The sequence below is a fragment of the Glycine max genome, chromosome 15, assembly GCF_000004515.6.
Source record: "Glycine max cultivar Williams 82 chromosome 15, Glycine_max_v4.0, whole genome shotgun sequence".
Taxonomy (NCBI): domain Eukaryota; kingdom Viridiplantae; phylum Streptophyta; class Magnoliopsida; order Fabales; family Fabaceae; genus Glycine; species Glycine max.
The window spans coordinates 26,528,943-26,601,031 of NC_038251.2; the positions used below are offsets into that span (position 1 = coordinate 26,528,943).

General features: G+C 33.0%; 3 protein-coding genes across 4 annotated transcripts; 2 read left to right on the forward strand and 1 right to left on the reverse strand.

The window, feature by feature from the left end:
* Positions 1–1,630: 1,630 nt before the first annotated feature.
* Positions 1,631–10,506, forward strand: LOC100818830 (adenylate kinase 5, chloroplastic). Of its 2 annotated transcripts, none has more exons than XM_006597896.4 (19): positions 1,631–1,980; positions 2,085–2,186; positions 2,514–2,642; positions 2,749–2,883; positions 3,516–3,662; positions 4,547–4,621; positions 4,721–4,817; positions 5,892–5,938; positions 6,034–6,162; positions 6,523–6,558; positions 6,625–6,705; positions 6,831–6,969; positions 7,449–7,528; positions 7,689–7,754; positions 8,918–8,947; positions 9,029–9,138; positions 9,650–9,787; positions 9,924–9,953; positions 10,052–10,506. In XM_006597896.4, the coding sequence occupies exons 1-19, from the start codon at positions 1,765–1,767 to the stop codon at positions 10,074–10,076; spliced, it is 1,812 nt and encodes a 603-aa protein (XP_006597959.1). In that variant the 5' UTR covers positions 1,631–1,764; the 3' UTR covers positions 10,077–10,506. The 2 variants fall into 2 exon arrangements, with proteins under 2 accessions (XP_006597959.1, XP_040866076.1); XM_041010142.1 differs by having other exon boundaries at positions 7,458–7,528.
* A 35,186-nt stretch (positions 10,507–45,692) lies between these two features.
* On the forward strand, positions 45,693–50,091 carry LOC100820434 (sugar transport protein 7). Its single transcript, XM_003546562.5, has 5 exons — positions 45,693–45,966; positions 46,111–46,277; positions 47,717–48,036; positions 48,542–49,168; positions 49,528–50,091. The coding sequence occupies exons 2-5, from the start codon at positions 46,133–46,135 to the stop codon at positions 49,951–49,953; spliced, it is 1,518 nt and encodes a 505-aa protein (XP_003546610.1). The 5' UTR covers positions 45,693–45,966; positions 46,111–46,132; the 3' UTR covers positions 49,954–50,091.
* Positions 50,092–51,561: 1,470 nt separating this feature from the next.
* On the reverse strand, positions 51,562–52,482 carry LOC100526988 (uncharacterized). Its single transcript, NM_001249996.3, has one exon. It carries the CDS (start codon positions 52,421–52,423, stop codon positions 52,073–52,075), a length of 351 nt encoding a protein of 116 aa, NP_001236925.2. The 5' UTR covers positions 52,424–52,482; the 3' UTR covers positions 51,562–52,072.
* Positions 52,483–72,089: the final 19,607 nt, after the last annotated feature.

Sequence of the window (72,089 nt, forward strand, 5' to 3'; positions counted from 1 at the left end):
AAATTTATATTTCAAAAATAAGTTAACTTAGAATTTATATTTATTTATTTATTTTACATAAAATTTATTCTTAAAACTCATTTAGGTATATATAACGGTTTCTCATTAATCTTATTTAATATAATTTAATAGTATTTTAGTACATGTAATCATTAAATCTTATTGACATTCATTATGTAACTTAAATGTAGTATTAAAATAATCTAAAATATGATTAGAATTTTATGATTTAACAAATGGTTGTTTTAGAAGACATAATTTAAAATTAAAAAATATTTTTAAATTTATCATAGGATAAATTTTGTAACATATATTTTTACATATAGCTACTTTTATATAAATGTGAAACCAATATTATTTATTATTTAATTATTACATTTATAGTTTTTTTTAGAAAAAATAGTTTATAAGAAAAATTTACAATAAAAATAAGCTAAAAATTATTATATTTATATTAACTATTAGTCTTCTATCATTAATTTACATCTATCTAATTAGTTTTAATTTAAATAATTAACATTGAATATAACTATTAATAATTTTATTTTTGAATATATATATATATATATATATATATATATATATATATATATTTTCATATTATATTATTTTATAACTTTAAAAGTCATGAATTTAATTTGTTATTTTTTCATAAATATATTTTAAACTAACTAATTATAAAAATAGATAAATTTGTGCATATATAGTAATATTAAATTAGTGTAAATTTTTACATTTGTTATTTTTTTCTTTCATACTAATTCAATATGTAAAATTAAATTTTATAAATAATTTAAATTATTATTAACGTGAGAAGTTGTTGATTTTGGTAAAATATATCAATGCTACTTAGAATTAATATCCTTCTTCCCAATCATAAGTTTTACTCACATGTTAGCATGATATTGAGAAGCTCTATTTCTTCTAACTCACTATTAATTTTGCTGACGGCTATTAAAAAAAATTAACTTTTATATATTATAAATAAATTGTTCAAAGTGAAACTTTCAATTACATTTTCGGATCAGAATAATTTTTTTTATAAAAATTAAAAAAAAACATAAAATTCTTATATAAATCATCAAAACAAAATACTTTAGTATCAAGTCTTTTTTTTTCACCAAAAAGAAAAACTTGATTTATAAATGAAAAAAAATACATTTTTTTGTCTTAGACCCTTGACATTATCATATCATTTTAGATTTAAGTAATTCAAATAATATCAAGTAAACTACTTACATAACACACCTAGTCATTGAAATATTTTTTTTGTTCCAATCATTTTTCAAATACATATTATAATTTGATAAGCAAGAGCATATATTTTAGGATCTTAACCAGTAATTAAATGGAAAAAAGAAAATAGACACCCAAAATGTAAAAAGCAAAAGAAATAAAAGGGGAAACAATTTACTAACTTTCTCAGTTCTCTAAATATTTTTATATTCATATACTTGAATTGAATACGAAAAAAATTCAAATTAAACAAATCAGATAAATTTATTTGAAAAATGAAATAATATTTTTTTGTATGTAATGCGTCTTAAATTAAACTAATAAATGTTAATTATGAGAGATATTAAACGAAGCATTAGCAAAACTAATTGGTTCTTGTAAGAAGTATCGGAGGTAGTAATTGTTTTCAGCTAAAGTAAAACTAAAAGGAGCAGTGGCATTTGTGGTGTGTGAGTGAGTGTGATGAGTGTTCGTGAACCACTAAACTAATTCGACTGTGTGTGACACATTATCTCAATTCTCAAAGCAATGCAACAAAAAATGTTGAACTCCACACCCACCTGCTTCCACCGCACCACCACTCTCACTCCCTCTCCTTCTCTTCTATCCACTCCTCTTCCTTCTTGTTCTTCTTCTTCCACCCATCATCATTCATATCTACACCCCCGCCACTCCTCCTTCCACACTCAACCTCTTCGCTTAAGCAACCTCCGCTACCACACCCATTTGCCATCAACCCCCAAGGTTCCATTTTTTTTGTTTATTTATTTAATTTTACTTTTTTATTCAATGCTTGTTTTTTGACACCCACTGACTTATCCTCACACGTGTCATTATCTTTTAACAAGACACTCAAAGTGAACTGTTCCACCAGCGAGCCTCTGAAGGTCATGATATCAGGTGCACCTGCATCGGGCAAAGGCACGCAATGTGAATTGATTGTCCAAAAGGTTCGTTAATCCTTACCACAACGTGCCATCCCCTATCAATTATGTGTAAATAATAAATACAAAAATTGGGTAAAATATGGTTTGAATCCTTGTACTTTCGTTGAAATTTGGTCTCTAAACTTTGCAAAAAACAATAGTTTTCGTCCCCCTCACGATGAAAAATGAGGACGAAAACCGCTGTTTTTCTAATAATCAGAACCAAATTGATCACAGACTCTAAGTTAAAGTACATTTTACCAAAACTACATTTCACCTATAAAAAAAAGGAACTATGCATTTGATGTAGGAATAATTAAAAAAATAAATTATTTCTTTGTTATTGTGCAGTTTGGATTGGTGCATATATCAACAGGGGATTTGCTAAGAGCAGAGGTAGCGGCTGGGACTGAAATTGGAAATAAAGCAAAGGAGTTCATGAACACGGGTCAATTGGTTCCTGATGAAATTGTGACAGCGGTATGATAGTATCAAATTCTGCTTGCTTTGGAGTTTGTTGCTGTTAGTCACTTTTTGTGCCATGAAAATAAAATGCGTGACTTGGTTACTATACATTCTCATGTAGATGGTGGCAGCACGATTGGCTCGTGAAGATGTTAGGCATAAAGGGTGGCTTCTTGATGGGTACCCTCGGAGTTTTGGCCAAGCCCAGAGTCTGGAGAAAATGCAGATACGGCCTGATGTGTATATCGTATTAGATGTACGTCAAATCTTTATTTTATTTTTTTCCCCTTTCCAAATCCTCAGCTGCAAAATTTGCATTTGTTTTTAAGATAAGGTCTTAAGATATGGTCACTAATTTCAAGGTTCATTGGGTTTTTGCAACAGCAATTGTGGCCGCATTTTTTTACAATTTTCCCAACATATATTGCAACTCCAACTGCAATCACAATTTAGAACCTTGTTTAAACTTAATAAGATATTTGTTTTTTCTCTCTCAAAATTTTCACATTGTTGGTACAAATGTGACATGTTTATAATTTGAAATTTGAAATGGGGAAGGTACACCTCATTTTGGGGTGTATGAGGGTGGAAGAAAATGAGAGATAAAAAGAAAACAGAGAAAGAGGAGAAAGTAACAAATGTGATAAGTGATCAGGGTTGTGACGGGAAAGAAAGAGTGATAAGAAGGAAATGATATGGAAGAGAAAATGTGTATGTTAATAATAACTTGTTTGTAATAGGCATAGGACTTGGTCAGTTTGTGTTATTGAAATATGGACATATTACATGTCATATAATTACCTAGAGTTTTTGTGCAATAGATGGATGTTAATCAGTAATAAATAGATTCATCTTCTGCGCTAAGTTATTAAATTTTCTAATACTCAGGTTCCTGATGAAATTCTGATCGACAGATGTGTTGGTAGAAGGCTAGACCCAGTGACAGGGAAGATATATCATCTAAAGTTTTTTCCACCGGATACAGAAGAAATTAAAGCAAGGCTGATAACTCGGCCTGATGACACTGAGGAGAAGGTTTGATAAATTATACTTTTATTTATTTTTTTTGCTCTCTTTGTGGGTACTTAACATAAGCAAGCTGCATCATTTGAAAATTTGTGTGTTATTTGTAGTTATTTGAAAGGATGGACTCATCATGAAATGATCTCCTAAAGTCTTGTCTCCGTGGATGCGCAGTAGATTTTGTTGCATGACAAGTTTGATCACAAAATTAATGAGAATTTAAAGATCTTAGTTGTCAAAGTTTTAGACTGTATTTTCAGCAGAATCATTAAAGATGCTTTATCAGTTAGCATAATGCATTATTAGGATGGTGTCATTTATATGGATGGACTGTTCAATGTGTGCCACATTTACATATAACTTTTTGAGATTTGGTTTCTCTCTCTCTCAATATTGTAACATATTTGGTGTGGACTGTGGGTAAACCATTGCCATTATCAAATTTCTTTCTCTAGTAACAGCATTCAGGTTCCAAAATTATATAAACAGGTGAATTGTCATTGATGTTAGTAAAGGGAGGAGTTCTGAAGGACTGGTGATTGTAATTTAAAGCACTAAAATGTATTCATGAGCTTGCAATGGCATCACCTATGCATCTTGATTTTTTTTTTTCGGTTTTAGATCACTTTGTCTATTTTTCTAATGCCTCACTGTGCATGTTTATACGTCATTTTTACAATGTGGCATTGCATTAACATTTTTTTTTATTTCATTGCTTAGTTTGGAAGCAGAAAATGTATTATGTAGTCATTAAACTCATCTTATAGACAAAAAATGATTTATTGAGCTCCTGTTGTATTGCAATTTACAATCGCATTTTCCTGTTAACAATTAAGTGGATCTAGTATCTTTGCAAACGAGAACTATCTTATGTATACTTGTATGTTGCTTTTCAGGTCAAATCTCGCCTAAACATATACAAGCAAAATGCAGAAGCAGCATCTTCCTCTTACTCCAGCATAACACATAAGGTCATTGGAGATTATTAACACTATCATCTACCTGTCTTATGTCTTGATGTGAACCAGTGGGGCATTCACTCACATTTAACTTATTTTTCATATACACAGATTGATGGAAGTCATTCAAAAGAAGCAGTTTTCAAAGAAATTGAATCTTTATTATCTCAATTGCAACAGGATAAAGTGAAAATAATTGAATCAGGAGGTATGAAGCTTCAAGGGTGTATATCAAACTCACCCTTTATATATTTGTTTGTAGGGAATTGTAAAATTTGGAGTCTGTATAGTTTCAAAATGGTTTTCTATTTTTGGTTTTATTTTTCACAAATAATTGCATAAGTATCACATAGTTTCCACTTTTTTTATTAAAAAATTGTAAAGAAAACAGTGAAAGCAAGGTAGTATTTTTGTAATAATTTATAAAAATAGAAAATATTTTCTGAAACCAAATAGGCCTTTTATATTTTGAAGGCATGCCATTCATCAAACAGAAGTGTGTTCCCGATTCTCCATCTTGAAATTATAGTATTTAATAAACGAATTTTAGGCTTAATTGCACATTTGTTCCTTCCACAATGGTTAATGTGCAATTTTGGTTCTCTAATAATTATTTGTTTGGACTTAATTCCCCAATTTTTTAATTATTTAATCAAACACTTTTGTAAGTTTCCGTCCAAAACCTTGTTTTCTGGTCAAATAATCAGGGGTTTAGGACAAACTTGAGACATGAAATTATGTGAATGGTTTAGAATCTGGAAATTGGGTGAAAAATTGATTAAAATTCTTGATGAATTTTGTAAGTGAGATTAGGATTTTGAGGAAGGGGAGACTTTGCAGCTTTTTAATTCTGGGAGAAATATGATGCTTGGTGGCTTTTGAGGAAAAAGAGGGTTTGATGGATTTAATTACTTCATCTTGTAGAGATTGAGTAAAAAAAGAGGATTTGAAGTTCTTGAGAAGAAGGAACTAACAAAAGGATGTGTGGGAGACTAAATTTAGGCAAAAGTATTATTGAGAAATAGAATTTGAGCAAGGGATAGTGGGAGACTAAAGTTGCACATTATTCATTGCAATTTGCAAAGATACCAAAAGTGCAATTAAGCATAACTTTATGACTATACATAGCTAACAAACTTCCTTCCGTTATTCAGTTTTGTCATGATATTGTGGGAGCACACATTACTTAATAAGATGCTAATGATGATTTGACATCTTGATATGGAATAACCAGGAACAATTCATATTTTTTAAGATTGTTTACTAACTTGCATTAATTCAGAAAAACCAATTCCTGATACAAAGAAAGGACGGACATCTTTGAGCCAGGTAGATGGTTGTACTTTGTAAAAGGCAGTGTTTGTTTTGAATTTTATGTTCTATGAAAGCCTCCTTTGTTCTTATTTTGCCTTATCTTGTTACAGGATAAGTGGAGAGGGATTCCTACTAGACTAAATAACATTCCACATTCTCGAGAAATCAGGAAATATTTCTATGATGATGTGCTACAAGCTACACAGAGGGCTATTAGTGATGGAAAAACTAGGGTGAAGGTATAACCCTATTATGAGAAGTCTGCAACCTATTTAATGCTTACTATTGTTTGAGTGACTCTAGATCTGTGCAATACCTTTAACTATTGCCATTCTTACTTATTCTGTCCCAAGAAAAATGTTCTATATTTAAATGTAAAAAATAAAAATTAAGTATTGAGAATTAACATTCTTTTTGCATGCAGAATATTCTTTCCATCTTAGAGAGTAATAACATAACTGATTATTGAGGTGAATGAAGGGTAGGATGGTCAGAAGGAAAAATATTAGGCTTTTACCATGTATGTTGACTGGTATTATTTTTAATTCCCTTGGATCCCAAGCTGATTTCTACTTTTTTTGTCATTCCAAATCAAACAGGTTGACATCAACATTCCTGAACTGAACCCGGAAATGGTACAGACATCTTTTTACTTTTATTTTCTCTAAATGTCTTGATTTGACCACATTTGTGGTTTACAGGATGTTTATCGAATAGGTACCTTGATGGAACTTGTTCGAGCTCTTGCCCTTTCTTTTGCTGATGATGGAAAACGGGTTAAGGTATTTTTCTTACTCCTTTTGTTCCAACATAGATTATTTTCATTGTCTATAAGAATAAAATGGTAAATGTTAGGCATAATTTTTTTATTTGAATTATTTTTATTTGAATTATCTTTATCTTGCAGGTTTGTGTACAAGGGTCAATGGGAGAAGGTGCTCTCGCTGGAATGCCATTGCAGCTTGCTGGAACTCGTAAGATTTTAGAGTTCATGGATTGGGGTGATTATGGAGCAAAAGGAACCTTCATCAATATTGGTTCTATAGGTATATCAATGAGCTGTACTTTGTATGATTCTGCTGTTGCAGCTTTTGATTTAGTTCCCCTTGTATTTCCCAGTTGCACACCTTTAGATTTTTATATCCCAGATTCCAGCTTAAATCTTAATATCTAACTTTACTTCTCTCCATGTATTTGCTTGGCCATCCGTTTGTCTTCAAGACAACTAATATTTTACTTATATATGTTGAAACAATGACAAAATCACTTTCAGCTTCTTTTTGCAATTCCTACATTAAAATGCTTACTTCACACACAGAGAAATTAACTGCAAGCCATCACATACGTATACGCTAAAAATGTTTAAAAGTGAAACATTTATATGTGCCATCCTGATTGAATGTTATCTTTGCTTCCTAACTTCATAATGGGAATATCTATATAACTTCGAATTTTTTCTACACATAATTTTCCTTCTGGTTTTGATGTATTGGCATAACATTAATGTGTGAATTTCCAATCTTAGGAGCTGCAGAGGTTGAGGAGCAAGATGACATGTTTATCTTGGTGGCTCCTCAAAATGCTGTTGGGAATTGTATTATTGATGTAAGTGGATAGAGTGTGAGTTTTACTGACATATTTTACTGCTTTCATCAGTTGAGACCTTTTTTTTCCTATTTTTCTTGATGGATTTTGACTTGCTTTCTTCAACTTCACCAAGCTGTTCTCTCTTTTCTCTTTAATATCTTTGAGGATGAAAATACAGGATCTAAGAGCCATGACCAATGCTGCTGAACACAGACCAGTTATACTAATCAATGCTAGGCTTAAGGTTCTGTTTCTAGCTCCTATATTTAGTTCAAATTTATTTCATGAAATAGTTGTATGATTTACAGCTTGTTTTTGAGATTGTAAATACAGACAATTTTGTTCAAATTTATTTCATGAAATAGTTGAATGACTTAGCGAAATGAAGATAATCTGAACCTCACTCGGTACTATGTCAACTTCATAACATGTTTGGTTGACCTAGCTCCTTTTGAACATGGAACTCACATAACCGGTTTATATATAGAAACTATTTGCCAAATAGTCTAGCCCGGTATCTTCAATTGCATGACGATAAATGATTTTTAATGATTTACACCTTTTTGAATAATTGACTAGTTGTGTAAAACTACTGAAAGGAAGATTGGACATGTCATGATTAGAGGGAATTTCATATTTTGATAGAATTGGGCAATATGACTTTTAGACCTCCTATTAAGCATGAATATATAAAGGAGAAATGGAAACAGGACTTGGCCCTATTTAAGGGGATCCAAAACTGAAGAAACATTTGCAGGAAGTTAGAGCTGTTACAAGTACACAGCTACTATAGATAGGAGTTTGTTAGGGGGGAAACAGAATGTTTTTTTTGGATAAGTGACATTTGGTTGTGGGAGAGAGTAAGCTCTCAAAGGCCTGAGTGATAATTCTGTAATTATTTCCATCTTGTTTAGGAATCCGTTGTTCCAAAGAAGACACAGATTGCAATAAAAGATTCTTTGTTGCTTCTATATTCGGAAAATTTGGTTCCTACTTCCTACCATAGGCTCTTTTGGGCTATCTTGGATTTCGATTCATAGATCTTAAGAATTGTCTTATAATGGCTGACTGATTTGTAGAACTCAGTGTAGTACCATGTGGTGCCCATTTGGGTGCTTGTATTAAATTACAACATCTATTTTATCAAAATTGAGTAAATTACTTTGCTACTTTTCTGCTAATCTGTTATACACTATTACAGTTTTAAGGTGGTGAAACCAGCAATTAGACTAACCTTACAAGTATAAAATATATTCAGAAAGTTTAGTTTTAATAGAAGCATAGAATACCATTGGTTGGGAGTCTTCCTTAGGATCATTTTATGTTTATACTGCAACTCCTTTTTAAACAATATGTTTGCATTCTGTTATACTCATTCATAAAACTGACACATTTCAATGAATTCAGGATTTGCCTGGTTCTAGTGGTATTATGCAAGTGAGTACTTAATCAGAAAGTTGAAGATAACAATTTTTTCTTGAAAAAGTATGGTTATAACTTTGCCTTCTTATCCACTAGACAATTGGGAGGGACCAGAGACTCAAGTATGCAGCATCATTTGAAAGTTGCTACTTCTTTAGGCTTCTGTATTATGCAGGAACCCAGTATCCCATAATGGGAGCTATCAGGTTAGACAGTAACATATTTGCATCATTACGTTTTTTTATTAATCTTATGTGCCATTTCCTGACTTAGAGAAGATAGCATTGAATTGGCAGGCTTTTCATGGCTTGCTTCAATGAATGTAGCCTCTCAAAACTTCTAATGAGATTATATGATCAGAAACAAAGTTTTTGGGAACTACAGAGAAAAAAATTAATGACCATGCTTCCATATGTTCATAAAAACAAGTCAAATCAAATTGATTCATGTTTCTTCAGGCTGGTTCTATTAGAAAACATTAACAATTAGCATATTCTCTTCCTTCTGTGCAAGGGGTGTCTGCGTGATGGAATTAACAAATGTAGAAACTAAAGCATCATTACCATGATTAGAGTGTTTTCAGAAGCTCCTTCCTACTTGAAATGACCAAACTAGATATTTAATTGTTTAATATGCTCAAAATACAAAGACATTCTCTATCTTCTACCAGCAGTAGTTATGAAGTATGGTATTGTAAATTAATTTCTTGTGATTTAGGATGACTTATCCATACCAATATGATCTGTACAAGAGGGTAGATGAATCGCCTGGAAAGGAGAAATATGTAATTTTGTCTACCTTTCCAGAGAGGCCTACTACAGATGAAATTAATGATGCTTTTCAAGGAAAACCAAGGTAACTGATGTCTAATTTTTTTTATTTTTTTAGGCTAAAAGTTACAAACCCAATCCGTATTATCTGACTTTCTATTGTAGCATTTAAGCTTGGCAATGTGCAATTCCATTTAATTGTTTCTCTGACAATTTTTCAGCAAGGATCCTAGGAAAACCTCAGGGATTTGGTTAGTAGCTTTATCCTCACTCCATTTTTAGTTCTTACCCCTTTATGGTAAGTTATGTCAAGCAATTTTTTTTGTTTTTTGGTGTATCTGTCTTGCAGGGGCTTCTTGAGTGGCATACTCTGAGCAGAATGAAAAGCAATGAGGAAGCGTCTAAGTCTTTGATTTTCTTTATTATTATTGAAGAACGATGGAAATCAGCTGTGTGATTGTAGATAGTATCAAAGTCAGAGCTTGTAGTTCAACTTGCTGGTGGTGGAGCAGCTTGTTTAAAATTGAGTGTAGATGACTGGGAAATGATGATTTGACAAAAAAGACTTATCAAATAATAAATGATCCAAGATTTAAGGGACAGGAGGAACAACTTTGTTTATAAACAACTACATCAATATACATATATATATTATGGGGCTCAAAGGATAGCACTTGTATTGACTTTTTGTACTTATGAATCAATTATTTTTCTCGTGGTTACGTGAAGGGTGAGGTATATGTACGAGTATTATAACTTCTGGATAGTTAAATACTCAATTTAATGCAAGTTGCTTTCCAACTAGTATTTCTTTATAGCTTGGGTGACTATTTTGGCTTGGTTGTGATTTCTTGGTTTATGAATTCCCTCTATTAGAGAAATAACATTTCATCACATCTTGTATGTAAAAATGTTTCGTTTCTTTTTCAAGGCGTGTAACCTGTTCTAATTTTTTTTTTCTCTTCTCTTTAAATCCATGTTTTCCTTGTTCATTATATTGTCAAGTTATTACGTGTTTCAATGAGTAATGATTTAAAGGGAAAGAAAAAGAAAAGGGAATACAGTCCTCTCCTCAGCCTCCGAGGATAGCACCGAGTCCTTTTAGTTTTCTATCATATTGATGAAGGTAACAAAAGTTTATATTTAAAGTTAGTGTTCTAATCATACTTCAAATCATGGCTTAAAGTTTTTACTTTTATCTGTGGTTTGAGAACAAACCACGCTCCATCATGCTTAGTACAATTTTGTACAAGGTCCCACCAGGGTGCTAATTTCTAAACCTTCACTTAAGTGCGTAATAAACTAATAATGTTAACAATGGCCTCTAATCTTAGGAAAATTTTCCGTAAAAGCATGCACATTTATAAGTAATTTAGACTTAAATATATTTTTAATTCTTGATATATATTTAAATTTTATTTTAATTTTTGATAAATTGATAACAGAATTTATGGGAGTTAAAAAATCCTCAAATTTAATTTTGTGGTGGTTAAAAACTGACCCAATCAAATTAAAATAAAAATTAAATAAATCAAATATCCCCACTCTCTAGGCTTCTTTAATTTAAATCTTCCTTATTTCTTTTGTGTTCTCACCATCATTTCTTCTACTTCACCCCTTCTACCTTCATACCTTCTCTCACAACCTCAACTTTATCTCTTGTCTATTCCTCTGCAAGCGACTCCGTTCTTGACCCTCTTTAACCCACCACACCCTCCAACACCGTATCCTCTTCCCCAACCACCATCTCCTCATTATCACCAACTCTCAACAACAAAAGCACCACGAACTAGAGTGTGTCTTCTACATGCTCCACCCCAGCGCTTCCTCTTCCAGTTCACCTGAACCGATTTTCCAAGTTCAGGTTCAACCAGTCCTGTCCACAAACCGTTATGACGAATCTATATCCATTGTTAGGAGCCCACTTACCCAAACAAACTCCTTTGGCGGCGGCGCAACGAGGTGGATCATCAGAATTTGGGCGTTTTGATGAACCAAACGACTCAATCTTGGAACAAGGTGGCGTACGAGGCTTCCCTCAGCGGAGACACCATGGTTGTGTTCGTGAAAGGGCTGAATCTGCCGCCACACAAGATCTCGAATCTGACCTGGATCTGATGCCATTTCGGGCTAAAAAATTTCCACAAAGATAATGCCTTACTTACCACGAGAGTTATTTTTGTGGATCCCGAAGTTGTGAGGTGTATGTTGCCACAGAGCATAAGAAATAATCCTTATGGCTTGTGGAATTCGGGTCATTGTGAGTTATTTGGGTGGCGATGTGAGGCACCTGATTTGTGTTCTTGTGCCTAGTGTTAGTAGCCCTAGTGGTGGTAGAGGTCAAAAGAAGAATAGAAAGGACTGGATGATTTATTTATATTTTATTTTAATTGAATTTTGCGGTTTTTAACAACTAAAAAATTTAAATTTAATTTTAAAATAAATTCTGACGGTTTTCTTTAGCCGTCACACAAATTGTTATGAAATATTTAACGGTGTCAAAACTAACTGACGTATAGATCTAAAATAAAAATATTCAAAGTGAATACAAAATAATACAACACATGTAATAAAATTGAGTATAATGATTATGTATTGTGGGTATAAAAATTTTTACATTGTAAAAAATAATAAAACAATGTTGATATGATTTTAAGGTAATAAAAATTGACAAACTTATTTTGTACGATAGTTTGTAATTAGATAAGAATATAAAATTATTTTATATTATTATTACATAATTTTTTTTCTTTTAAAAAAAGGGTAAAATGATTTTGTACGTCTATACTCACAAGCATATCCTATATGGAATCGTTCTCTTCCTTTGGATTGTGATATCCTAATTGAATGAGATCATATAATTTATTCATATTTTGGTTTAAGATTTTTTTATACATCAAAGATATCCCACAATTGATAATTAGAAATTATCGAAATGGGCTTTCAATTTGATCTAACTTGCAGTTATTAATTCTTTGCATTGCAAGGGTATTTGAGAATAGGGAAATGCTTTTTGGTACGAAACAAATCTCGTGTTAAAAGAAGCACGAATGATGTGGTTTGGGTTTGATTTATAACCGCAAGTTTCTTTTTTTGTGTTTGATTTTTTTTTTTCTTAATCAAGAAAGATTATTTTTAATTATTGGATATCCAAAATATAACAGTCTGCGATAAAATCATTGATCCTGAATGAAACCTTTTAGAAACTTCATAATCGAATTGCATAAATGATTTTCAGAAGATAGAGCAGACTGAAGAGACCTTTTATATATCTTTCATCTCTCTTTTTCTTTTTTTACAAAGAAAATGAAAAGAGAAGAAAAAAAAAAAAGAAACTACAAGACAGAAAGAAGGTCTAATATCTTTTATATATCTTTCATCTGAAGCATTTGATTTGCTACTGCAAAATTTTCATTTTCACTGTTGCATTGTTGTCTTTTAGAAACAATTAGATATTAATCATCAACTATCACACCCAGAAAAACTTGAAATCGTTGAAGCTGCTTTGGTAGGAGAGCACCCATGATTAGTGGGACAATATCTCGGATATAGAATAAAAAATCTATTATTTTTAAAATGTTTTAATTTATTATTTTAAAATAATTACACATCAAAATTTAATTGCTCATGTTAAGTGTATCATGTGTTTCGTACTGCAATACTTCGTAATGAATAGAAAGAAATATAAAAATATAAATTTAAATATTTAAAAGAATATTGATTGAATTAATAAAAGACAAACGAAAATGCAAAAAAAAAAAGAACATTTATCATTTTCAATTTTTAATTTTTTTAAAAATAGCTGAATAAAATATATTTTTGACTGCAGCTGAACAAAATATTATTTTATGGTTAATTGCAAATATATAATTACACTTGTTGTTGATTGGAAAAATTTGAGAAGTAAATAAAGAAATTGAGGATATTAATAATTTTTTATTGAATAACTAATTAAAGAAGAAAAGAATACTAATTTAATTTATAAAATTCTAGACTCTTCACATGACCATGTCCAATTAAGGCTGGATTCGTGATTCTAGAAATTAATTTTATCTTCTCTAAAAAAGTGTATAATTTCAATTTTCCTTGTTTTTTAAATCTTTATATATATATATATATATATATATATATATATTTATGTCTTTATATATATAAAAGTAGAAATGAGGATAATTTTATAATTTTAATTTTTCTACTCTTTTTAAGGCTAAAACAATAATTACGTTAGTTGTTTTCTCTCTCATAATTTTAAAGTTAAAAGTGTAATTTTAATTTTTCCGTTCTTTTTTTAAAAGACAAAAAAGTAATTGTTGAAGTATCTTTTATATTTTAATTATAAATTTTATAAAGTTTTACCAGTGAAATATAACTATTTGTTAAATAAAATATAAATCAAAGCAAAAAAGTAAAGAGAAAAGTAAAAAAGAAGAAAATACAATAGTTTCGAGAGAATGTGAATTGTGTATATTTTTTTCAATAAGAGTAGCCTATTTATATATACAAAAAATAATTAGGAAATTCACAAAAGATAATGAAAGATATGAACAACCACAAATAGATCATTCATAAAACTCCCTCTTGGATGTCTATTATCTAACAACGTGTCTTGTTAAATTTTTACTAAAAAAAACTTGCCAGATAAAAATCTAGTAAAGGAAAAATAGTACATCATTCTTCAATACATTATCTCCTGTTTCATTAAAAACTTTGTTGGAAAAATCCAATGGGGCAAAATCATGACGAAGGAAAAAAGAGTACAAAATGTATTTATTTCTCCCCATCATGTAGACAATCATTTTTAAGATGACGAAATCCAATCTTGTGAGTAAGTTGCTCAAAAGTCTTTCTTGATAATGACTTTGTAAATAAATCTTCTAGATTCTCACGTGAACGAACTTGATGTACATTTATATCACCATTCTTTTGGAGATCATAGGTGAAAAAAAAAACTTTGGTAAAATATGTTTTGTACTATCTCCTTTGATGTATCCTTCTTTCAACCGAACAATACTTGTAACATTGTCTTCATATGTGATTGTCGATTCCATTTTTTTCTCATGTTGAGATAAATTTTTTGCATGATTAGCTGATGTGCCTATTTTGGCTTATTTCACATATTTTCTCATGTTGAGATAAAATTATGTGCTTCCTAGGTCTTTCATCTCACATTATTTTTTAAATCAATCTATAGCCGTTGGAAGCTCTTCAAGAGTTCCAATAATATTTACGCCATCTACATAAATAACAATTATGAAAAATCTATTTTCAAATTTTTGTGAAAATATATAGCTAGTACTCATTAAGTCGATTATACCTCATGCGACTTGATTGCTTTAGTTATATAGATAGTATTCTTCTAGGGAATATCTATTATTGGGCAAATTATATCCTTCACGGAGTTTCATACAAATGTCATTATCAAGAGAGTCATATAACTGATATAAGTAAGTTGCAACAACATCCATTAGATGTAAATTAAGCCCTTTAGGTGCTACTAGAGTGATTAAGTATCAAAAGTATTCACATCCACTATAGGTGAATATGTGTCTTCAAAATTAATGTCAAATCATATTTTCTCTTTCAATTTCATCATTCTTATTTTGTTTTTGCACAAAATCTATTTGAATCCAATTGGTTTAACACCTTCAAGTGTATAACCAACAAGTCCAAATCCAAAAATGTAATAGATTTTACATCTCAAGTATATGCACTATAGGTCCAGAAATCTAACTAGTTTTATGTCTTCAAGTATATGTGCGTATGTCCAAAATTTTCATTTTCAAGTGAATGGACCACATGTCCAAAAACATAACTCTATTTTACATCTTCAAATGTATAGACTACAGGTCCAAAAATCATTTGCTTTGAAAAACAAGTCTAATTTTGACTCAATTGAGTCTTTCTATTTTGGCCAATCATTTCTTTGTCTACAATCTTTTATAGACTTACTCTTGATCCTCATTATCATTATCATTTATTACATTTACGCTACATTCAACATTTACTTTATTTCGGTTCCATCATATTCCATCCATGACATAATGAGACCTCTTTATTTTCACTAATTTCGAGTACTTGAGTTCTTCTGGAACTAAAACATATAATTATCTCACAAAAATCTTTCAACATTCTCATAACCTCAATTTGACCATCTTACTTTTTAACTCCTTTTTCTTAATTGAGGATTTTTATCTTTGGAACCAACGTATCTAGCACACTTCATGCTTTTTTGAGCATTAGTAGGGGCATCAAATTTTATTGGAGCATTAACAATTAATGCATATGATTTAGTCACTTCTTTTGACTAAATTTTGTAAATGAATTATCTTTTGAACTCCTAGTTCAAATTGTTTGTACGAGGATCAAGATAATGATAATTCATTTCAACTAATCTCCTTTTTTCAGCTGTGTACTATCTTCCCTCATGTTGGGAAAACTAATTCAAAATAACAATAAAAAAACTATCTCGCAAATACATTTATTGTTGATGATTCAACATATGGAGATTCACACCGAACATATATTTCCAACCTCCTTGAAGGACTTATCTTAGTGTGTTGTGATCAAACAATTAGACTCATATTTATAACATATACAACACATAAAAAGAAAACAAAATATTAAATTGGAAATATAAGGTTGCTAACCAAAAATTAATTTCAAGAGGGGAGAACTAACTACAACTTTTTGGCATGATGCGTTGTAGCATGCGAGATTGCATGTCCCAAATAAAATGTTAAAAATTTTGATCTCATGAGTATATGAACATGTTCTATATGATGTTTTACATAAATTCCAATAGTCATATAATACCCATTAAAAGCATGAGATGTAACTTCATCACCATTATTATGACAGATTCTCTTAATTAGATAATTTGAAAATGAGCTTTAACTCAAATTAATAAAGCCAACAATATGATAAATGTTTGGTTGCAAGTTGATAATAAGGAAACATGTGACCATCTAGCTGATGCGTCAAATAAAATCATGAAATATCTAAATGATTCACATGGTGGGTGTATTAGTCCACAAATATCATCCTATATCCAATCTAAAAATGAAATGGATTTAATCCCATTTTTTCTTGGTGATGGTCTAATTATCAACCGGAGAATTTCCTAACTCTTCAATGGGTGTCCACATGAAATTTCAAATATTTTCGCATCATGACAGACACGGGATGACCCAACTGGTTATAAAATCCCAATTTTTCATGTGTGTGTGGTAGACAATGTTATTGCTTTGATGTATGATTAAGTAGTGTTTTTAGACCATTGAAATGGTAGAAAATGAGATATTACCATAGGATACCTAAGCATGGCCAAGCTTTTAAGTTTTTAAGCTAAAGTCTAGAATGAATAAGGATAGTTTAGAGAAAATTATTTGGTCAAAGAATGGTCAACTCATTAATGGCCTAGATGTTAATAATTGGATTTTGGTCTAGAAATAGAAATTAGAAGTTTGAAAGAAGAAAATTAGTAATTAATGTAAGTAAGGTTAGAAATTAAGTGGGCATAATTAAGGTTGATTATGGCGATCTAGATTTTATAGAATTAGAAAAGGGTAATTAAGTCACAAGCGTTAAAAGTGGAGGGCATTTTCATAAATGATTATACAACTAGTTTAAAAATAGAATTTTAGTTTAATTAGCTGGTGACTAATTAAAGTGCTTGATTATATGATGTAGAATAATTAAAATAAGTTAGAGTCGTAACACCTTGAAAAATTATAACTCAGACTAATGGAGAAAACTTTGTATTGTATCATCTGTGCATGTACGAATTTAATTTTAGTATTTATATGTTTTTAATCATAGAATCTCGTGTGCTATATATATATATGGATGTGATTGGTTTAGTAAAGCTTGACAGAGAAATATAAACTGTCTGAGTTAGATTTCCATCTGTGCAATAATTACATTGTGCATTGAGTCGCAATGTAATTTGTCTTTGTGCTAGTGGACTCTATGCAAGGTTCACTCTGAGTACACATATCACAAGGGAGGTTAGCACACTAATCTGGGAAGTTAGCACACTAATCTAAAATATTAAAATAAGATTTACCAGTTTTAGCAAAAGTAATTTTTACCATTTTTGGTTAAGTCTACTTCAACCATTTCTAGTTAAAAATTCAAAAGGCAAAATACCCATATATGGAAACATTTGGCATGTCCACCATGGCTATAAAATGGTCATTAATGTTGTCAATTCGATCTTGTCAACATTAAGCCTAAACAAGTTTCATTTGGACCAAGCCTTAAGCCTTATCTCTTTACTTCTCCAAAAAAAAATCAAACTTGGAACCTTCATTCTTCATTGTTGTGCATGAGTTCAATCCATTTTGTTCTTCTTCCAAGCTTCACACAAGTGTTCTTGAGGCTTTTTTCCTAAAGCTTTGGTAAGAGACTCTTAATCTTCATTCTCTTTTTGTTTCCTCACCATTTTTGTGCAAAACTCTCATTCTTGGGTCCAAATTTCTTTTTTCATCTGTTGAAGCTCGGGAACATCCAGATCTGAGTTCTTGGTTCATTTGAGCATTTTTGTGTAAGCTTCATCAAGGTAAGGGGGATCTTTCCACTTCTTGAACCTTGATATTGTTATCTTTGGAAGCTAGACTTCATTGCATGTTGTGTTGATGTTCAAATTTTCGTAGCTATTGCCTTGGATGGAAATGTGTGATATGTTGTTTTTATTGAAGTTTTAAGGTTAAAAATGATTTCTTTGGTTGTAAAAACTTAGGGTTAGCCTCAAATTTCACTTAAATTGGGGTTTTCTAGCAAAAGTTATGAACAAAACTAGTTTAAGGATATTTTGTAGGATTAAATTTGTCACGAAATTAAAATGGCGGTTATGGATGTCTGGACAGTTTTTCTTAAAGATTTGATTTAAAAAATGAGTTTGTTAGGTGTGAAAATATAGGATAGCATGAAAAATTTATGAAAAACCGATTTTTGGAACACTTAAAAATTTGAAGACAAGTTTAAGAGTGAAACTTTGTGAAATAGGGCAGCAACTTTGAATGAACGATGAAATTTTATTATTGCTTATGAATGCCTAAGACTGAGAGAGTGTGAACTCCAACACTTGTATCTGTGGCGTGCGATTTATATTTCTATAATATATTGATATTCACCTGTACGCACTTTCGTCTAAGTCTCGAGGTGTCCTACCCTCTGCAAATTGCTGGTTATAAATTTTGGGATATTGTAATATAGTTGTTATGCTAGTGGATTTTTGGTAGATTTGGGTGAAAAGTGATTTCTACCACTTGAGGGGCCTAGAATGGTTCCCTGAAAGTAGTACATAGGCTTGAGCCTCATCTCCAAGTGTGTGTATCAATGTTTGTTTTGTGTGATGTACACAACATGAGGGCTACACATGCAATGCGATAGAAAGATGCAAGAAGATTGAAGGACGAGTAAGGAACCACTAGTTCTATCCCATTTGTGAGATGACATATTTTGTTATTAGGATTCATCTGTGAGATGTTGTGGTAATGGTTAGGTTCCATTTATGATATGGTGAAATATATGATTATGCTCCATCTTTGAGATGGTGAGGTATGTGGTTATGTTCCATCTATGAGATGGTGAGGTTTATGTTGAGAAATAGATGATTTACAAGGTACACTAGGGTGTAGTAGGCAGAGAGGTTCAAAGAATCTGGAGGAATTAGTGAGTAATGACTACTCGACATTTGGTGCACTCATTTGGCAGAGAACTCACATGCCTCACTTTGCTACTCCTAACGGGCTCTGAGACTATAATTTTTGGAGTTGAGAGCTTGGGGATCAATATACGTTGCACCTGTATGTGGCGATCACTCCAACCTGTCAATCATGCGGTTGTGTAAGACCATCAACACCTAGGAAACTTGGTGGCATTATTAGGCCTTGTTATGTGTCGAGTGTGATTATCAGTTGTGTCTAGTGTGATTATCAATGATGCCAATTATAGTATTTGGCTGTGTCAAGAATGATAGTAAGTGGTGTTAAGTAGTAGAGTCATATATGTCAAGTGTGATAGTTATGCGCTCTAGGGCATCGAGAGTGTTGTTTTCCTGGAAAAATCATATTCCCTGGTTATGTAAGTTGTATGTTTTGTGTTTTGTTTGTGGCATTTGAGGAGCGGAGAACTCAACCCTACAACCAACATCTTTCAGGTACCGATGTTAGAGGAGACCATGATGGTCTCATACTTGCGAAGATAAAGGAGTACAAATAGTTGTTGTTGTAGTTAGAGCCTTTATCTAAGGAGGACGAGGATGATCCTTCCGAGGATCTGTCTTAGATACAATTTGGTACCTTGGGTCGGATTATGTTTTCTTTGAGACCTAGGTTTTCTTTTGGATGTATCCAAGTTAGAGTTGGGTGTACCTAGGTTCATATAGTCATATTTGTTACAGATTTACATGTTATACTTACTTTCATAAATTTATGGGTTGTTATTACCTTTTATTTTCTTGTGAGATGGTACTATGATACTTTTATTATTATGTATGAATACTATGTTACTTCACCCTTATATTTAATTATTTTGTTGCAAGGTTCATATCTTTCTGAGGGCTGCAATTATTGTAAACTTGTTATGATTTTTTTTAATTTTACTGACTTTCAAGAGATGATGTTAATGAGCTTTTATACGTTTTAATTGAATTTATTTACATGAGTTTTACAATAAAGTTTATCCGCATATATTTTTTTTAAAAGGATATTACTCAAGTTTTGAAGAACGTATTAATTTGTTGACATGTTTTTCAAGAAAAAAAGAATTAATGAGAGTTTTCCAACCAATGCTTTGAACTAGAATTTGGGGTGTTACACCGGTCATGCCAAACAAAAAACTCATTTTTGCTTCATAAACTTCTGGTTTATAATTGTACTAATAAATGTGTAGTACAAATTTAACATTGACTTCTTGCCTTGTGTGAGTCATTATACCATTAATCTCAAACTATTTCTTAAATTATTTATCTTGATATTGCTCATCATAAAAGGCACACCGCATACAATGTATATGTGTTGATAAATCAATAAAATCATTCAAGAAAAAGCATTACGATCTTAATACATGTAACAAATATTATAATTAGCCTATATGAAATCAATAATGCATAATACACAACTTTCTTGTATAATGCACCCTAGGAAATTACACATGATAGTAAAATTATGCTAACAATTGGTAGCAGAGCATGGTTTTGGATATCTTTTTCTTCATTATAGATTTTTTTTACTCTATTATTATTTTGTTACGGAACACTATATGCACTGCATAAATATAAGTTACACTGGGTGCATTTTCTGGAACATACACGCTTCATGTGATGCTTTTGTATTCATATTTGAATGTGATTTGAAATGCTTGGCCAAGAATTGTAAGGCCCATACATGAAATGTATATATATCTATGTGATATGATTATATGATGGGCATAAATTATTTAATTTATTGAATACTGCATCTTCACATTTATATGGATCTAGTGATTTGATAATCATTTGATGTTCTATTTGAAAAGTTATTTGAAAAATTATTTTTGGAAAATGAAATTGCAATATTTTCTGAAAACTTATTTTTGCATAATGGACTTACACCTAGCATTGATAATGGATGAAAGCCCTCCAATCATTATAGAGACCGGTATTGATGTTGAAAAGTCTCTCCATGAGGCTTGGGAGCGATCTAACATATTGAACTTTGAACCTGACGAGAATGACTATGGCTGCAAATGTTAAGCCTTCTATGCCCAAAATAGACAATGCAAGGGAGTTCGTGAAATTGGTCAAGGATTGCTCACAATCTAACATTACTGACAAGTCAATTGTAGGGAACCTGTCAAGTGAGTTAACCAGCAAGAAATTTGATTGGTCTCAACTAATTCATGATCATGTGACATAAATGGCTAATCTGGCAACAAAGTTGAATTCCATGGGAATGCAAATGAGTGAGTCCTTTCTGGTACAATTTATTTTTAATTCTCTTCCTACTGAATTTGGCAAATTTCAAGTGAACTATAACACTCTTAAGGAAAAATGGAATTTTCAAGAAATTAAGGCCATGTTAATTTAGGAGGAAGGGAGATTAAAGAAAAATGAAGGACTACTCAAATCATTTCATGACTCAAGATGAAGCTAGTACCAGTAAGAGCAAGTCGGGTAAAATGGTCAAGAGCAAATTCCAATTAAAGGTTAAAGAAGGAGGAGTCCATAAAGAGAATAACGAGTAAGTGATAATGGAAGAAAAATTAATATTGCAATCTATACTTACCACAAGCTACTCTGCCACTAACAATTCCAATAGTTTTGCTGAGCTCAATCATGACAACCTACACAAGATAAGGAAGAAAAATAATACGCAATAAGCTGAAAATGTTGGTGAAGACTTTAGCTTATTTTTTGTTCATTTTTCAATCTTGATAGCATCTTGTATAGCCAAAATGATTTCTTGCATCCTTGGCTTGGATGCACCATGTTGTTCTACACATTGCATGGCAATTTCAACCACCCTCCAAATGGACTCGATTTTGGAATTCCCTTTTAGAGAAGGGTCCATGATGTTCATTTCATCTCCTTTACGAGTTAAGGATCTTGCCTGCAAAACAATGCTTTTTAAACTAGTAAGATTTTAATGTTGATTTACCATTAAGTTTGCAACATAATTTTTAAAATATGGTTAGTTGTACTTAACTATGCTAAAAGTTTGCAATATACTCCTGGGCTCCTGGTAGAGTTAATTGCATTCAATGTACGATATTGTACATGTTCATGTTTAACATCCTTTAATGATGCCAATGTTTCATCTTGTGCTTAATGAAAAGGGAAAAATACCCAGTTAACAATTTTCATTTCGCCACCGTAATCTTCAAATGACACAGGCTTTTCTCCATAAATAAGTTCTAGTAGAACAACTCCTAAATAGTACACAACACTTTTTTGTGTCAATTATTGACTTGCATAGTACCTGTAATTGTAAAGAACAAATACAACCTGAATTTGACACATTCAAGGGAAAAGACAAACACATATAAGACCTATGACTTACTGAGGATCCAAGTAGCCTATATTTCCTCATGTAATGTGTGACACCCTTTACCCCCACACATATATGTACTAATAATAAAAGGAATAAGAATGCAGAATTAATTAAAAATTTAAAACAGGTTTTAAAAAAACATTTCAAAAGGGTAAAAGGTTAATATTCCCTTTTCTAACATTATAATAGAAACTTGTCCAAATAAATAATAGTAAAATCATCTCAACTCAAAACAAGGCCATCCATTCTGAATGAAAAGAAGTCAAATTAATAGTGAAAAACATAAAACAACTATACTATTTATGAAATTGTAGCATATTAAATAAAACCCCGATGTCACATTTATCATAACATTTCCCTAGTAAGGACTAAGCCTCTCCATCTCCAACATGAAACTCATCATATGCTGGCTCACCTGAAACAAAATGACATTCAACCCAAATGCAAACACATACCGGAAATGAGTTATCACATTCATATATAATAAAATACTAGAGCATGTGAAACATATAATACTAAGAGCTAAATTTACATAAACAACATCACTTAACAAAATCACACACATTATTCACACTTATTCAAGTTCACACACTCCAAAAAATAACGCCAAAACCTCAATTGTTAACTTAATGAAAGTCAAACACAAGTGTTATGCAACAGATACACTAGACTCAAGCCTACATCCAATGTGGTACCATTTTCAGTGAAAAACCTCGTCGGGCGCTTAGGAGTACATGTCAAGACATGCCTCACAATGGGTAAGTCAAGTCACTCTTACTAAGTAAAATCATAGGGAGACCAATCAAGGTCACTATGTTTTGCGAGAATGCTCTAATCATGTGGGATTGGCACAAGCTTAAAGGAGCACTGAAACCGAGTGTATTTACTCCCAAGGCCTAGACTTTGAGGAGTCTGTCGGGGTCTCTCCTTCCTAATCCAGGTCCAACCCAGAAATTATCCTAACACACAGACTCTACCTATGAATTATGCAATACACACAACGACTCAATTATTTTTAAAATCTCAATTATTTTCAAAATCGTTTTAACTCATCGCGCTTCTAGTGATTAAACTTGTCAAGTTCCCACAGTGGAGATTGATGCAATCCAATCCCGCAAGGGCATTCAATAGAAGACTCCAAGTAGATTGGGTCAGAGATGCAAGAGAAGGCCCTAAAGTTCTCATGAGCCTTAGGGTAGATTTTGAGCCCATGGGCTAAGTATGAGCCCACTTATCTTTGTACATATTAGATTAAGGTTTCATTATTTTTGGGCCTTGTATTTAGGGCTCCATAATGTAGGTAGGGTACCCTTGAAATATAGGATTTTTCAGCCCTTGTATTTTAGGGCACCTAGACTAGTTTTTGTATTAGGAGTAGTTTTGTAATTTCACATGCATTGAGTGAATATTTGATGTGTGTGTTGGTAAATAAATTTAATTGAATTGGGAGAAGCCCAATCCAATTAAATTTTAGAGGGGGAGGTGACCATTTGCTTGCTACACCCCATTGCCACATCATATAGTCACACTTTGTGCATGTCCTTCATGCTTTACATGCCTCATGACACCTAAGCATACTTAGTGGAGAATCTTGGACTTGATCTTGGATTAGTGGGCTGAACCATAGCTAAAATTCACTAGTCATAATTAGTGAAATTTTGGCTCCACAAGTTCAAGTTCAATTTCAAATTCAAGTAAAATTTGAATAGAAATTCAAATTTCCCTCCAATTTTGTGTGACGCTTAGGCTATAAATAGAGGCCATGTGGGTGCATTTTTTTCAACTTTGATCATTTGAGAATTACACTTCAAAGTTTAGACCTCTTTTGAGGCACAAATTTCGTGCTTCCTCTCTCCTTCTCCCTCCATTCTTCTTCTCCTACCTCCAAGCTCTTATCCATGGCTTCCTATGGTGGTGAGCTTCTTCTTGACTCATCTTCTCCTTGAAGTGGCATCTCCAATCATCTTTCTTCCTTCTCCATTCTACTGCCATGATCTTCAAGAAGCAAAGGATTCCATAGATGAAGAAGATCCAAGGCCTACAAGCTCCAATGGAGTTACACCATGTGGTATCAAGAGCATCTTCATCTAGGTGATGTTCTTTTGCTTCCTCTATCTTTTTTTTCGGTGAATTCTCTTTAATTCCTTGTTCTTCATCTTATTCTCCATGTATATCCTCCATTGTCTTGTGGTTTGGTGTTGTTTAGAGTAGATTAAAAAAAAAATAAACCTATTAAATCTTAGATCTACACTTGTTCTTGCATTTCTATGGTTCAAATTTTGTAGATCTACTCTTGAATCATGTTTTTGTGTTGATTTTAGGTTCTATCACTTAATTCATGTTGTCTTAGAGTCATGTTTAGTCATAGTAATTGTCACATTATGTTCTAAGTTTGTGTTGAATTTTTATTTTGTTGATTGAATTCTAGATACATTTGTTCATGTATTCTTGTCATTCTTATCCTATCTTTTGAATTTTGGGTCTAATTCATGCATGTTATTTAGTTCATAACATATTCTAAATCAATTCCTAGAAGTAGTCTTGTTGTTGAACTCTTTTTTTTTGTTTTCTAAGTTTCCTACATGATGCCTATGATGAAGTTGAGTTGTGGTGTTGAGTTGTGGCTGGATTTGTGAATCAAAATAAGTCTTAAGCTCTCTTGAATTGTGTTATTCAATAAAATTGAGCATAATCAAACATAAATTGTAACTATCCAAGCCTTAAGCAACATAAACACTACTCTTGATTTCTAGGTTGAAATCGCTGGTGTTGGCAGCTTGAACATACGAACTTGTATAAATTGCTGGGAATTGGTCACTACGTGTTTTGAGCTGAAATATTTACTGAATTTTCTAGACATCTGGACCAAAATTATGAAAAAAAGAACTAAGAGATTTGGATTAAAGGAAAAAATAATAAAAATCACACAAGTTGGCAGAAAAATTAGTGTCCAGGAAAAAAAAAGTGAAAGGGAAGTGTGCATGTTGTTTTGGCTCAAATTTTTTTCTATAATTGGTGCCTATTTTATACCAATCCTAGTTCTGAAATTTCAATTGAAAATTAGTGTGAAAAAAAAGTTCCAAAGCTAGAGGTTTCTTGAGTTTTTTTATGTGCTTTTCATTGCTTTAATTGTTGAATCATCCTTGAAAATTTGTCTTGTTAAAACTCTATTGGTTTAGCTTTCATTTCATTTTTTTGGGTCTTTGGTTATTGCTTGTCTCTTTGTTTCCTTGTTTGTGAGTTTCCATATAGGGAATTGGAAAGGAGGATTGATGTCATCCCTTGAAGAATTTGAGTCAAGAAGCAAGGGGGAAACCACCTTAAGAGCTATTGGACTAAGAAGCACTCCAAATTGAGTGAATCACCAAAGAGAGAACAACCACCAAAATTGAGAACCTTGCTGTAATTTTGTAATTGACAATTTACTTACTTTCATTGCTTTCAAATTTTGTAACAAAAAGGTCTTTCATTGGAAGTAAGTTGGGAGCCTCCAATAGGTCGCCCTACTTCCATTTATGTGTAATAATTTTAGGCAATTTTCCCTTAGGATTGCGAGTGTTTTGTTGGGAACTTTAAATGTGGTTATCCAAACACTCTTAGGATTTGCCTAGTTTACATTTATTGCTTACTTTCATAGCTTATTTCCTTTACCGTCCATTGTCAAGCCACCTAGATAGTTTACCTTTTACCAATTAGTTTTTACCTTATCTTTCACACCTCTTTTAGTGTTTATTTTGACTAGTTTCAACCATAGTTTCTTTTACCTTTTGTTTTCAAACCCCCAACAAGAAAGAACCATAACTTAGGAACTAACATGATTCTTCATTCTTCATCTAGGGTTAATGGTGAGGGTTCTACTTTTAAGGACCCCTAGTATAAGATATTAGATGAGTTGAGATCCCTTAAGTTGTGGAAAGAAAAACAAGAGAGAAAAGAAAAAGGAAAAAAAGAGTGGAAGAAATAAGTCAAGATGAAATAGGGAAAATAAGAGAGGAAGAAAGAAGGAAAATACTAAAAGAGTTAAGAAAAGAAAAACATGCCTCCTATAGTAGTCATAACTCTTGCAAGAGCCTAAGTGAAGAACTTCGTGACTATTATGAAGGAAGGCATAGGTCACATCTTAGACCTCACTCCTATAGGAGAGAAAAGGAAAGAAAGCCTCAAGAGGCTAACATTAACCTCCCATACTTCCATTGGAAGGAAAATGTAGAGGCTAACTTAGATTGGAAAATAAGGGTAGAACAATAACTTAAAAGGAAGTCTACTTCAAAATCTTATGGCTCTCACTCTTATTCAAAGAAAGACCAAGGTCAAGGCATCTTAGGGGTGACACCTTCAAAGCCCAAAGATGATAAGGGGAAGACAATATAAAAGGAACCCCTTAAGGCTAGTATGCAAGAGAATACTAGCTCCATGAAGTGCTTTAAATGTCATAGAAGATGATACGTTACTTCTCAATGCCCCACCAAGAAAACCATGATTATGAGGGGCCAAGACATTTATAGTAGTCAAGATGAGGCTACTACTTCACCTTCCTCTAGTGAAATTGAAGAAGCAAAAGGGGAAGAATCTAGTGCAGAAATCTACCCCCAAGAAGAAGGACAACCTTTAATGGTTAAGGAGGAGTGTAAGGAGGTAAGTGTCTCCTCCAAGAGGTTAGCTAAAAAGGAAAGATATTTTGAAATAAAGACAAATATTAAAGAAATTTCCCCTCTTAGACAACCTCCACATTTTCTCCTTTGGGCTTAAGTTTATTCCTCAAGTAAAGGAGTTGTTGGATGAGGGTTTGGTTCGCAAGAGCTTAAATCCTTGTGCTTTGTTGGTGCCCAAAATAGGTATTATTAGGCACCAAATCCCTAAAATAGGTGGTATGATGAATGTTTTGAGTGGTGCAACCCTCTTTTGTAAAATCACTCGTGCACCTAACACCTTCATGATTTGTGTACATAGGAACTCATTAGGTAGGTTTGTTCTTATTTTTAATTTCAATACAAACTTAGGTACTCATATGGGACACCTTAGGTTTGTCATACTTTTTGTAGGAATAATCAACATGAAAATACAGAAAAAGGTATGTTTTATTGCATTACTTTTCTTAATTTTTTAAATAGTGATCAAGGGGTTCCCATGAACTTTAAGAGAATAATGGTCATTCCTTAGTGGCCCACTTCACCAAGTATAAGGAAAATTTGGGGCTTCCATGACTTAACAAAATTTTACATAAGATTTGTCCCATATTTTTCTATACTTGTAGCACCACTCATTGAGTTGGTGAGGAACCATGTTCCTTCATGGGAAGATGCCCAGGAAATGGGTTTTCAGACCTTACCTTACTTCAACTTTCCAAACACCACTAATATGTATGTTTTTGTTCTTTTATAGGTGTTGAGGAAAAGAGCCCAGAGTTTCAAGAACCTCGGGATTTGAGGTCAAATCCTTTTCAAGGGGGAGGGAATAATGCAATCCTACCCAGCAAGAGCATTGGATAGAAGACTTCAAGTAGATTGGGTCAAAGATGCAAGAGAATGCCCTAGGGATATCATGAGCCTTAGGGTAGATTTTGGGCCCATGGGCTAAGTATGAGCCAACTTATTTTTGTACATATTAGATTAAGGTTTTATTATTTTGGGCCTTGTATTTAGGGCTCCATGATGTAGGTAGGGTACCCTTGAAATGTAAGATATTTTAGCCCTTGTATTTTAGGGCACCTAGACTAGTTTTTGTATTAGGGGTAGTTTTGTAATTTCACATGCATTGAGTGAATATTTGATGTGTGTGTTGGTAAATAAATTTAATTGAATTGGTAGAAGCCCAATCCAATTAAATTTTAGAGGGAGAGGTGAGCATTTACTTGTTACACCCCATGTCACATCATATAGTCACACTTTGTGCATGTCCTTCATGCTTTACATGCCTTATGACACCTAATCACACTTAGTGGAGAATCTTGGACTTGATCTTGGATTAGTGGGCTGAACCATAGCTAAAATTCAATAATCATAATTAATGAAATTTTGGCTCCACAAATTCAATTTCAAATTCAAGTAAAATTTGAATAGAAATTCAAATTTTCCTCCAATTTTGTATGACACTTAGGCTATAAATATAGGCCATGTGTGTGCATTTTTTTCAACTTTGATCATTTGAGAATTACACTTCAAAGTTCAGACCTCTTTTGAGGCACAAATTTCGTGCTCCCTCTCTCCTTCTCCCTCCATTCTTCTTCTCCTACCCCCAAGTTCTTATTCATGGCTTCCTATGGTTGTGAACTTCTTCTTGACTCATCTTCTCCTTGAAGTGGCATCTCTAATCATCTTTCTTCCTTCTTCATTCTGCTGCCATGATCTCCAAGAAGCAAAGGATTCCAAAGATGAAGAAGATCCAAGGCCTACAAGCTCCAATGGAGCTACATCAGAGACCATCACAAAACTCATCACACACGAACTCGTCACCCTTAAAGGGTCTTATAGTTGTGTGATTGCACAGTTCATAACTCGAAATTCATGGCATACTTCAGTTATTCTTATATATCATATTATACATTCATAACAATATTTACAAGATACAACCCATATACATATACATCAACTCGAATAATTTTCAAAATCTTATCAAAGCAACACTATAACATCTTTAATATCAATTAATTAATAACAATATAAACTCTACGTAGTATACACGTACTAACCAAATCAAAACAATAAGTATAAAACACTGGTATGCACCCCTAAGTCTCAATTAACTAACTACAAAATATACTTAACAAATAAGTAAGCATGTATTATAATAAAAAAATATATCTTGCTTCAAAACTTATAAATATATTTACATGTAACAAATATATATAGCACACCACTATACAGATACATGTAATATTATATATATATATGTATATAATTAATAATAATAATAATAAATATATCATTAGATAAATGTTAAATATATATATATATATATATATATATATATATATGTAAGTAATTAAACGTATTAAAAACATTAATATATATAAAGTAATTAAATGTACTAAAAACATTAACATAAACATAGTAAAAACATTAACATAAACGTATCCTTAGATAAAAATAAAACATGTATGTATATTATATGTAGATAACAACCAAAATTTTATATGCATATATACGGATATCCTAAATGCATTCCAACAAAGCCATGAAAATCCAACAATGAGAAACAACAGCTTGATTTCGCACATTGCGCCATCATCACGGAAATTAATAATAATTTTTTAGAATTATTTCAGCAGTAAAATACAATTTGATAGATTTTATCGTTGGAAAAAAGGAGAAAATGTTATGAGCATCAAAGGAAAATTATACAATAGAGGAACAAAAAGAGCTCACTCCCCTGACAGTAAATCCCTCCTTGCTTAATTCATCAATTAGAAAAAAAACTAAATTTTTAGGATTCCTACTCAACACAGGAACACATTAATTTCACAACAATTTCGCATCAAGACACCAATTGGTCCGTCAAACAGAATCAATCCACGATTTAAAACATAAGAACATAATTACATTTCATAAAACAATCAAAATAACCTAAAAATTGATCCTCTAGGGATTCCTACACATGTTCATTCTAATCTCCACGTGTAAGTAACTCATCCCTTACCTCGATGTAGTCGCTCAAGCATTCTCTGTTATCAATAATGGCATTTCTGGTGTTCTCTAGAGCTCCTCCTCCAGTTGCTCTGTTAGGGTTCTTGGGAGTCAAAGAAAAAAGGAACATAAATGTTTTTGTAAAACTGCTATGGGTTAAAAGTTCCTTTACATAGTGAGAGTTTTAATGACCTAATTCTTATTTATTTATTTAAAAAAAACAAAGGGACAGGTTGTTATACAATGCTAGATATATGGGTTAATTCTTCTTCAACTAACCTGGAGAGTCCAAAGTCTGAAACTTTTGCTCTCATATTGATGCCTGGGAGAATATTTCCTATCTTTATGTCATGGTGAATGATACTAGGATTGCATCCTGTGTGTAGGTATTCAAGACCTGTAGAAATTGGAATTTGTTCTTCATTTGTTTTAACTTGGAAGTAAAATACTTACAATTTAAATGTTTTTAATTCTTCCAAATATTGAAAATTTTAGTTTTAATACTATCCTTCATCAAATAAATGGCCTATTATTATTATTATTATTATTATTATTATTTAGTAATAACATGTGACATACATTTAGATACATTGTATCAACAATCACTCTGAAATATATGTGACATAAAAATCATTTTAAATATTTTAAAATTTATAATAAAATAAAACCAACATTTTTTTGAAGGAATAAACTAAAACTTGTCATATTTATAGGTACTAACAAACATTAGACCATACTAAAATTACTTATGGACCATGAAGGTAGTCATTGATCAACCTTTTGCAGCATCTTCGACAATACGAAGACGAGCTAACCAGTCCAACATCTGCTTCCTGAAACTCTCTATCATAACATTGTAAATATATGTCATGACATAAACTTTACTATTATTTAAATAAATGCATACGGGGTTGGAGGTTAGCCATTAGACCATGAATGTGATCCTATAAAATGTCATTGTGCATATACTCGTAAACCAAAATATGCTTACATTCTTCTTCATAATATCTAATCTAGGGAACCAAATTTGAGATAAATTATAGATAGGAGGGTCACCTTCATTTGTGATTCTATAATCAAATAACTGAAAATTAATATTTTCATGTATTATTGTTGTTTTGTTTAGCTATCTAAGAAATCCACGTTTTAATGTAGCTATAGTTAGGCATGAGTTGGAATCAAGAAGGTTGTGACAGTGAGGTATTTACATTTTTATTTTGGAGAATGCCATACTAATGAAATTCATGGAATCAATTTTTTTTTTGGTTGATATACACTTCCTAAGATAAAAATTATTCATAAAAGAACTTGTTGTCTATCAGAATTCAAATTTGAAAATGCTGAAGGGACAAAATTGAACTTTACAACTTTAACAAATTGTTGGTTCCCATGACAAGATGATTCATTCATACTTGTAACTACTAACGAAGAAGAATTGCCCCAGATTCCAGAAATGGCTTGAGAAGAAAGCTAAATCGATCTCATTAGTATGTTATGAATCTAATATGGCTAGTGTTAGTATTAACACCTAATGGATTGATTCTGGATCTACAATCCATATTGCAAATTCTTTATAGGGTATGCAAAACCTAAGGAAACCAATGGGAAGTGAGTAAAGCATTTTATCAGGCAATAAGCTAGGCTCACCTGTGGAGGCTCTATTGGAACTTGCATTTTAACTTCAAGTAGTGACTTTATTTTGAAATTAGAAAGGACCTTTTATGTGTTAATTTTTTCTCAAAACTTGATTTCTGTTTCCAGACTCGTACCTTTTGGATATTCCTTTAATTTTAAAGATACATCGTTTGAGTTATTTTATAATTCTGAATGTGTTGGGAATGGTATCTTGTTTGATGGTCTTTATCTTCTTAGTTTACAAAATTATGCCACTTATAGTTCAATGCATGTTCAAACTGGTATTAAAATGTGCAATATTAATGAGAATTCCTCTATGTTATGGCATTAAAAATTAGGACATGTCTCCATTGAGATGATTAAAAGGTTAGTGAAAGATGGGGTACTCAATACTCTAGATTTTGCTGACTTTAAGACTTGTGTGGACTTTATTAAGGGTAAGCATACCAACATGTCTAAGAAAGGTGCTAACAAGAGTTCAAGCATATTAGAAATAATTCATACTGATATTTATTGTCCAGATATGGATGCACATGGTCAGAAATATTTTATCACCTTTATAGATGATTATTCATGATATATGAATGTTTATTTGCTTCATAACAAAAATGAAGCATTGGATGTCTTCAAAGTCTTTAAGGATGAAGTTGAGAACCAATGTGGTAAGCAAACACAAATAGTGAGATCAGATAGAGGTGGAGAATATTATGGAAGATATACTGAGAATGGACAAGCACTTGGTCCTTTTGCATAGTTTCTTTAAGAACACGGGATTATTGCCCAGTACACTATGCTTGGTTTTCCAAATCAGAATGGTGTGGTAGAAAGAAGGAACTGAACATTATTGCGCATGGTACGGAGTATGCTTAGCAACTCCAATCTTCCTAAATCTTTGTGGGTCGAAGCATTAAAGACGACAATGTATATTTTAAACCGTGTTCCAACCAAGGTTGTTCCAAAGACACCTTTTGAGTTGTTTAAAGGTTGGAAACCGAGTTTGAAACATATGCATGTTTGGGGTTCTTTGTCTGAGGTGAGAATATAACCCACATGAGAAGAAACTTGACCCGAGGACTATAAGTGGATATTTCATAGGATATGCCGAAAGGTCTAAGGGTTATAGGTTTTACTGTTCATATCATATTACTAGGATTGTGGAATCAAGAAATGTCAAGTTTCTTGAAAATGACTTGATCAATGAGAATGATCAATTGAGGGACTTAGGTTTAAAAATTGATCATATAGAGTCTCAATCTTTCACATCAAGTGAAAGATTCGTTGTAATTCATACCCCTCAAGTTCAAAGGGATGATGAACAAAACATGAATAACATTCCACAGCCTGTAGCTAATAATCCAGTAGATCAAGTTGATCGTCGAATTACTGAAAATAATGAACAATTAGTTGAAAAACATGACCCCCAAGAAAATGTTGATGCAACATTAAGGAGGTCTACTAAAGTAAGAAAATCAGCTATTACTAGTGATTATATTGTATATTTGCAAGAATATGACTATAATATTGGAGCTCAAAATGATCTTGAAACTTTTGATCAAGCCATGAGTTGTAAAGAGTCAAATTTATGGTATGATGCCATGAAGGATGAGATGAATTCCATGCAGAGTAACAGAGTTTGGAACCTTGTAGAGTGGCCTAATGGGGCAAAGGCCATTGGTTGTAAATGGGTCTTTAAGACCAAAAAGGATTCATTAGGCAACAGTGAGAGATACAAGGCAAGACTCGTTGCTAAGGGATTTACTCAAAAAGAAGGAATCGACTTCGCGGAGACTTTTTCTCCTGTATTTAAGAAAGATTCTCTTCGTATCATCTTGGCATTAGTTGCTCATTTTGACCTTGAGTTGCAACAAATGGATGTGAAAACAACCTTTCTTAATGGTGATTTAGAGGAGGAGGTTTATATGAAACAACCTGAAGGCTTCTCCTCTAGCAATGGTGAGCATTTGGTTTGCAAGCTTAATAAATCTATATATGGTTTAAAACAAGCCTTCCGTCAGTGGTACCTTAAGTTTCATGGGATAATTTCTTCATTTGGTTTTGATGAAAACCCCATGGATCAATGCATATACCACGAGGTTAGTATGAGTAAAATATGTTTTCCTGTTTTATATGTAGATGATATTTTACTAGCAGCCAATGATTGGGATTTGCTACATGAGGTGAAACAACTTCTCTTTAAGAATTTTGACATGAAGGATATGGGTGATGCATATTATGTCATTGGCATTAAGATTCATAGAGATAGACCTCGAGGTATTTTATGTTTATCTTAGGAAACCTATATTAACAAAATTTTAGAGAGATTTCGGATGAAAGATTGTTCACCAAGTGTCGCTCCCAATGTGAAGGGTGATAGGTTTAATTTGAACCAATGCCCAAAGATTGACTATGACAGGGAACAAATAAAAACATTCCTCATGCTTTAGTTGTTGGAAGCCTCATGTATGCTCAAGTATGCACAAGGCCTGACATTGCTTTTGCAGTTGGAATGTTAAGAAGATATCAGAGTAATCCAGGTATTGACCACTAGAGAGCTGCAAAGAAAGTGATGAGGTAACTTCAAGGGACCAAAGATTACATGCTTATGTATAGACAGACAGACAATCTAGATGTGATTGGTAATCAGACTTAGACTTTGCTGCCTGTGTTGATTTTTGCAAATGAACATTTGGGTACATTTTTATGATGGCTGGTGGAGCTATTTCGTGGAAGAGTGTTAAACAGACTTTGACTACTACTTCTACCATGGAAACTAAGTTTGTTTCTTGCTTTGAAGCTATATCATATGGTGTATGGCTTAAGTGTTTCATTTTTGAGCTGAAAATAATTGATACTATTTCAAGGCCTTTGAGAATTTTTTGTGATAACTCAATTGTTGTCTTTATGTCTAAGAATAACAAAAGTGGAAGTCGAAGCAAGCACATCGATATTAAGTACTTAACCATTAGAGAAAGAGTAAAAGACAAGAAAATGATCATTAAGCATATAAGCACTGAGTTGATGATCGTGGATCCTTTGACTAAGAGCATGCCACCATTTAAATTCAAGGATTATGTAGAGAGAATGGGACTTGGTTCCACTGTATGATTGTATACATACAGGTTAGAGTTGAAACTTTTATATTGTGACATTTTTTTCATATTCATGTGCACATTGATTTATTTGAGAAAAATTATGTTTTGGACCAAGAAGAAACATTGGGTTTATTCATTAAGTTTTATTACCACCTTGAGTATTCTACTTGGCAAATTGAGCATGTTGTAATACATGGATGATATTACTTGTTATAAGAGGAACTATTGCAGTGTTTTGCATGTTCATTTCTTAAGAAGATTGAGCATTAACTTATTTTAATCAATGAGTCAAAACATTTAGACCAAATAGGAGAATGTAATAATTTTTTGTCTGTATGTTTTGGAATGTCAATTGCTCCATCAGTTTTGGAGTTGAAAAGCCAAATATTGAATGAATACTAATGGGTGGTAATGATTACTAATGAGTGGTAATGGGTGGTAATGGCTACTAAATGTATTCTTGATGGTAGAATGTCTATATATAGCACATGTGTTTGGTCCCTAAGCTCACATCTTTCAATTTTTGTATGATACACCATCTACAGAGAGAGTGAGAACTTGGAAGAACCAGAACAAGTTCTTTCATGGCAATGGTTGGAGGTAAATTTTGATTTTTGTTTTTCCGCATTTGTTAATGACCTGTGTTTTGTTTTATAGTTTGTAACATCACATGTTAGAGATTTTAGTCTAACATATTGCAAATTCTTTTTTTTTTAATAAAAAATAAAATATTATTTCTTTAATGTGTGTAGACTAAAAAAAGATTGCTTCCAACAAAAGATACCTATGGTCTAGACATAAAGATGTGTGTGTTATCTCCATTATATTTGTGGATAATTTCTCTATGCAAATTAAAATCATGTATTACTGCATCTTTAATGAGAGTGGGAATATGCTTGCATGCATATGAGGAGTTCGAGAAAGCAGAACAAAAAAAAAAGCACTTGGATGTCAATTGATACAGGTTTATGAAGGATAAAAGCTTGAAAATGGTGGATGCTTTGTGTCACAACCTACCTCACGACAGGACGACAAAAACAAAAATAAGTAAAAAGCGCTTTTGTCTCCTTAGGAGAAAAAGAGTGGAGTCGTAACCAACGTTTATCCGAGGAAAACGTTAGAAAAACCAAAAAGAGGTTTGCAAATTTTGAAAATAAGGGTTCAGGAGTTGTTTATGCATGGGGAAGGTATTAGCACCCCACGCGCCCGTCACAAGGAATGACAGCCTTTAATCAAGTGTGCACAACGTGACTTCAAAATTATTTATTTCCCTAAGAGCGATTAATTGCTTTTATTACATTACTTTATTATTATTGTTATTATTATTTTTTTTTTCAAGTCGACAAGGGTGTTGCCCTTGGTCCTACCTATCCCCAGGTGCGATGAGGAAATCAGACCTATGTAGTTCTTTTGTCTAAATGTTTGTGTGTTAAATTGATTTTATATTTTTGAAAGATTTATTTTAATCGCGAACAAAGAGTCGTTAAGGCGTGAGACCTTGAAACAACGCTTTAAATTTTGAAAAGCGAAGAGAATCGTTAAGGAGTTGGACCTTGAAACGATCTCAAGTGATATTTGATAAAAAGAAGTTTGATTTTCAATTGATTTCCTTTATTTGTTTTTTTTTTGTTTATTAGTCTTTAGTCTTACAAAAGAAAGGAAAATAGTTCTACAACACTGGTGGTCGGCTAGAATTAAACCTTACAAATGAAATGAAATTACCAATGATAAAGGGGAGAAGATGAATACATACATAATATCAAAGAAGACCCATAAGGGTACATGGATTACATTCAACTCTTAAGAAAAGAAAAGAAAAGGAAGAAGAACTAACCGGTTGTTGCACAGGGTACAAGGCTAGTAAGAGAAGCAATGTAGGGAATGATCCTCAATTGTGATTTGGCAGCGCCTCAGCTTCGCTTTTCTTCTTTTTCCTTCCTGTCCCTTCATTTTTCTTCCCCTCTAAACTTTCTGAACCCCCAAAACCCTTCCCCTACATGGCTATTTATAGAAAAAACCATTTGGGGCAAGGGCAGCTTGCCCAGGCAAGCTGGTTGCTTCATCCTGAAGGTATCAGCTCACCTAGGTGAGCTGGTTGCTTAAGGCTGAAGGTATTTCATGGCCAGGCGAGCCAGATGCTAGCCAGGGTGAGCTAGGGTCCAGAAAATTCCATAAAATGACCATTTTGCCCCCTTCTAGTGGCTTATGTTTTTGAAATTGACAAACAACCATTAAAACCATGTGTGACCCCTTGGCCTTGCGTTGTAACTAGTACCAAACACCGTAATTCAACTAGCAATGATCAAAACATCATATCCAAATGAGAAAACATTATACCCGGTGAAATTAGGGTCTGGCACTTTGAAATTTTGGTTCATTGATGATCCATATGATCTTTATGTGAAGATTATAGAAAGAATGATTGTTTACTATATCTTTATGTGAAGTCATAACACATAAAATTTGTAATTATTGGCTTGCAAATGAAATAAAAATAAATCTTTTGGTTTTATATATTATTGTAAATTATAAATAAATGGATTGATGTAATAATATAAGATACTTTTATTATAATGAAAATAAATATTTCATGAGTAAATTAATAATTGAGATTATATAAAGAAATATATTAAATTATATTTTATATCTGATTGATTATAAATTTAAATCAAATTTGGACGGTGTTTATTAGCTATGCAATTGGAACTTCATTGCATATTTTATTCCATATTTAATTTTATTATGATTATTTTAATTTTAAAACAAATTATTAGCAAATGAATTATTTCTATTATTTTAATAAATAAATAAATAAATATATAACTTTATATTTTGAGAAATTAAATTAAACCATTATATTTCTACTAATATTTATTTAGGAATTATACTAACTCAAACGGGGTGTATTTTATGTCTAACCCTAGGTTCTTAGACCTAGTGAATTCAATTTTGATGTCCATAATCACTATTTTAGGCCCAACGTAAAAAATTTCAAAAACAGAGGCATATACATACATAAGTTGCCCTAACTTAAAATTTTATTTCCAAATGCTATACAACTCCAAATGAGACATATCATATATGCTTTCCTAGGTTTTCGGGGTCAAGGAACTCATTTTTGAACCCATAATTCACAAATAAAGCATGTGTAAATCACAGTGTCACATCTCAGATTTTGAATTTCACGCAAAAGTACAACATATATGAAGTTTAACTTCTCATAGTCAAAGCATGGGTTCTAAGTGATCAAGTATTCTTCCCTTACCTCTTGGTTGATACAAAGAAGCAAAGAAATAAGTATGAGATAGGTTGAATCCTTGAGAACTCCCTAGAGCATAAACATGAAAATGAACCAAGAGAGAGCATGAGGCTCTAGTTGGGAAGAGAAGAAAGAAGAAAAGCACGAGAAAGGCTTGGAAAACTCACCTAGAGCTCTTTACTTCACACACTCACATTCCTTAGCTAGTGCAAGAGAGAAGAATCTCTCTCTCTCTCTCTTATAGAGGGCTCCTAGGTTTAGGGGCTTTTTGGTCATTCTCAAAATATGATTTTTTTAAAAAAAAATGTTTTTGGACATAATTACAAAAATGTCATTAATGAAGAGATTTTCTTACTTTGACTTTTCTTTAACTGAATGACTATGGTTGACTGGATGTTGACCAAGGCTTCTCAAGTCTAAAACACATCTTCATAAGCCTAGGATTCAAATTCTAGAACACTTATCCATTCAAGGATATCACACACATACAACAAAATTATTCCACTACTTAAAATGTAATAACATTAACTATCATTCAAACACTTACCTGTTTTTACTAGAAACTTTCCACAATACAAAAATTGGGATGCTACACATTGCATGGGTAACCATATTAGGTCTAATTTATTTGGATAATCATAGATTTCTAGAAGGCAAGAGATGTTTAATTACACTCCTTTTATCAACCCAACATCTTTGTGACCCTACTTATCCCCTTCTAGATCAATCCCTAAGTATCCTTAAATACACTTTTTATCAACCCAAAATATCATATGTGCTCAAAAAAAATATGACAAGTTTATAACATATATGATGTTTAGTTCATGAGGTTTTGATTCTAGGCATATAAATTTGGACATTTATTGATGACAAAAAAAATCAAGTAAAAGTTATCATATTCTTGAACAATGTTATCTTTTTACCGCAGATGTCTATGTTCATTTTTATGGTTAAAAAAGAAAAACAAAAGCTAAAATATATTTTTTGTCTTCATAAATATGGAAATATTCATAAGTATTTTTTGTCCTCAGAAAATTGAAATGTGTTGGTTTTAGGTCTAGAGAAAGGTTCAAACATCTGAACCTACGTGCATTGCTTTATTACATTAGTTATATGCATAAATGATACAAAAAATGTCATATGTACATCTGTTATATGCATAATCGATGTAAAAAATCATCATCGTAGGTTTGAATTTACCTGAATCTATGTTTGGGCCAAAAAGTGACACTATTTCAATTTTGTGAGGATGAAAAACCTATTGAAAAGTTTATTAGCTATTTTTTTCCCTGAATGTGTAAAGTGCTGACAAATTCGTCCCCGAAAGATGGAAATTCAAATTTTAGTCCCCGAAAGTGGAAACATTATGACAAATCCATCCATCCGTTAACTTTCGTTCGTTACCGTTAATGAAAGAACCTATGTGGCACATTCAGGGATGAAAATGGCTATTTACCTAAAATATAATTTAATCTTCATCTTCTTTTTTTTACTCTTTGCAAGCATAACATTACAATAAGCACTTAAAAAAATAGGAAAGCAAGCATAAGTTAGAACAAACATAATAATAAGCATAATATTGATTAATAAGCATAATTTGTCTGTTGCTCTGAAATTTCTATTGTGACAACATTAGCTAGTAACAAAATCAAGTTGGATTTCATTTTATTTTTGTGTAAAGATCAACTTAATGGTTGTGCATTTTTGTTTGAATCTCATATTTTGGGTAAGCTACTGTCACATTAGAAATGTAATGTTATGTTTGCAGTGATTAAAAGGGGGGGGGGGGGAGATGAAGATTAAATTATATTTTGGGTAAATAATCATTTTCATCCCTGAATGTGTAGAGCGCTGACATACTTGTCCCTGAATGTGTCATGTAGACTCTTTCATTAACGGTAACAAATGAAGGTTAACGGATGGATAGATTTGTCGCACTTTTTTCACTTTTGGGAACTAAAATTTAAATTTTTATCTTTCGGGGACAAATTTATCAATGCTTTACATATTCAAGGACAAAAATAAATATTTATGATGACAAACAATCTATTTATCAAAAAATAAAATTCAAATAAAATAATCAAGTGATAGAAGCTCCCTGATTTGCCAAACTCCCTCGAGCATTGTTCCACCGATGCTCTACATTAGACTCCAACATGTAAGTGGCAAAGTCCACCTTCTGCGCATCATCACACTTCATGACTTTGAAAATTTTCTCTAGCTTTTGGAGCCATTCTTCTACTTCCATAGGATCTACACAACCATAGAAAAATAGGGGATTGTTCCTATGAAATTCAAATAACCCCGCGTATTGAGGGTTCAGAGGCGTAATTGAGTTGGTGAAAAATCCGCTTCCATTCCCATTCATTTGACAGATAGCCTCTGTCTGTGCTTGCATAACTTTGGTCATTCAAGTCAAGGTCATTGCAAGTGCATCATTCGCGTTTACCTTTTCACCTATTAGGTGCCATAAATCTGCATACCACTAATCAAACACTGGGTTGATCAAGTCCAATATCTAAAAGAATAACATGCCATTTATAACTCTAATAAGTAGTCCTATATGTCCATATTTGATCTTTTGAAAACAACCCACTACCACAATCTGATTCAGGATCAAATTGTTCTGATACCAAAATGTAATGTCATTCGTTACAATAACAACACGTAATAAAATATACCAAAAAGAATATGAAATCTCAAAATTATATTAGTCTGAAAATAACTCATGTATAATAAATTAAGTCAAATAAATAAGTCTTTACATAAGTAAAAATATTATCCTCAAAATATGGGCATCTAAACTAAATGGACACTAAAAATATAACAAAAGTGACCACATCCGACATCTTATTCTGAAGTACTAACCAAGCTAAAATGAATGTAGCTAAGAAAACTATTTCTTCAAGTCTCCCCAAACTCAACATTTTCTTTCTCGTGCTTTGAAAATAACACTTACAATGGGATGATAATCCAAGTGAATAAAACAATTAATAGGAGTTCACAAATAGTGTTGTTCTCAGCTGACGCGATAATCTGGAAAATCAACCATGGTATCTGCCATGAATTTAAAATAAGATTATATATGTATATATTTACACACCAATAAAAATCATATTAAAACAATCACAATTCATGAAATTTTGAATAAATAAAATATTTAAATAAATGGTAACATCCAAATAAATATAACAGACACAACTTAGTGATTCTTAGAATCACAAGACTCAATTCTTTGGTTTCCAAAACCGATCTCAGATTCTTCAAAGGGTCTATGAGCTCATATTCTATGCAATGGTGTCCCACTTCCTTCCCTATCATAGATGAAGATATCCAAAATCTCTTCCTCTTCCCATATGGGATATCTATAAATAAATATCATTCAAAATTATCAATTTATGATATGAACAATACATCCTTCACAATCATACTTAAGTAAGCACACAAATATATAAATACCAATGTACTCATTCGCACACAAAGGTACATAGACACTACTCACTAGCTAATTCACATATATGTACCTATAATTAATATATATATATTTCTTTTCTCAATCAGGTATCCTATCATTCAAATATCAGCTTCCCTAAAAGTGAAAAATTAAATAATTAATAGTAACTCAATCTTGAGCTGAATATTAAATATACACACATACACCTTTATCTAAATATCAAGAGACCCCAATATATACAACTACTGAATGTCATCATTAAGGAAGATAGAAAAAGTGGAAGTTAACTTCAATTTTCCCAATTAAAATACTTTGGCCAAATTTTGAAATGAAAAGGCTACACACACCTATTCATTTGTAATCCAGGAATAACATAGTTTGATTCCTGGTTCATGAATAATAAAGTTCACGTGCAAAAATTCAGTGTCGTGGTAGAGATGCAAAAAAATGTATCCAGAACATAACACACTATGTGGTTTAACCTTAATAGTTATATTGAAGTTGCAAAATATCTCTTTCATAAATTATACTATGCAATTTTAGAAAAAGTTTGTTTTACTCACCTCTTGAAGCAAGAAATTTGTGCTCTTCATTATTCTTTTTATCCTCTACCAATTGCGTTGAAGTAATTTTCTTGCTTTCTTTCTTTTTCTATGTCCTTGATCAACCCACTAATGCCAAGAGAGACTGTTTATTTGTGTGTTTCTAAGAGAAACAATTGTCTACCCTTATATAAGAATTGTACATAATTTGAAATTTGTTTAACCGGTCTTTCTTTATCTATTATTTCTATTATCTTTAATTATAATTATCTTTAACCAATCTAATATATTACTATACTAACATCTTTTCAAAATAAAAACAACAATCTAATATATTAAAATAATTTAACTTATCTTTTCCTTTACTAAAAATATATTTAGATATCCTTATCTAAATAATTATTGGGTTATTTTTGGAATGTTACAATTTTGGTTTCTAAGGTGTATGAATGAATTGTAGTTTTTGCAGCAAGCTTTCTAACAACACAAAAAATACCTCAAATGGATAACTATAACTCAAGATATGATATGGTTTATCTAGGGTTGCCATCATAAAACTAACACTAGACTTAGACATCTTTTAAAGCATTTTAACTATAAGAAGTTAGTCTAATACTAACACCAAATATGATATAATATACCAACAACAACAACAACAATAATATACACAAAATACACATGTGTATAAGAGCAAACACTATCACAATACAAATAACTGCTTAGGACAAAATCAATAATACACAAATAATAATAACAAATATTTACAAAAAATATAACATAAGAGTCCTAATAAGATTTTTCCTTATGGTGTATTCCTAGTACTCAAAACTTGGAGTGTTACATTTGGTAGGGAATTTTTTTTTCTTTGTCCGGGAATCATGAATCCTGATAACCATATTTCCTGTAAATGAATAAAATTTATTTGGTTGACCATTGAGAATCCTTAAATAAGTTTCTTAAGAATCAAAGAGTTACACATATTTTTACCATTTATTTTAATTATTTATCATATTATATAATTTAATGAAGAATAACATGATATTCTTAATGTAGTAAAGAAAAATTAAACTCGAGAAAGTAAGATTCCCACTTGCCTTTGGGAAAGTTTTCATGAGAAAAATGGTTAAAAACATTCCCAAGAAACATTCTTTTCGAGTAATGTTAATTTTTTTTAAATGGATAGTAAACATGAGAAAGTAAGTTTTCCAATCTATGATTCCTGGAAAACCAAAAACTTCTCTCGTACCAATTGTCTTTTTAGTTCCCATATTTGGTATGCATTTAAAAAAATAACATTTCTGAAAAAGAATGTTCTCCAAAAATATTTTAAACTAGTTTTCCACGAAAACTTTCTCGTGAAGAAAGTCAAAATCTCACTTTCTCGAGTTTAATTTTCTCTTATTAGTTAAAATGTCATGTTATTCTTTATTAAATTATATAATATGGTAAATAATTAAAATAAATGATAAAAATATGCATAATTTTTTAATTCATAAGAAACTTATCTAAACAAAATTCAATGGTCAACTAAACAAATGTTATTTGTTTTCAAAAAACATGATTATTAAAATTCATGATTTTTTAGAATAAATTTTTTTTTCCCAACAAAGGCATCCTAAGTTTTTCAATCTATAATTCTTGAAAAGCCAAAAACTTTTCTTCTATCAAATGTTTCCTCAAATGTTTTTTATTAATTTTTTGAAAGAGAATAATTAAGTAAAAATATTTAAGAAACAAAATAATTAATATATTTAAAATTAAATAAGTCTTATATAAAAGAACAACAAATTTATTTAGAAAAGTCTTTAGGGAGAGAATCATTCTCCAAATGTTAGTACTACTATAATACACGATCTAATATCTATCACACACTGACACACATATGTGGACAAATCAAATGACACCCGAAACTTTGATTATTGCACCAAAGTCTGATAATATTAAATGTCATTAAAGGCTGCTCGAACTAAACAAAGAGAAATAAAAAGCTACTCAAATCAAACTTCAGAAAATAATGATTACGTGCACATTGAGGCCAATTTACCACGGGGTATTTTTTTTTTTTCATTTTTCCAATTGGAATAGTTTTTAAATTATTATTTATTTTAAAACAAGTCATAATACTGCGACTTCTAATCACGATTTCTTGATTAGAAGTGAATATCCATTACAACTTTTTTTTTAACTTTTACGACTTTAGTTTAATTTTTTTTAATTTATAACTTATAAGTTTTTTTATACTTTTTTTATAACTTTAAAGTGATAAACTTTTTTTTTCGTAAACTTTTTTTTAGAGTTTAAAGTTGTAATTTTTTATATTTTAAGCGGCTTATTTGTTTTAGAAGTCGTATATTAAATTATGAATTCGAATTTATTTTGTTTTTTTTCAAATTTTTAAAATAATCTTATTTATTTATTTAATTAAGAAAATTAAATGTTTTAATTTAATTATATGTTAAATTATTATTTTTATTTGTTATAGTTTTATTTAATATTTAATATTTATTTTTTATATGGTTTTATTTAATACGCTATATATTTTTTGAATATTATTTTATTTAATATATTTTGTATATTTAAAATTTATATAATTTTTTACTAATGTTAAAGAATTTGATTTGTTTTGTAAATGAAAAGAATAATATAAATACTTAAATTTAAAAGGATTAAAATATAAATGAAAATATTAAAATATTTTGTTACTAATATTAACTTATTATTTATCAAAGAATCTTATTTTTATTGTATAAAAGAATGGACTATTAACAACAGATAATTATTTAATAATAAAAGTAATTCTTAAAATAAAAATAACATAATACATTAATATAAAATAAACAATATAAATTAAAAAAAATAATATAAAAAGTAAAAATAATATTAACTATAAAAAGAATAAGAAATCATAACACCGTTACAATTTATTCCAAAATAAATAATAATTTAAAATGGACCTCAATTGAAAAAATGGAAAAAAAATTACCCTATGTTGTAAATTGGCCTGCACATTGACTTAAACAACGCTACATAATACCATAAAGTCAAGGTTACATAAGCTTAAAAACTGTTCACACAATTTGAGATCACTCAAACAACGTTACATAATACCATAAAAATCCTCCTTTTCATTTTTATAATTTAAATAATTTTCCATATTTTGATTTTAAAGGCTAAAAGCATTATTATTATTATTTCTTCCTTAAGTTGAAAAGAAACAAGATAAGGATGTATATATATATATATATATAAAGAAGAAAAGGAAACCAAGACCGAGTCTTCTATTTATATAAACCAGCCATTAACTATTTTCTAAATAAACAAATCACATAAAATTTGACAGATCTCGGTGCCAAACCCAATGCTAGTTTCATGATTATTCAGATATTGGTAGAAATGCAACAACCACACGCATCAAATTTGTTAAGGATTGGTTTTTGGAGAGTGGTGATAAGACTTCACCCACGTATCTGAAAATGTAATTGAGTCACTGTTTGCAGAAAAAGGATGGTTTATTTAACATATGCACATTCATAGTCATTTCATTCTTGAGTGATGACAAGATAAAAATATAGATGACGTCCAAGGGTGCCACCGGTGCAGAAAACAGCCAAAGCATTAAATACGGTGTAATTTACATCACATTTTGTCAAAATCTTTTTTCTACATTTGTTGAGCAAATGGTTGGTAGGACTTGTTGTATATATAAATTTAGAGCATTTGTATATAAGAATGATGATAAAAACTTAAAAACATTCATTCTCCTTTGAAAGTTGAGAAAGGAGAATTGAGGAAATGGCAGGAGGGTCTTTCACAACAGGCACTGTGAGCAAGGAGAGGGCAGAGCAGTACAAGGGGAGAGTCACTGCTTATGTCATCATCTCTTGCATTGTTGCTGCCACAGGAGGGGCTCTCTTTGGCTATGATATTGGAATTTCAGGTTCTTCCATAATTCATACTATGTATCTTTCTTGTTTTCCATGTTCAGGTTCATTCATATTCCATACTCTGAATGAAAAATTTAGATTTGTTTTGGTTATTTTGCGTGTTATAGCTATTAAAACTTGTGGTTGAAAACTCTAGCAAGAGAGGTGTTGTGTTGAACTGTGAATTGCATATCTGACAAGAGATTCTGCTCTAGAAATTCACGATGTGAAAATTTTGGTCAGAGATTCTGCTCTAGAGATTCTGTGAATTGCATATCTGACAAGGGTCCTAAAATCTCAGATTCCTTAGCTGCAATGATAAAGACATAAAGTTTATACCCTAAAGTCCCAACAGTGAATTGCCTCACCATTCAGTTAGCCACTGATGCAAATCCAACCACTTCCCACCCTACCAATAATTGACCATATAATGCCTTGTTATTGCCCAATTTTCTTGTTATGCTGCATGGATCCGGTGGACGAAGAGCTCAATTTTTCTTTAAGGTTTTGAATTTGAATTTAGTGAATGGAGAAAATAGGTGGTAGGAGAGATTTGCTTCCTTAAGTTCACCTGGATCAACTTAGATTAGTCAAGGTTGAACGTGTCATTTACAATACCAAAGATCTCAAAACAAAAAAAAATCCAGAGTCTTGTATACACTGCACCAAGCACGGGATCACAATAAACAACTTTAACTCTATAGGTTATGGATGCCTTAATGCTTCGGAATCATTTATAACCTCATTAAATCACAAAATGTCAACAAATCCATTTGGTTTGATGAAATGTATGTTTTCATATTCTTTTTTCATTTATAAAGATAATAACTTATTTTCTTTGTCTCTTATTTTCAAAACTTTGTATAAGAAACAGCATAAAAATGACAACAATAAAAAATTATTTTCACTATTTCCTATAGAAACAGGCAAGAAAGAGAAGATAAGGGATACTTTTAAAATAAAAGTGAAACCAAAAAACATTTTCAAATCAAATGGTTCCTTGTCACATAAATATGCAACACAGTGAATAAGGCAGGTTGGTAATATGAAGCCACAACTCTATAGTGAATTTTTCAATATGCTCGAGAGCACAAACTGGTTATTTCTTGATGCTTGAAAACTCATGTTGTGAGGAACTGAAAAAGAGAAAACTTAAAAATTGTTTCCATATTGTTAGATAATATATAATTAAATTTAGAAAATCTTAGAGTATCTTTTTTTTTTATCTTTGTCCTTAATTATATGTTTTAGTCTAATCATTAGTGGGTTTGAGCTTGTACTGGTAATTGACCTTATTAGTAATTACTCATAAATAAGAGTATTAGGTTAAGGTAATGTACAACATTACATCCTGTCAACAATATATTTCAGTTTATTATTGTTAGCCATCTCTCTCATTTTTTATTTCCTTAGAACCTAAACTTATTTCTGATGAATGTTTTATGGTTAATAGGTGGGGTTACATCCATGGATGACTTTCTTATAGAGTTCTTCCCCTCAGTATACAGACAGAAAAAGCATGCCCATGAAAACAACTACTGCAAGTATGACAATCAGGGCCTAGCAGCATTTACCTCTTCTCTGTACATTGCTGGTTTAGTTGCATCCCTGATGGCATCCCCTGTGACAAGAAAGTATGGACGTCGAGTAAGTATCATAGGTGGTGGTATCAGCTTTCTTATTGGATCAGCTCTGAATGCTTCAGCTGTTAACCTGATAATGTTGATCTTAGGCCGGGTTATGCTTGGTGTTGGCATTGGATTTGGAAATCAGGTTAGTAACACATTTCTTTAATCCTTATGCAGAAATGATCTTTTTTCCCCTTATAGGTGTAATAAATTGGGATGTTTATATAAAAGAAGAAACTAACTTTTCCCCCCTTTGTTTAAAGCCGAGATCTAGATTACCCCAACAAGTATCAAACAGTTTTAAAGGTGTGATTGTTAAGAATAATTATGTAAATGTTTCTTTTGTTTTATTAGCCAATGTTAGTTGTTAGTTGAGTTATCAGTCTTTTGTTAGAATGTTAATGGGAGGATTCGACGACCTTTTTCTCCCTTTTCCCTTCAACCCTTAACTCCCCTTTGCAACCACCAAGCTAACCTTAGAACCCCATATTTATGTAAATGTTAACATGGGTTTATAAAATTTATAGGAAAAGTTAGGTAGCAAATGTTTGAGTTAGTAATGAGATGGAAACAGTCAATGTTAAGAGTTAGAAGACTATCCAGTTATACCTTGAAATTGAAAAATTCTCCTCCTGGTGATTGTTTTGAAGGCTATTCCGCTTTATTTGTCAGAGATGGCACCAACACACCTTCGAGGAGGCCTGAACATGATGTTTCAAGTTGCAACCACTTTTGGGATTTTCACAGCTAACATGATCAATTTTGGAACACAAAAGATCAAGCCTTGGGGTTGGAGGCTGTCCCTAGGCTTGGCTGCAGTACCAGCTCTTTTGATGACTGTGGGAGGGATATTTCTTCCTGACACTCCAAATAGCTTAATTGAACGAGGATTGGCGGAAAAAGGAAGGAAGCTGCTGGAGAAAATCCGAGGAACCAAGGAAGTTGATGCAGAGTTCCAAGATATGGTTGATGCAAGCGAGTTGGCAAAGTCCATAAAGCACCCATTTCGTAACATCCTTGAAAGAAGGTACAGGCCAGAGTTGGTGATGGCAATCTTCATGCCTACCTTTCAGATCCTGACTGGCATAAATTCCATTCTCTTCTATGCTCCAGTGCTGTTTCAAAGCATGGGATTTGGAGGAGATGCATCACTCATCTCTTCAGCTTTAACCGGTGGAGTTCTTGCTAGTTCAACATTCATTTCCATAGCAACAGTAGATAGGTTGGGCAGGAGAGTTCTTCTTGTCAGTGGTGGACTACAAATGATCACATGCCAAGTAAGAAAAACTTTCTCATGCAAACTCTTAAGCATGTTTAAAATAATAAAATATCCATGAAGGTGGGAAATAATGCTAGAAGCCAGACCAAAACACCATCCTGTTTATATGATGATTAACTTCAGAACTCATGTTAGATGAAGATCTAAGGGGTCATTTTATGATATCTTAGGATAGGGTTCTCTAAATAGTATGAAATATGATGTTCATATTAGCATACAGATATAATTTGCAAAAGTCAATATTCTTGCTGTTTGCCAAGTGGTTATATATCATAAAATGTTTACTATCCGAGAAGAGGTGCAGTCTACTAAATTTTGCAGGGCAATTGATTTTACTTTCCTTTTTCTCATGAGCAGATCATAGTGGCCATTATTCTAGGGGTCAAGTTTGGAGCAGACCAAGAATTGTCAAAAGGGTTTTCAATTTTGGTGGTTGTGGTGATTTGCCTATTTGTTGTTGCTTTTGGGTGGTCATGGGGTCCACTTGGGTGGACAGTCCCTAGTGAGATATTTCCATTGGAAATCCGGTCAGCAGGGCAGGGCATCACAGTTGCTGTAAACCTTCTCTTCACTTTCATAATTGCTCAGGCCTTTCTTGCTCTTCTCTGCTCATTCAAGTTTGGGATCTTTCTCTTCTTTGCTGGCTGGATCACCATCATGACCATATTTGTTTACCTGTTCTTACCTGAAACCAAAGGGATTCCCATTGAGGAGATGTCATTTATGTGGAGGAGGCACTGGTTCTGGAAAAGGATTTGCCTCCCAACAGATGGTAGTATCTGAATTACCCATGCTAATGATGTCATGAAGTAAAGTCCAAAATTTATAACTTATGCATCCAACTCAACCAGTTGAACTTAGTTAAGTTTTGTGTATCTGTTAAGTTGAGAATAATGGATAAATAATTACATAATTATTAGATCATGAAGGTATCTCGATCAAACGGTTATAAAGACAACCTGCTTATGTATTCACTAATTATACACCAAATTGGAGAAAACCATTGAAGAAAAAGAAAACAGATACTAAGACTGCCTTCAATGGCACATCAGGACAGTGGCTACAAACTACGATCTTCATGCTAGTGTAATAGCGTCTCAATGAAATGCTATACCGATGCAAGATGCTACATAATAATTAAGAAAAAGATTACTAGTGTGTTTTGATCTGCGTTATTTCACAGTGGACATGTGTGTCAAAATCCATAAAAAACGTAGAAGCAATATTTTCTTAACAGTGAACGTGTATCAACTCCTATCTCACGCTGAAACAAACACACAAGCAGTATATGCTTTACCTAGGAATCTAAATTAAGCTATCATCATTCACTAGTTTTTTTTTTTTATCCGTAAGAACGATGACAATACCAAGTGATTTACAACATTCAAAAATTTTGTTCAATCAACTTAGTTAGATCTTCTTACTATCATTATTCTCCAGTTTAAATAACCCGAGAAGGTGAGAGGAATTTGCATAACAACATTTTTTTTTTCTCTCGTGTGTAATTCGGATTTGAAATCAAGGAGTCAGATCTGGCCTGATAGGGTTCGCACTTCAAGTACCATTCAGCATGCCACTGAAACGCTCAAGCACTAGAATTTTGAAACTCAATGTGAAACCATTACAGTATCCACTTCACTTGCCTTGTATTAATAATTCGTGTCTTATTTTCTCAGGTCACAAGAACTAAAGATTTGGCAAATTTAGCAATATTTGTAGTAAGTCCATTGGCGAAGGCCAATTTAGGTTAGATACAAAAAATTGAAAAAGCCTCCCATCTTAATAAAACTTTGTAATTAGGAAGATTATTATGCAAAATAGTAGGACAAGAATCCCTTATTTCGGAAAATAATATCTATTAACAATCCACCCATTTAACACGAATGAAGTAGACAGTAAATCACTCCCAAAGGCGAAGGCCAATTTAGGTTAGATACAAAAAATTGAAAAAGCCTCCCATCTTAATAAAACTTTGTAATTAGGAAGATTATCATACAAAATAGTAGGACAAGAATCCCTTATTTCGGAAAATAATATCGATTAACAATTCACCCATTTAACATGAATGAAGTAGACAGTAAATCACTCCCAAACCATATTTTGCATACAATGATCCAACTAACAAACTGAATGCAAACTGCAGATAGTCTAACTCACTCAAACCAACCCAAATAAGTATCATGCTGTTTCTTTTGTATGTCTCTGCTAATTGGTAGGTTTAATTATATACTAAATCTTGCATTTTACCACTCGCCCCCACGAAATCAACCGATAATTTGAGAATTCAATCAACAGTTCCTCGCCAGTGAACAGCATCAAAGGTTCAAGTCACGTCATGCAGAGATATCTCAATGAGGGTAGAATATAGTACTAATGTAATTTAAATTTTATTATGCAGATTGACTTGGTGAGAAAGAAAAAAAAAAGAAAAAATAGGTCACAAGTTCCAATTTCTCACTAACTAACAAAAACTAACATCTTGTTTGTCGATCAAAAAACTATAAATTTTAATGCATTAAGTTTCAGAACTACACCAGTATATTAAAATAATAAAACACATTCAAGAAAGGAGACCCAACACAGCACCCACACAAACTCGCAGACAAAAGAACACTGCAGGAATACACAGTAGGATATCATATTCTTGTCTTCAAACAGCGACCTAAATCCTCTTTCACGGGACCAAAAGTTGAACCCTGATCCACACGAGCTTTTCCCTTTCGCCTCCAAAATTTTCTTCATTCGCTCGCACCCAAACAAATCAAATCATTCGCTCGTCGAGACTGTGCAATCAAATCAAACGATCAAGAAAGCTCTCAACAGCCGCTCCTCCTCCCGTGACTCTCACTTGCGTGAGATAAACGCCGAAATCCAACAATAAAATCAACCAATGAATCCATGATCACCGCCTCATAGCGAGGAACCCAGGGACCGGAACGGAACTCGGATCGGGACCCAACCGGTTCGTGGATCCCAAAACCAAATCGAAACCTTCGTCGTCGCCGCCGCGGGTCTCGGCGCTGAGCGTCTCGCCTCTCTTGAGGATCTTGACATGGCCCATGACGAGGTTCGCGCTGGGGCCTTTCACCACCATGCCGGAGCGGTCGCCGTCGTGGAGCCTCCGCCGGCGAGTCTGGTAAGGGTTGGGGCTAGGGTTAGGGTTTCTTTGTGATCTGATGGAAGATGGAGTTGGGGACAAGGCATCGTGGTGGCCTTGAAGACAATCGTGGGAGCGGAGAAGAGAGGTTCCCATTAGAAGGAAACCAAGTTGAAACTTCGATAAAGAAACAAAGAAACAGAGTTTGATGTTACAGGGAGTGATGCATTACGGTGGGAACGGTATATATAAACTTATAAAGGCAGGGTTTCTTATTGGTACTTCCGTTGTTACCATTTATAAGATATAGTTTTGAAAATTTTTATTTCTTTTTATAAGTTTTTATTTTAATTTCTTGTTTGTTAATTATTTTTGTAACTAAAATATGTTAAGTTGTATATTTTTTTCTTTTATATAGAAATGGAAGAAGTGGGATATGTTTTAAATAAAGTTAAGAATAAACTTTAAAAAAAATATTGTAATCTATAGATAAATTTAATGTTAATATTAAATTAACTAATTTTTTAAATAAATATTCTATTTGGACTCATATACAAGTAAAAATGTGATTTTGTAGGTTGAACTTAAGTATAAGTAAATTTAACTAATTTTATCATATTTAATAATATCATTTCTAAAACATCTTTCATTTAATTATAATTCTATTTTTAATAACTTATTTTTATTTATGTTAGCAAGTTTCAATTAATGGCATTTTAGAAATAATTTTATTTTTTTATTTGAGATTAGAAAAATTAAATGTTGTTAACTAAATTTTTTAATTAATGTGAAATTAGTTATTTTGTTTATAGGAGTCTAAGGGAGTATAAATTAATCAATTATATCTTATAATTAAGGATGAAATGAGTATATTATAGATTTATAGACCACATGATTGGTGTAGATATGATAGATCACATGACTTTCTTTTTTTCATTTTGAGGTTGAGTCACATGTGAGTACTAGGACTTTTTTTTTATTTTCTTGTTTTCCTAATGTTTGTTTAAGGGAAAAAAATCTTAAAAAGGTTTAATTGTACTTTTTTCCTATAATTTTTTTTTACATTTAGTCCTTGACAAAAATATTACTAACGATGACTGATGTGGCTAATAGTTGCTAACGTCAACAAGTGTTGCATAAGAGCATATAATAATGTTAGCAATTGACATTTTAGAAAAAATCTCATGCCACAGGAGCCACACTAGCAGGGGCTAAATAAAAATATTATAAGGATTAAAAATAAATAATTTATGGAGATTAATATATATATATATATATATATATATATATATATATATATATATATTAATGTTGCATAACCGAGGGATAGACATCAGAGAAATTTAAACCAATGGAACTCGAGTAATCACATAAGTGAACTTGATACCACACTCTAATCCAAAACCTTAAGCATTAGGTTTATGGTCTTATCATGGTACTCAAACTTCTTATTCCTACCCAAGGTAGAACTTTACCTCACACTTATATTCCCCTCCTTCGAGCGGAAGCCATTTTCATTCCATGAGTATCTAATGTTGGCCCTTAGAGCTTAATCGTGGTTATACATTTAAATAGTAAAAACTAGTATTTTAATTGAGACTAGAACTCATAGGGAAGAAAATATATTTATGAATGGAACAACAAACAAAAGTATTTGGTCGCCTAGCCATTATTGTCAACATGCTCTAATATCTTGTATTGTCGCTACATCTGCGGGACCCACTGTCTTACCTCCATACATGAACTCACTCATCAAGAAAAATTTCGATACAAGGGATCCCAATGTCCATTCATCCATTGCCACCATCTTACTCGTCTAAGTCGGTCACCACGTCGAACCCTCGACTCTTATACCAATTGTTGAGGGGGGTGAATACCATGAAGATTTACATCAATGGGCCATGTGCAATCATATAAGTGAACCAACACCATTTTTTAATCCAAAACCTTAAGTCTTAGGTTTATTGGTCTTATCCTCACTTATATGGTGGCTCTGATACCAATTGTTGTGAAATCGAGGGGGTAGACATCAGGGAAATTTAAGACAATGAGACTCAAGCAATCACATAAGTGAACTTGACACCACACTTTAACCTAGCTAAATTCTTAAGGCTCAGGTTTGTGGGTCTTATCATGGTGCTCAAAGTTATCATTCCTACCTGATGTAGGATTTTACCTCACACTTGTATTCCAACAATTAAAATACTGACATATTTGCAAGATGAAAAATATTAAATATTATTTACTTACTGCAATTAAATATTAATATAAATAAATATCTAAACATGTTATAACATATTTTTAAAATTACAAAAGTTCAACAATATTCTATTTTCTTGTTATAGGTTAATTTTTATGGCCTAATTTGTGTTGTTGGAAGTTTTGGCTTATTTTAGAAGATTTTACATGAGCACAAGTCAGGACACTTTCTATAAAACATGTTGAGTCATATAGAGATAAGGAGAAACTAATTTGAAGGTTTGACATTTCCTAATTAAAAGCCAAAAAACTTACATGACTTACCCTATTTGAAGGCTTTATGATGGTGACACCATGATTTATTGTTTCTCCAAATTTGAAGGTTGATCAATTTTCTTTAATGTGCTTATCATGAACAAGGTGGAAGAATGCAAGGTTCTAAATGACATGAAGCAATAAAAAATTACTTGAAAGAAACTTAGTCATTTATCCATAGTAAATTTCTTGTATTTGCATATCATTTTGGTGTCTCAGTCTCTTCAAATTTCTTTATGATAAGTTTATGAATTTTCTTAGTACAAATTATCCCCACAGAAAAAACCTAAAAAGAAACCCTAAGTCCACATGTTTCAAAATCACACAAGGTTGAAAAGTAAACAAAGCATTGAAACATCAAACAATCCCATAGCAAGAACCAAAAAAAGAAACCCCAACCTTACATAACTCTTTGGCATAATACGGTAATAGAAGGATAAACGACTCTTTCAACTAAAATATTGACTTTTTTTCTTTCTAAAGTAAGTGTTAATGAATTTTTCACAAAAATCTGACAAAGTCTCCTCTATTTGTCGGACTTTACCACAACTGATGTATTGTTGGAGTGAGTCTTATTGGCCAATCTATTTTGGCTACATTTGTATCATGATTTTGGTTTATATATTTTTTATACACTTGAGGCATGTCACGCCTTATGGTTATATTTGTACCATAATGTTGCAAGTTTGGATCCCAAATCCAAAGTTTTAGGAGACGAGTTCCTCTTTGAAATAACTAGCCTCTTATTGGGCCTCTAGACATGCCTAATACTCATATTCAGGAATGGAGATAGCCAAAGCATCACCATTTAAGCAAGGAACAAGCAACTGACTCAAATGAATATTTATACTGGATAGACTGATGTGTCATCATTTTCTCATATTTCTTAACCCTTTTTGTCACCATTTTAATTACTGATTAGCCTTAATTGTCAAATTAATTATGCAGTTTTATCATTTGGGCCTATTGGATTAATTTTGTGTTTTAAATTTAATTTCAGGAGAATTATAAGCAATTGGGCTTGAATCCAGAATTGGGCTTGGGCTTGAATCTAGAATTGGGTTTGGACTTGAAGAGAGCATAAAATTTTATTCTACCAAATTTTATCTTATCTAGATATTATTTAGATTTGATCTCATCTAGATATTATTTCATCTAGATCTTATCTTATCTTATCTTATCTAGATTTTATTTTATTTATGGGCTTGGATTTAAAACAGATTTGTAAACTTTGGGGCTGAAAACTATATAACAACACCAAGGTTCTAGTTTTGGTCCTCTTCTCTCTCTTCTCTTCTCTCTCTCCTTTCCTCTCTCTCTTTTTCGTTTTAGTTTTAGAGTGCTACTCTCAATTCGTTTTAGTTTCTTTTTCGTTTTGGAGAATAATTCTAGTTTTCTTCGTTTCTACTACAATTTCGTTTTCTATTGATTAATGGAAGGCTAAGTCTCCAGCGTTGTTTTATCATGAAGATCAAGCATAGTTCTCTTTGAGGTTCTGTTATTACTATTAAGTTTTTCCTTTTCACCAATTACTCTGTATCTGTTGCTATTAATTCATGCATGCTTAGTGCTTGATTAATTGTCTCTGCGCTTAATTTACATTCATGCTTAATGATCATTCATGATTAATTGGTCTATGTGTTGCTTAATCACATAATGAATGCCTTATGTTAAATTTCGCTTAGTAATTTAATTTATGGTTGGATTAAGTGGTTGAACTGATAAAGGATAAATTCTCGCAACCTAGGATAAGAGACTTGCTTGTGAATCAAGGGGAAGCAACGTGTTTTAATTCTGATATTTTCTAATTCAATTTTACTCGCTGTTTAATTTACAAAGACAAACAACCCCCCCAATTCATTACTGTTTTATTACTATTTGTTATGAACGTTTGGTTGACCATTGCTCGTTGGGAGACGACCTAGGATCAATTCCTAGATACTGCATTTTTAATGTTTATTTGATTCGGATACAACCTCGATCATAAACCCATTATTAGAAGGTTTCATAATAGATATGTAAGTGTCATAAGCCCTTTTATGGTAACCATAAAGTGATAGTAGTCCTTTGACTTGAAGTCACTATAATTCTTTCATGTAGGAGTTGTAGGCTTTAATGCTATAAAAATCATTGTAACAAGGGATCATAAAGGTAGTACTTTGGGCCTATAATGAATGATGTTTAGGGATGTGAATGATGTAGATAGGATTCATTCCTTCTACATAGCATGAGTTATGTCTCTAGACCTCTCGATAGAGTGAGACGCGCTATATGCATGGCCACATGGAAATGGATTAGTATGAGATATTGGTCCTATTTGTGTTTACATGTCAAGTTGGGTATCAAGGAATCGATGATTAGACTTAATGAGGATGATACATCTTATGCCTCATGTTCAATTAAGACATTTGGACAAAGGGACAAATGTTATGTAGTGGATGTGGTTGCGATTAGGTTGCAATCATATCACTAATTTTACCATAGGCTGGGTAGCAATGATGCATTGTTAGATGTTAATCATTATCTATATATTTAATGTTATAAAGATAATATTTGATATTATTGACAATTTAGTGGGAACCTGTCTAGTGGGAACATGTAAGGTCACACACACAAAGTAAATATTGGAGTAATTAATTAAATTGAGTCAAAGATTAATTAATTAAATATGACTTGATTAATTAATAAAAATATTTGATTAGATAAGATCAAATAATATTTTAATTGATCAAATATTATTTGATTAATTGATAAGAAATAAATTATTAGATATGATCTAATCAATATCTTAATTGATCAAATACAATTTGATTTGATTAGAAGATAAATAATTGACTGATAGAATATTAGATTGGATTTGATCCAATCAAATATTCTATGAATTAAGATAAGCTCATGTTTTCTATATAAAGAGGTGTATACCTCAAAACATGATGCATGGAAATTGTGCTTTCTACTCTGAATCTTAGTTCATTCATTGTTGTGAATAGTTTCCGTTATCCTCAACTATCTTTTATGTGCAATCTTCCACCTCTTGATAAAGTAAATATTAATTTTTGTTTTCATACATGTTCTCAACATCTTGTAAGATGGTTGTCATTGTTTGATAAAGATATGAATCTACCAACGGATTGTCTTGAAAATAGGTAAAGTGAACAAAGAGGAACTTGACCTTAACCGCGACTTGCCGATAGAACCAACACTATAAAGTTCTTTAACCTAAGAACAAAAGGAAAGCTCTCACAAAAAGAAACACTCAATTTGATTAATCTGAGTATTTTTCCTTTGAAGCTTACATGAGGTTCCTATTTATAGGCTAAGCATAACAACCCTTGATGCACATGTAGTGAATTCACACTAACATTTCCACTAGGCATTAATTACCCACTAAGCTTTTATTTGCTGCCAAAATTTACTTCTGTCAACCCTCTAACTATCATAATGTCCTAGGAAGCTCAAAAACACTCAAATCAGACCTAAAAAAGATGAAAAGACATCTGAGCTTATTACCTCATAATTAAGCATGAAAATTCCATGGAAAATAAGAAAATTGGTCTTAAATAACAATTCGAACCATAAAACTAATTAACTCCAACCCATGAATACTTGTCTTGTGTATTCAGGATTTTGTCATGTTGTCTTCATGTTGGGCTCAAATTTTCATTAGCTTGTAGAAAAGTTACCCACTTGGGAGTAACCTCATGCACTTTGAGTTGAACTTTCCTTGACCTCCATAATTAGGCCTTACAAAATTTGTTTCATCCTCCTAGTCTTGGACCCAATCTTGTGATGCAATCCTCCCAAGGAGGGAACCCATCACCAGAGCCATGGCTAGGAGACTCCAGGAAGATTTAGCCAGGGATGCAAGAGAAGCTAGGATTTTCATGAGCCTCAGGATACATTTTGGGCCCATAGGCTAAGTATGAGTCCACATATCTTTGTAAATATTATATTTGGGTTTCATTATTTTTTGGGCCTTGTATTTAAGGGTCTATAGTGTAGGGAGGGTACCCCAGCAGTTTAGGGTACCCTAGTAAATATAAGATTTCAACCCTTGTATTTTAGGGCACCTAGACTAGTTTTTGTATTAGCGGTAGTCTTGTAATTTCGCATGCATTAAGTGCACTATTTGATGTGTATGTTAGGAGAGCAATTTAATTGAATTGGGAGAAGCCCAATCCAATTAAATTTCAGACCAGCCTAAAGGGGAAGTGAGCTTTTGCTTGCTACACCCCATTGCCACGTCATATAGTCACACTTTGAGTACACTTAGTGGAGAATCTTGAATTTGATCTTGGATTAGTGGGTTGAACCATAGCTGAAATTCACTAATCATAATTAGTGAAATTTTGGCTCCAAATTTGGCTCCACAAATTCAAATTCAAGTGAATTTTGAATAGAAATTCAAATTTCCCTCCAATTTTGTGTGACACTTAGGCTATAAATAGAGGAGTTGTGTGTGCATTTTCGAACTATGATGATTTGAGAAATTAGACTTTAAAGTTCATACCTCATTCTTCCTCTTCTCTCTCTCAAAATTTCGTGCTCCTTTCTCCCTCTCCCTCCACTCATCTTCTCCTACCTTCAAGCTCTTATCCATGACTTCCTATGGTGGTGAGCTTGTTCTTGACTCATCTTCTCCTTGAAGTTGTGTCTCCAATCATGTTTCCTCCTTCTCCATTCTGTTGCCATTGATATTCTAAAATAAAAGGACTCCATTAATGAAGAAGATCCAAGGCCCACAAGCTCTACATGGAACCACATCATGTGGTATCAAAGCATCTTCATCTAGGTGATGTTCTTTTGCTTCCTCTATATTTTGTTTGGTCAATTCACTTTAATTCATTGTTCTTCATCATCTTCTCCGTGTATCTCCTTCATTGTCTTGTGGTTTGATGCTATTTAGAGTAGATTAAAAAAAAAACGATTAAATCTTAGATTTACACTTGTTCTTGCATTTCTATGGTTCAAATTTTATAGATCTACTCTTAAATCATGTTTTTGTGTTGATTTTAGGTTCTATCATTTTTCAGTCATAATCTTCTTGTGCAGAACCTTTAGATCTCAATTTTGTTGCAAAATATTGATTAGAAAAGAAAACAAAAAAATCTAAGTGTAAATCACTTCATTCATGTTGTCTTAGAGTCATGTTTAGTCATAATAATTGTAACATTATGTTCTAAGTTTGTGTTGAATTTTGATTTTGTTGATTGAATTATATATACTTTTGTTCATGTATTCTTGTAATTCTTAGCCTATCATTTGAATATTGGATCTAATTCATAACATGTTCTAAATCAATTCCTAGAAGTAATCTTGTTGTTGATTTTTTTTTGTTTTCTAAGTTTCCTATATGATGCCTATGATGAAATTGAGTTGTGCTGTTGAGTTGTGGCTGGATTTGTGAATCAAAATAAGTCTTAAGCTCTCTTAAATTGTGTTATCCAAGACAATTGAGCATAAGCAAACACAAATTGTAACTATCCAAACCTTAAGCAACATAAACACTACTCTTGATTTCTAGGTTGAAATTTTGGTCGCTGTCAGTTTTGGCACACCGTCTTCTTAACTCCGCTATGGCTTGAATACTTTATTTTTGAGCTGAAATTTTAACTGGATGAAATAGACATCTGGAAAAAAATGGAAAAAGAATGAACAAAAAAAGAAAAAATAAATTAGCGAGAAAAGGTGATAAAGATTAACGTCAAAATACATGTTCAGAACAACAAAAAATAAAATAAAAATGTGTATGCTTGATTTGCTTGAAAATTGTTCATTATTTTGAGTTGTATTACAAGCCTATTTTACTTCTTGGAGTTGTTCATCTTTTAGATGTGTTGCCAAGTTGACATAACTAGAATTTTGCTTTGAGTCTTGTTTTTAATTTGTCAATCTAATCTAGTGCGATTCTAGGACTTCCTTTGTGTTCCACCTTGGCTTGTGGTGCTATCCTTTTGCTTTATTTTTCCTTGAATCTCATTGAATTAATTTCATGTTAAATTTCCTTTTGGTTTAGCATTCATTTCATCTTTTGGTTTCTTGCCTGTCTTCTTCTTTTTTGTGTTTAAGTGTTGCCTACAATAAGGATTAGAAGAGGAAATTGGTGCATTGCTTGAAGGAAGATTTATGAGTCTTAGAGGTTAACCATCTTAGGAGCACCATTGGATTTGAAGCAACCAAAGCCTCACCAAATTTTGAGTGAAACACTTGAGAAAACAAACAAGCATTGAAGACAAATTTGAAGACCTTAATTGCTTTGCTAAATTTGTTTTAATAGAACGATTGAGTGCTGAATTTTTTCTATTGCAATTCCTTGTATTTGGACATTCTTCAAGAGACCACCCAAACCTCTATTTGTGTGTAATAGCTTAGTGTAAACCATATAGAATAAGTGAAGAGCCAGTTGGGACCTCCAAAGGGTCATCCAATCCTTCACATAGGAAATCGTCTAGCTTGCTTTAAATTTCCTTTACCTTCTATTGTCAAACCGTCTAGATAGCTTGCTTTTTACCAATTAGTTTTTGCCTTATCTTTCACACCTCTTTTAGTGTTTATTTTGGCTAGTTTCAATCATAGTTTCTTTTACCTTTTGTTTTCAAACCCCCAACAAGAAAGAACCACAACTTAGGAACCAACATGATTCTTCATTCTTCATCTAGTGTTAATGGTGAGGGTTCTACTCCTAAGGACCCCATGTATAGGATATTAGATGAGTTGAGATCCCTTAAATTGTGGAAAGAAACACAAGAGAGAAAAGAAAAAGGAAAAAAAAAGAGTGGAAGAAATAAGTAAAGATGAAAGAGAGAAAATAAGAAAGGAGAAAGAAGAAAATTAATGAAAGAATTAGGAAGAGGAAGAAATGCTTCCTATGGTAGTTATGAGTCTTGTAAAAGTTTGAGTGAAGAGTTAAGTTACTACTATGGAGGTTGGCATAGGTCCCATACTAGACCTCACTCCTAAAGAAGAGAAAAGGATAGAAGGTCTGAAGAGGTTAAAATTAGCCTCCCATATTTCCATGGAAAAGATAATGTTGAGGCCTACCTAGATTGGGAAATGATGGTTGATCATCTCTTTTCTTGGCATCATATTAGTGAAGAGAGAAAAGTTCCATTGGCTACCCTTAGCTTCCAAGGGTATGCCCTCTATTGGTGGACTTCCCTTGTTACAGAAAGAAGGATTCATGGGGATCCTCTAGTAGAGTATTGGAATGATCTTAAGAGTGATCTTAGGAAAAGGCACATTCCCTCTTACTATGAAAGAAATCTTATGGTCAATCTGCAAAGGCTTAGACAAGGGAGTATGAGTGTCGAAGAATGTAGACAACAAATGGAACTACTCCTTTTAAGAGTTGGACTTAGGGAGGAGGAAAGAACAAGCATAACTAGGTTCCTTAGTGGGCTTAATATGGAAGTGAGGAACAAGGTTGAACTCTTTCCATATAGGGACCTAGATAGTCCAAGTTTGTATAAGAGTAAAGCAACAACTTAAAAGATAGTCTTCTTCAAAATCTTATGACTTTCACTCTTATCCAAGGAAGGACCAAGCGCAAGGCATCTTAGGGGTTGAACCTTCTAAGCCCAAAGGTGATAAGGGGAATACAATAGAAAAGAAACCCTCTAAGGCTAGTTCCCAAGCAAGGACTAGCAACATTAAATTCTTCAAATGTCTTGGGAGAGGTCACATTGTCTCTCAATGCCCCACAAAGAAAACCATAATTATGAAGGCTCAAGACATTTATAGTAGTCAAGAGGATGATGGAAGCTTGCTTGTGGAGCTTCTATGGAGGCTGGATCTTTGAGCTTCAATGAGGTCCTTCAATGGTGATTTTACACCATGGAGATGCAGTGGAAGGCAAAGGAGAAGAGGAGAGGGGAGGCACCATCCACTGGGGAATAAGCCAAGGAAGAAGGAGCTTCACCACCAAGAATTTCCTTGGATAAGAAGCTTGAAGAGGATGCTTTAATGGAGGAAAAGAAAGAAAGAAGGGGGGAGCACGAAATTGAAGGAATAAAAGAGGGAGAGAAGTGGAACTTTGAAGTGTATCTCATAAGACTTTCATTCATCAAAGTTACAACAAGTGTTACACATGCTTCTATTTATAGACTAGGTAGCTTCCTTGAGAAGCTTTCTAGAGAAAACTTCCTTGAGAAGCTTCTTTGAGAAAACTTCCTTGAGAAGCTAGAGCTTAGCTACACACACCCCTCTCATAACTAAGTTCACCTCCTTGAGAAGCTTCCTTAAGAAGATTCCTAAAGAAGCTAGAGCTTAGCTTCACACACCTCTCTAATAGCTAAGCTCACCTCCTTGAGATGAGAAGCTAGAGCTTAGCTACACACCCCCTATAATAGCTAAGCTCACCCCTATGAAAAAATACATGAAAATACAAAAAATTCCCTAATACAAAGACTACTCAAAATGCCTCGAAATACAAGGCTAAAACCTTATACTACTAGAATGGCAAAAAATACAAGGCCCAAACGAAGGAAAAACCTATTCTAATATTTACAAAGATAAGCGGGCTCATACTTAGCCCATGGGCTCGAAATCTACTCTAAGGCTAATGAGAACCCTAGGGCCTTCCCTTGGATCTCTGGCTCAATCTACTTGGAGTCTTCTATCCAATGCCCTTGCGGGGTAGGATTGCATCAGAGGAGACCTCTTCCCTTTCCTCTAGTGGAAGTGAAGATGAAGCAAGAGGTGAAAAGTCTAGTGAGGAAGTCTATGCCCATGAAGAAGGTGACCTAATGGTTATAAGGCTCCTTGGAAGCCAATCTTGTGATCTATCCCTATCCCAAAGAAAGAACACCTTTCGTACAAGATGCAAAATTTTAGATAAAACTTGTTCTCTCATTGTGGATAATGGATCTTGTTACAATTGTTGTAGCATAAGATTAGTTTCCAAGTTTAACCTCACTATCATTCCCCACCCAAAACCTTATAAACTTCAATGGCTCAATGAGCAAGGGGAAATGATAGTTAACCAACAAGTGAATGTACCTTTCTCCATTGGGACATATAAGGATGAAGTTATTTGTGATATAGTTCCCATGGAGGTAGGGCATATTCTCTTAGGAAGGCCATGACAATTTGATAGGAAGATCATGTAGAAGCAAGCTTCATGATGAATCAAGATTGATTCAAAGAGTTTTGATGATAACAAAGATGATGACAAAAAGCTCAAAAGTCAAAAACACTTCATGATAACAAAGATGATGATCTCAAGAATCAAAGAATGAGTTCAAGATTGAATCAAGTACACTTCAAGGATCAAGAGGAAAGTTGAATTCAAGAATCAAGAATCAAGTTTCAAGATTCAAGTTCCAAGAATCAAGATCAAGATTCAAGACTCAAGATTCAAGAATCAAGAGAAGACTTAATCAAGATAAGTATTAAAAAGCTTTTTCAAAAACTGAGTAGCACATGAATTTTTCTCAAAAGAACAAAGGACTAACCACCTGAATTCTTTTGTGGCTCCCTTCTCCCTTGTCAAAGAATTCAAAACGACATAGTCTGAGAATTCTTTTGATTCTTCCCTTTCCCATAAACAAAAGATTTCAAAGGACTAACCGCCTGAGAATTCTTTTGTTTCCCCCTTCACAAAGTTTCAAAGGACTAACCGCTTGAGAACTTTGTCTTAACACATTGGAGGGTACATCCTTTGTGGTACAAGTAGAGGGTACATCCTTTGTGGTACAAGTAGAGGGTACATCTACTTGGGTTGTTGTGACTGAGAACAAGAGAGGGTACATCTCTTGTGGATCAGTTCTAGTGGAGGATACATCCACTAGGTTGTTCAAAGAGAACAAGGGAGGGTAAATCCCTTGTGGATCTTTGCTTGTAAAAGGATTTTTACAAGGTTGAAAAGAAATCTCAAGGACCGCAGGTCGCTTGGGGATTGGATGTAGGCACGGGTTGTTGCCGAACCAGTATAAAACTCTTGTGTTTGTCTTCTTCTTCCCTACACTCTTTAATTTACGCTGTGCACTTTAATAATCGCTTTTACTTTTGGTTAAGTTTTTATTTCTATTCTTTATTTTCTTAACAACATAGTCAAAGCCTAAGAAGGGTAGATTTTTAATTAGTAAAGGTTCAGTAATAATTAATTCAACCCCCCCTTCTTAATTATTCCGAGGCCACTTGATCCAACAAGTGGTATCAGAGCAGGTTTCTTGTAGAAAGTTTAACCATTTTAAGATTCATGGCCTCTTCAAATCCTTTGATTCCTGAAGGAAATTCCATTCATAGACCACCCATTTTCAATGGTGAGGGTTACCATTATTGGAAAACCTGTATGCAGATTTTCATTGAAGCCATAGATTTAAACATTTGGGAAGTAATAGAAATAGGACCATACATACCCACTATAGTAGATGTAAGCACAAGCACCACAACACAAAAACCTAGAGATAAGTGGACAGAAGAAGATAGAAGAAGAATCCAGTATGATCTTAAAGCCAAAAACATTATTACTTCAGCCCTAGGAATAAATGAGTATTTTAGAGTGTCAAATTGTAAAAATGCCAAGGAGATGTGGGTTACTCTCCAACTTACACATGAAGGAACCACTGATGTAAAAAGATCTAGAGTCAATACCCTTACACATGAGTATGAATTGTTTAGGATGAACCCTAATGAAAACATCTATAGCATGCAGAAAAGATTTACACATATAGTCAACCATCTTGCCTCTTTAGGAAAAATCTTTCCTAATGAAGATTTTATTAATAAAGTTTTAAGATGCTTAAGTAGGGAAAGGCAGCCCAAGGTAACTGCTATTTCTGAAAGTAAAGATCTTTCTTCTATGTCTCTTGCTACTTTATTTGGAAAATTGCAGGAACATGAGATGGAATTCCAACGTCTTAATCAAAATGAAGAAACCGACAAAAAGAAGAAAAGTATAGCCCTTAAAGCCTCATCATCAACGCAAGAAGAAAATGAAGAAGAAGACTCAGATGATGAAGAAGACTTCTCACTTTATGTCAAGAAGTTTTAGAAATTTGTCAAGAGAAGAAGAATAGAAAGGCGTCAGAACTTTAACAATGGAAGAAGATCACAAGAAGACTCTCAAGTTCTTAGATGTTACAAATGCAATCAAATTGGTCACATCAAAGCTAATTGTCCTTCAAATGAAGAATGGCCTGAGAAAAGTGATAAGAAAAGGTATGATGAAAGAAGAACCAAGAAGGCCTACATTGCATGGGACGACAATGATTCATCCGATGGTTCAAAAAAGGAGATCAATCTTCTAACCAAGGATTATGAGAGTGATGAAAACATCTCTCTAGAAGGTTAAACAAAGAGCAAAAGTATGACTTTCATCTTTGAAGATCTAAACATCTTAATCATGAAAAAGGTAATATCAAAACCATTCTCTTGTTAAAATATTTTTAGTTGAAAATTTTCCTTCAATTTATTTGATTATGATGACTAACAATTTTTCATTATTTGGTTGTTTTGATTGTTTGAAATTATGAGTATGTGTTCTTGATTGAGTTTATCTTCTTTGCATGAAATCTTCATTCAAATATTTTAATAATATCTATAATCATTATTCTTCAATACTTGCGTTTGATTGCTTTGATATAATTGAATATCTACATGTTTTAATGTTTTACATGATATAATATGTGAATTACTTGATTAAGATTCATTCATAAAGTATTTTTTAATATTTTTTATTATATTATAAAGTATTTTGATACTCATTTGAAATTCCTTCTCCTCTAAAAAGTCAATTAGCTTTTATTTTCTGGCTAAAATAACCTCTGGTAATTGATTACCATATTAGTGTAATCGATTACAGGTAGTTATTTCTGGCTATGTTGTTCTCTGATAATCGATTACCATATTAATGTAATCAATTACCACGCGTCCCTGCACCTATATATTCAGATTTCAAATTCTGAAATCTGCAATTCTCCTCTCTCTCGAAAACCCTCGTCCCCAAATCTTTCTTCAGCCACATCTCACTCATTTCTTGTCCAAATCACTCCCCACAAAGCCCAAACTTCATCTTTTTTCATTCTCTTTCATTTGAACCGATTAAAATTTTGAATAATCTCTTCAAATGGCGGAACCATCAAAGAAGCGAAAGGGCACTTTGAGTCGGAGTCAATGACATTCCGAGTCACAGGAAACGCCGATTCCTTCCTCTATTCCCTCTGGATCATTGTTTTCATCTGAGGAACAACGGATACGGTACACAAATCTCTTTTCATCTCGTTCCATTATTGATCCAAAATTCATTGATATGGATTTCTTTTCAAATGAGAGTTTTGAATGCATTCAAGCATTTGAAAACTCCAATCTTATTCCTTTCATGTCTTTAAAATTGTCTGTTTATTCTGATTTAGTCAAAGCCTTCTATTCAAACCTAGAAATCCAAGAAGGCACTTTAATTTCTGACGTTTATGGGATTAAGATGGTCATTGACCAATCCCTATTCTATGATTTAACCTAATTGCTAAGTGAAGGTGTACCATTTGAAGGTACACTGATTGATGATTGGAAGTTTGATTTTTTTGTGCATGATGCCCGCCGGTTGGTTTGCACAAACCAAGCGGATATGACTGAAAGGCTTCTTGTCGGTTCATTGGCTTTTGAGAGCCGCATCCTTCATTATCTCATAGTTCGTATCTTGCTTCCAAGATCTTCAAACCTTGCACAGGTTTCTGAAGAAGATCTTATTCTTATGTGGGCTTTTCATAAAGGCCTACAGATTGATTGTGCACATCTTGTTAGATATCGCATGCATAAGGCATTGCGATTCTATATTGCTAAGGGGTATTTGTTCAAGGAGGGAAGACTTCGTATACCCTAAGGATCCATTAGAAAGTTGTTGGTCAAAGAGAGCCATGAGGGTGGGCTAATGAGGCATTTTGGAATTGATATGACTTTTGTCTTCCTCAAGGAAAAATTCTTTTGGTCCCATATGAAAAAAGATGTTCATAGGTATTGCACTAGGAGTGTGGCTTGTTTTCAAGCCAAGTCTAGGGTGATGCCCTATAGGCTATACACACCCTTACCCATTCCATCTGCACCCTGGGTAGATATTAGTATGGACTTTGTCCTTGGGCTTCCTAGGACCCAGAGAGGTGTAGAATCTATCTTTGTGGTGGTGGATAGGTTTAGCAAGATGGCATATTTCATACCATGCCACAAGGTAGATGATGCTAGTCATATCCCAAGACTCTTCTTTAGAGAAGTTGTGAGGCTTCATGGTTTGCCTAAGACTATTGTGTCTGATAGAGATGCTAAGTTCCTTAGCCATTTTTGGAAAAAATTATGGGTTAAGATAGAAACTATGCTCCTTTTCTCCACTACTTGTCACCTATAGACTGATGGGAAAATAGAGGTAGTGAATATATCTCTAACCATATTGTTAAGGGCTCTCCTAAAAGGCAATCACAAGTTTTGGGATGAGTACCTTCCTCATGTGGAGTTTGCCTATAATAAGGGGATTCATAGAACTACCCGGTAGTCACCTTTTGATGTTGCCTATGGGTTCAATCCTCTCAAACCTTTGGACCTAATTTCCCTTCCACTTGACACTTTTTTCATACATAAAGAAAGGGTATCTAGGTTAGAGTTTGTGAAGAAATTACATGAGAGGGTTAGGAACCAAATAAAGGTGTATGCAGCTAAAGGCAATAGAGGAAGGAAGGAGTTGGTGCTTAATGAAGGGAATTGAATTTAGCTCCATCTTAAGAAGGATAGATTTCCTACTAAGAGAAAGTCCAAACTTATCCCTAGAGGTGATGGACCTTTTCATGTCTTGGAGAGGATCAACAACAATGCTTATAGGCTAGACCTCCCAGAATCTTGGATTTGATATTGGATTAGTGGGCTGAACCATAGATGAAATTCACTGATCATAATTAGTGAAATTTTGACTCCACAAATTCAAATTCAAATTCAAGTGAAATTTGAATAGAAATTCAAATTTCTCTCCAATTTTGTGTGACACGTAGGCTATAAATAGAGGCATTGTGTGTGCATTTTGGAACTTTGATGATTTGAGAAATTAGACTTCAAAGTTCATACCTCATTCTCCCTTTTCTCTCTCTCAAAATTTTGTGCCCTTCTCTCCCTGTCTCTCTGCTCATCTTCTCCTACCTTCAAGCTCTTACCCATGAGTTCCTATGGCCGTGAGCTTGTTTGTGACTCATCTTCTCCTTGAAGTGACATCTCCAATCACCTTTCCTCCTTCTCCATTCCACTACCATTGATCTTGAAGAAGTAAAGGACTCCATTGATGAAGAAGATCCTGTGAATGTATGAATACATGATTTTGATGATGCCAAAGAATAATCAAACAAGGTTGCTGTCAAGATTACTTCAACAAACATTCAAAGGTTAGGCATTGCTTCAAGATTAATTCAAGATCAAGCTTTAGCCTCAAAACAAAGTGTTTCCAAGAGATCAAGGCTCTGGTAATCGATTACCAAGTAGTGTAATTGATTACTAGAAGACAGATTAATTCAAGATCAAGCTTTTGCCTCAAAACAATGTGTTTCCAAGACATCCAAGGCTCTGGTAATCGATTACCAGAAGACAATTTTGAAAAAATAGCTTTTAGAAGGGTTTTGAAATTTGAATTTAAAAGATGTAATCGATTACCAGATGTTTGTAATCGATTACCAACAACGACACTTCAGAAAACACTTTGAAAAGACATGAACCTTCAAAATATAACTGTCATACCCTAATTTCTTCTGGGGACCTTTGCTTGATGACATGTAACTTTTGTTTGGTCCTTGTGAGGTGCTTGGCACCCATCATTAGGCAATTTGTGAAGTTCCGGGACATGCCGGAAATCAAAAGAAGGTATTGATGCACAATCCGTAAGGTTCCGTGACGCACCGGAAATCAAAAGGAAGCATCGTTGCACAATTAGTGAGGTTCCGTAACCTTCCGTAAGTCAAAAGGGGGATGATTATGTAATCCGCAAGGTTCCGTAACATTACGGAAAGAAAACAAGTATCGTTGCGAAATCCGTAAGTTTCCGTAACTTTACGAAAATAGAATCACCAAAAAAGGGGCAGGGGGGTGTATTTAGTAAAAATGGGGGTGCAAATAGCAACCAAGCCCACTTGGGCCCTCCAGAAGATTCCTCCAGAAGGCTGTTGCTTCTGGAGGAAGCAACCCTGCTCGCCTGGGCGAGCTGGGTGGCAAGCTTCTCCCCCAATTTTCTATAAATAAGGGGAGAAGTGAAGTAGAAAAGGGTTAAGCCCCTTAGGCACTTCTCTCTCTTTCGAATTTGTTTAGGAAAATTGTTTCCGTGAAGAAAATCCAAGCCTAGGCGCTTCCTTAACGTTTCCGTAACGTTTCCGTGAGTGATTTCGCGAAGGTTTTCGACCGTTCTTCGACGTTCTTCATTCGTTCTTCATCGTTCTTCAGTCTTCAACGGGTAAGTACCTCAAACCAAGCTTTTCAATTCATCCTATGTACCCGTGGTGGTCCACATTTGGTTTCATGTATTTTTATTCTCGTTTCATTCACTTTTTATACCCCCTTTTGACGTGCTTAAGCCATTTTATTTAAGTCATTTCTCGCTTAACCTAAAAATAAAATAAATTTCCACTGATCGTTTGAATTGCATTATCCGTTAACTTTGGTTGAAATGAATTCCGACCGATCGGTCGTGCTGCAACCACGTTGGAAACAAAAAAAAAGAGGTAAATAATAATATAATAATAAAAAATAAAAAATACCCCTTTAGTAAAATAAAGCGAAAAATCAATTGGACGTTTTCTCTTCGGGATTTCTCATTCTTAATCGAATTGACTAATAACTAAAGTGAAACTAAGACTAAAATCAACTCGCCTAGTCAAGCTCGTCCACAAAAATAGGTTTTTTTTGAAAGTTTATTATTTCAATTTCTTACTAAGTAAAATGGATCATTTTTAAGGTCCAACGCCTTAAAATGATCACCTTTCAAGTAAAAAAGAATCACTTGATTCACGCATAAGAAAGAACTACGTAGGTCTGATTTCCTCATCGCAATTGAGGAATACGTAGGAGCAAAGGGAAACACCCTTGTCGACCACAAAAAGAGAAAAAATATAAAAAGGGTATAAAGGATATAAAGACGTAAAAGGGAACGTAAAAATCAAAGTCATGTTTGCACATTCGATTAAAGGCTGCCGTCCCTTGTGACGGACGTGTGGGGTGCTAATACCTTCCCTGTGCGTAAATACAACTCCCGAACCTTTCACTTAAAAGTTCGTAGATCGCGTCTTTTCTGGTTTTTCTGACGTTTTCCTCAAATAAACGTTGGTGGCGACTCCGCGCGTATTCCTTTCGTGGAACACGCATCCCGCGAGTCACGCGTCGCCCTCCCGCCGAAGGGTAGGTTGCGACAGTTGGCGACTCCACTGGGGAAAGTTTTTAGAGAGTTAGGCCATTTAAATCTTGTGCAATGTTTTATCGTGACTTTCTCCTTTGTTGGTTTCCCTTTTATTTGTCTTATGTTCTTGTGTATATAAACTCTTTGTTGCTTTTAGTGCGTTTTAAAATGTATGCATGAGGTAAATATTTATTCATTTGATGCACACAAACACCAACACTATTTGCACACACTGTGAGTGAAAAAGGGCCCTATACCCGGGTTCATGGAAGCATAAGGAGTGGAGGTGAATCTGTGATCATGCTAGGTCTCCGACTTGCTTGATTACAGTGAACCCTCATCTAGAGTTTTTCTCTTTGAAAACATATTGTTGCTAGTAGTCCCTACTGCTGCTGTATGTTCTTTGAAGGGGATAATACCTCTAGAAACCATCAAGAGAGATATGACTACCTTGGGGGTTATCACTAAATGCCTAGTTAGCTCTCTCCCTTATAGGTCCCTTAAATAGGGGCACGGAGCAAACACGCTGCGTGCCATTTTTCACATTGCCATGCATAAGTATCATATACCCTTTTGCTTATGTTCAGTGAATATTGTCATACTATGTACATTCCTGCATTGCGCCTTTTGCATATGCATCGCATACAGGTTCTGTCTTGATCCCCTCTATAGACAAATCAACGGAGGGTCCGGGTCACCGTTTTAAATACATACGTTGGGGCACTTTGCTACCCCTAGACGTTGTGTCTAAGAAGGAGACAATGTCCTGGGCACCCGCATTCTTAAATTACATCTGTGTCATATGCATTCCTTCATGCATTCATCCATTCCACCCATGAGATATCGGAGTTTTGATTTGCACCAGCGTCTCACTTTAGTAAGCATGGGGACAAATCAAACCGGCAGGAGGTTTTACTAAGTCAAGGTTAAAGGCCTAGATACCACCAGCATCAAGGAATT

What these genes read in the sequence shown, in the direction of transcription:
- LOC100818830 (XM_006597896.4), top strand. Translation starts at nt 1,765, where the DNA reads ATGCAACAAAAAATGTTGAACTCCACACCCACCTGCTTCCACCGCACC. An exon ending in ATGGAAAAACTAGGGTGAAG is followed by an intron (nt 6,163 to 6,522) that starts GTATAACCCTAT and finishes CAAATCAAACAG; the next exon opens with GTTGACATCAACATTCCTGA. An exon ending in GTTCTAGTGGTATTATGCAA is followed by an intron (nt 8,948 to 9,028) that starts GTGAGTACTTAA and finishes CTTATCCACTAG; the next exon opens with ACAATTGGGAGGGACCAGAG.
- LOC100820434 (XM_003546562.5), top strand. Translation starts at nt 46,133, where the DNA reads ATGGCAGGAGGGTCTTTCACAACAGGCACTGTGAGCAAGGAGAGGGCA. An exon ending in CTATGATATTGGAATTTCAG is followed by an intron (nt 46,278 to 47,716) that starts GTTCTTCCATAA and finishes TATGGTTAATAG; the next exon opens with GTGGGGTTACATCCATGGAT. An exon ending in GCATTGGATTTGGAAATCAG is followed by an intron (nt 48,037 to 48,541) that starts GTTAGTAACACA and finishes ATTGTTTTGAAG; the next exon opens with GCTATTCCGCTTTATTTGTC.
- LOC100526988 (NM_001249996.3), bottom strand. Translation starts at nt 52,423, where the DNA reads ATGGGAACCTCTCTTCTCCGCTCCCACGATTGTCTTCAAGGCCACCAC.